The sequence below is a fragment of the Scardinius erythrophthalmus genome (genome assembly GCF_964197995.2).
Source record: "Scardinius erythrophthalmus genome assembly, chromosome: 4".
Lineage (NCBI taxonomy): Eukaryota > Metazoa > Chordata > Actinopteri > Cypriniformes > Leuciscidae > Scardinius > Scardinius erythrophthalmus.
The window spans coordinates 25,375,036-25,447,124 of NC_138224.1; the positions used below are offsets into that span (position 1 = coordinate 25,375,036).

The following is a 72,089-nucleotide window of genomic DNA, read 5'->3' on the forward strand; positions in this document are numbered from 1 at the left end:
AAAATAGCATAAAAGCTTCACAGAGAGACCTAGTGCGGTTTGCTTTACTATTTTTCAACCCAAGTAGTAACTCAATATAATTTTTCATATCTATCTGAAACTACAAAATGTTGGGTTTTCCTTTATCCCATTTTTGTTTATGTAAATAGTATTTCTCCATAATCAAACAAAGATTAACAATAAAGGCTACGTTTGGTGGTAATATTTGTCTATTCAAATAAAAAATACATATTTTTCAGAAAATCAAACTTTCAGGCTTTATCTAAAATTAATGAACTGTATGCGTCTCATCATGTCTCAGTTCGTCCCCTATATCGTAAATCATCAGTCACTGGCAATTAGTGATGGGAGAAACTGAACTTTTAGGAACAGTTGAACCAACCACTTCGCAGAATGATTCAATTGAATCGTATGATGACCTATTGGTCAAAACTGTGAACATGCAACAAGAACACAAACATGTAATGACAACTTTTACAAACCAATTGCAAGTGTTCTTATGAAAGAGGATCTATTGAAGAGTTTTTAAGGAGGGCTTGGCTAATCTGCTCTCTAACTAACATCTCACTAACTAGGGAGCTGAATGAGATTTAACTTGGAATTATTTTACTTTTTGTTCTTTTTTTGTTACAGTGTCCAAACACCGAAAACTCCTGGTGAAGCAACTGAGATCCACGTAACATACTGTTATAAAGATGGCATTTATTAAAGAGGAGAGTGAAGACTTCAAGATTGAAGAAACATTCACAGTGAAACAAGAGGATACTGAGGAACAAACAGGTTGGTTTTATTCACAAAACTCTACAGAAATGAATCATATTTTTGAAGAGTGTCATCAGTGTCCTAATTAAAGTGGTTGTATTTGACATGGAGCGAGTCATCTTATGTCGAAAGACGTGAGATGATCAGACAAATACTTATGCTGCCTTCAAGTGCACCTGAGAAAATCAAACTTCCATGTTGGTCATAATTATTATGACATGTCATTCAGAAAACAAGAATAATTATACTAATTATACATTAATCCTTTAAGTTTCTCATTAAACACAATATCAACACAATAGACACAATAGATGATTTTCAAATATTAAAGGGAAAATCCATTATGCAAAAAATATTTTTAAAAGGTGTTTGAACAGATGTGTCTACAGTGTGTGTAAACAACCAGCCTGTAATTATAAAAATCCACCCAGTACCTTTTTTATAATCCCCATAAATAATTAACAATCTCTCCAAACACGTGGTTTCACATTTTCCCATACTCTTACGTAAGCCCCGCCCATGACTGGTGACGATCTGCCCTATTAGCATAGATCCCGCCCTGAGTGAGCCTCAGCAGTCGCCATTTGTGTTTATTTGCTGTAGCAGCTGGAGATTTACAAAGTCTGTGCCAAAAAAACAATACATTCTGTTGTTGGATGTACCCACAAATAGGGCTGCACGATATGAGGAAAAGCTGCGATGTGCGATAACATTCTTTAATATTGCGATGACGATATGACTTGCGATAAATATTCAAATGTGAATATTAGCTATACTGTTCTCATGTCTTAGTGCTTTAATAGGTTCTTTGCGAACCTAAACATTGAATAGCCTATTCCCACTGAATAAAGAAATCAAATAGATAATTTTTGATGTGCTTTTATTGAACAAATAACACATAAATGAGGCATTATAACTATAAGAAATTATATTGTTTCCTTTTGAAGTTGCCACCACAGTTTGGCATGTTTTACACAGTACCTGTGTTTGTAATGCGTCATCTCTCCTAAATCCAAAATAATTCCATATAGCTGAAGTGCTGTTCTTTTTCAACACAAGATCTTCGTCAGCCACCACATTTTCCTCACTCTTCTCTCCTTCCTCCGCCATCATATTTGCTAACGACACAATGTCACAACTAAATTGACACCTCACAAATCAGTCTGAGCGTAGCTGACACTTCCTGAGACTTCACCTGATTGGCCAAATAACATGGACGCGCCAACCATTTCGTCAGGGCTAAACGTGATAGGTCAAACATTTATTACATGCGCTTGGCGCATGTAATAAACTGCTTTCCGTTATTCATCGTGTCAGGCTGTCTGTTGCGATGTGTTCATCGCGCGAGTTCATATAGCGATGACGATGAAAATTCGATGTATCGTTCAGCCCTACCCACAAACATAAGAGTCTCCATAGACTCCCGGCATCTGAGCCACTGAGGACACCGTGGTTGAAGTTGTTACTCAATAGGAGTTCATAGGAGTTGTTTTACGGACATAAAGTTTACCAGTTTACCAAGCACCCCCTGACCCCCCCCCCCATTTGGACAGGGTCCGTTACAACAGGCTTGTACTAATAGTGGATAAAACCAAGATGACAAGAAGTTATAACCGTAATTTAACTAAACTATACCTGTTCTATCTCCAGCATAAATGCAGCATTTATACCATGGTCTGGGTGAATACTCGATTCTGATTGGCTGCAGGGTGTCCATTAAAAAGTGATAGAGGACACCTAGTAAAGGAGTTCTGGTGAAACTGACTGTTTACCATTCGAAATTAATAAATAAATGCGCTGGCTACATCAGCTGTGAGTAACCATAGCAACAGGCAGTAAACTGAAGGGTTCTATGAGCTGAGCGGACTATAAATATCTCCGGTTGCTAAATAAACCATCAGGCGTAACCAGGGAAACCAAGTTATTGTTTGTAAAAAACTTTAGATTTCGATTGTAAAACTAATTAAAATATAAACTAATGTTTTAAAAACGTGTTATTTGGCAAGTGACCATGGTATAAGCGGGTTATGATGCCTACAGAGCCAGAGAATATGTAAGGGTTAATGCCCTTCGAGGTGTCCATTGTCAGGTATTAATGGACTTCGGCGGAGGCAACCTCCGCTGCGCGTCGGACGGTTCACGCCTCGCCGTCGTCCATTAATACGTGACAATGGACACCTCGTCGGGCATTAACCCTTACATATTCTCTGGCTCTGTAGGCATCATTGTCTGACTCCAGTTCGAATTGAACACTGCTGACAGTTTCTGACATTTTCGGTGTGTGTGATTGTCCTGTTTTGTTGCCATAGAGCTCTTGAAGAAAGGGGACTGCTTATTTGCATTTAAAGGGATACACAAAAACAACTTAATAATGACAGAATCCTTTGCACATCAAATAAAAGTATTTAGTCATTTATTTGAGTAGTATTTTCAAGGGGCTTTGAAGTGCTTAAAAAAGGTGAATTATGATAAATCACATGACTTTGTAACTTTTAAACCAATGAAAAAAATAAGTGCAGTGAGATTTTATTAATAGTTTGTTAATAGTTTTTAATAGTATGTTTTATACAAGTAATTGTGGAAATGGCCGAGATTTGGAAACATGTTTTATATATTTTTAGGGGTGTAACGGTATTCAAACCAAACCGAAAAAAACTAAATACATCACCAACTGCTCGTATCACAATAGTCTCATGGCGTACCGAACATGCCCAGCCATAGCCCATTGTTGAGGTTGTTAAATATATGCACTATATTATCCCTATACAGTGGGGAAAATAATTATTTGATCCCCTGCTGATTTTATAAGTTTGCCAACTTACAAAGAAATGAAGGGTCTATAATTTTTATGGTAGTTTTATTTTAATGGGCATAGACAGAATATCAACCAAAAAAGCCAGAAAAACACATTATATAAAGGTTGTAATTGATTAGCATTTGAGTAAAATAAGTATTTGATCCCCTACCAACCAGCAAGAATTCTGCCTCCCACAGATTGGTTATGTGTCCATGTGGAACACAGATTAGCCCTGTCACTTTAAGAAAGTACTCCTAATGTCCTAATGTCAGTGGACACCTGTCCACAGAATCTATATCTTCCATTCCAACCTCTCCACCACCACGGGCAATACCAAAGAGCTGTCAAATGTCAGGGGAGTGTAGAGGGAGAGAAATGCTGACTATGACCCCATGAACACGATCCCTGCGGTCAAGCACAGAGGTGTAAACATCATGCTTTTGGGCTGTATCTCTGGTAAGGGTACAGGACGACTTCACCGCAATGAGGGGATGATGGACGGGGCCATGTACCGTAAAATCTTGGATGAGAACCTCAGCCAGAACAGTGAAGATGGGTCATGGATGGGTCTTCCAGCATGACAATGACCCAAAACATACCGCCAAGGCAACAAAGGAGTGGCTCAAGAAGAAGCACATTAAGGTCTTGAATTGGCCTAGCCAGTCTCCTGACCTTAATCCTATAGAAAATCTGTGGAGGGAGCTGAAACTTCTGAGTTGCAAAGCGACAACAAGGAAATCTTAAGGATTTTGAGAGTATCTGTAAAGAGGAGTGGATCAAAATCCCTCTTGAGATGTGTGCAAACCTGGTGACCAACTACAAGAAACGTCTTACCTCTGTGCTTGCCAATAAGGGTTTCTCCACCAAGTACTAAGGCATGTTTTGCTTGGGGATCAAATACTTATTTCACTCACTGAAATGCAAATCAATTTATAACCTTTATATAATGATTTTTTTCTGGATTTTTTGGTTGATAGTCTGTCTCTATCCATTAAAATAAACCTACCATAAAAATGACAGGCCTTTTATTTCTTTGTAAGTGGGCAAACTTACAAAATCAGCAGGTGATCAAATATTTTTCCCCCCACCGTATTCATTATATTTGACTTAACCTGTTAGTGGATGTCTTTATTATTTAATGTATGTTTAAAATATCTGTCATGATATTGTGTGTAATATCTGGCATGACAGCCAGTGTGTAAATGATTATATTTCAACAACGAATTAGAGTAAAAACATATAATTAAATTTAGAAGTAAGGGCTCCCTATATAGTGAACAGCATTAGCAGAGCTAAGTTTTTTTATCCTTAAGAAACGTTTAATGATAACTGAATTCATTTAAAGACAGAGACACAATTTGTTCAGTAAACCACTATTTAATAATAAAAAAAGTAAGTTCACCCCAAATATTTATATTTATATATTTAGTGTTCTTTGTTGTCATTTTCTTTTCATTAATCAGTAACTGGTAGTGGATTTGTTTATTAGTTTACATTTTTGGTTATTTAGTCAGCATAGTGAGGGAAGCAGAGGCCCGGAAGACTCACCTGATTTAGTTTATTGAGAGCCAGGTAAGAACTGCTTGTGAGAACAGGTGTAGGCAAGCATTTTCTGTTTCCCTAGATGCCCTACTGTTTTACTGTAATTTTTTGCAGTATTTGCAGTATTCTAAATCAATATGATGATAAAAAAGTTAATAACTTTTTTTTATTGTTCTTTTCACTTTTCACAAGTCATACATATTCTACTTAGACGCAAACTAATAAACAGATGTTGAAAATTTTAATTTCCAGGCTTTTATGCATGTGAAGAAAAGCATTGATCAAAACATTATGAGTTGAACTTTAATATTTATGAAACTTTTACAGTGGAGACAGGAATCATACACGGCACTATACTCTCTTACGTAAAAAGCATCTGTACATTCATTCATTCATTCATGCAGTGTGTACAGACACTTGCGATTAGAACAAAGCAGATATAGAACTGACCTCTTCCTCAGCCAGATCCCTTTGCTCCTCGAAATGAAACTTCCAGCACTTCTGAGGTAAATTTTCCAGGATTATTATCAAGATAGTATTATTCCTCACAGCGTCGTAAAGTACATGTGTCTGAAAGTAAACTCGCTGTGTGTGTTATCCAGCTGATGTGGGCGTTCACGGGTTTGCCTGGATCACCTCAGATTATTTGCGTTTGAATAGCGGGTGCTCTCCGTGGGCGGAGTCACATTAAAACTTAATGAGCTGACATGAGAACGACTGACATCTCTCTCTTTTCATACATATTCCATAAACTGAGAATATATTTTTTATATAAAAATGACTTCATTTAAAAGAAGAGAATTCAAGCTTCATGCCTGTGTGTCTGTATGCCTGTTTGACTGAGAATTCGCTGAGTTACAGTTCATTTTCGGACGCGTTTCAGAATGGACTACACTGACAGAGAGAAAGCAGAACTCGCATCATGTTTATTTTTCTTTATTTGGCAAAAAGCACAACACTTTGTTTTTATTGTGAGTATACACAAAAATAATACACACTTAACAGGATCGAGTGATGTAATGTAAAACACAAGTATGTAAGATCAAAATCAATAGAGTATTTTTCGTCTCTGTTGCACTGATAAGGAAAAAAACGAGCCTATCACGCCGGCGTGACAGCCGACCTCAGGGGGTTAAGATAGAAAGAACAGCTCATCACGATTCATGTACAAGAAATAATGTGGTTCTGTTATTATGACACAAGACACACACGAGGGTCATACATATGATGCTGGAACATTTTTTAGGGTATTACTCAAAATAGAATGCTTTGTTTTTAGTTTGCATATACATGTAAAAATAAGATGGTCACAGTCATGTTCAGTTTGTTTTGTTTTCATACAGTCACATGTGTTTCCTTTGTCTAGTTTCCCACCACTTATTAGTTGTCATTGTTACTGATATGATTAGTCCTCTTAGTACTCTTTATTAACCTTGTGTGGGAATGCCATGCATTACCATCTCCGGGAATGCCATGCTGTGAAATCGAGCCGCAGGTCATGGAACCACCATCAGCGCCTGAGTGAGTTGATCTTGTTGCTCTGCCTCCAGCCTCTGAACACCTCGCTCCGTCTCAGCCCGTCGACCTGTCGGCTTCACCAGACATCCTCTGCCTTTCGACTCTCCCGGGTTCCCTCGTCCCACCAGCTCCCCCTTTGTCAGTCGTCACACCACCTTTGTCCCACCTTTGCGAATCTTCCGCAACACTCCATTCCTCCACCCCTATGGCTGCAGCGGCCTCATCCTTCCCTTCGGGTACACCTCAGTCCTCCATCACACCGGCATCGCCTCAGTCCTCGGGCAGTCTGGCTCCGCCTTCGATGTTCATTGCCGCGCCATCGCCTGGGTCTCCAGTGCCAGCAATATTGCTAGATTCCATCAGCTCGTCTTCGCCGGTTGTCGTCAGCCTCCATACCATCATGACTCCTCCCTCCTTTGTCTCCACCATAGGCTGACGCCACTGGCAAGCTCTGGGTCTGTGCCACCTGGGACATTTCATCATTGCGGCCGGGGTCTTGTCCTCATCCTCCCATCATCATCCCTTTGCCTCATCCTGCCATCATCCTTCCTCTTCTGCCTCTCACCTTCCTTTCACCATCACCTCGTCCACCTCTAGAGCCCCCTCCAGCCCTCCCTCAGTTATTCCGTTGCGGTGTGAGGTAGCGCCTTGCCGGAAGGGGAACTATTGTCACAGTCATGCTCATTTTGTTTTGTTTTCATTCAGTCACATGTTTCCGCCACTTATTATATGTCATGGTTAGTCCCCTTAGTTTAGCTGTGTCTTTCAACCTTTTTTGTACCACTACTTAAGTTCTTTTGGTCCCTCAGTTCATTGTCGGTTGTTGTCTGTGCACTAGCACACTGTTTCGTTTGTGGCTTGTTATTCTGAGTTCATAATAAATCTTATGTTATTTTATAAGCATATTTATCTTCTGTGGCTCAAAGTGTTATAAGGACAGCATGCAATTAAATGGAAATTACAACTTGCAGCTTTTAATGTGACTAATACTGGAAGGGTTAATTTGTATACTCTGTATTGCTCACAGACACATGGGCTCAAAGTTGATGTTAAACCAGTCATTAATAAAAAATATCAACAAAAACCAAAACTGACTCTTACCATGTTTTTCGTTCGCTTTTAATCTCAACTTTCAAACGAGAGAACCGCCATTTTTTCAAACTGATTTGGTTGTCAAATGCTGACCACATTGATTCAATTACTTCAGGTTCCCGTATCTAAAATTAACACTAAACAGGAGTTCGGAAGTGCAAAACTAGAAAATTACACTGCTTGGGCCATAGTTAAACACAAGTCGGTGTTACAGTAAATGTACACAAGGATTTAAACACTGTAACACTATAAGGACTTACAGCAAGAATTCAACACCACAGAAATTCCTGTGTGCAAGTCATGTTCTGTTGTATAAAGGTCTAATAGCAAGAGAAGAATGATGTCGATGTGACAATTGTCAAAAGCAGGTCATTTTTAACTTTAATAAGCAAATAGTATGTGCTGTGATGAGGCTTACATTCTGACTGAAATTCTTGATTGACAAATTGAGAGGATACTTCTAATATTTTAGGCATAAATGGCAGATTTGAAAGGTGTTTTAATATCTGTTGCTTTGTGCCATTAAACTGAGGTTTTTGTCTCTTTTCACCTTAGGCCTGATTCCACTGAAAGAGGAGAGTGAAGTACTGAATGAAATGAAAGAGAAAGATCAGTATGAGAAACATGATTTCATGACTGCCAGAAATTCCAAGCAGACTGAAAATACTTCTACACAAAAAAGGGAGCCAAAGACTGACCCTAACAGTTGTTTCACATGCTTTAGGTGTGAAAAGAGTTTCAATCAACAGGAAGACCTTAAAGTCCACATAAGAATTCACAAAGGAGAGAAGCCTTATACCTGCAAATATTGTGGAAAAGATTTCCCTAAAAACGCACCCCTTAAAAGCCACATGAGAGTTCATACTGGAGAGAAGCCTTTTACCTGCCAACAGTGTGGAAAAAGTTTTGCACAAAAATCAACCCTTACCAGGCACATGAGAATTCATACTGAAGAAAAGCCTTACATCTGCAAACTGTGTGGAAAGAGCTTTAAGTGGAGTGTAAGCCTTACCTATCATATAAACAGTCACACTGGAGTAAAGCCGTTCACATGTGATCAGTGTGGAAAAAGTTTCAGACGCAAGAAAAACCTTAGTTCCCACATGAGAGTTCACTCAAGAGAGGACTGTTTTATATGTCACGAGTGTGGAAGGAGTTTCTCAGACATAACACATCTTAACAAGCATGTAATAATTCACTCTGAAGAGAAGACTTTCGAATGCCAACATTGTGAAAAGAGATTTAGATTAAAAGTAGGCCTTAAGGTTCATATGAGAATTCACACTGGAGAGACGCCTTACACATGTCAATACTGTGAAAAGACTTTCAGATTTAAAGAAAGTTTTAAGACTCACATGAGAATTCACACTGGAGAGAAGCCTTACACATGCTCTCAGTGCGAAAAGAGTTTCAAATATAAAGCAACATTTAAAGCCCATATGAGAAGTCACACTGGAGAGAACCCATACACCTGCAAACTGTGTGGGAAGAGCTTCTCACTAAAAGGAAATCTTAAGACTCACATGAGAGTTCACACTGGAGAGAAACCATTCAAATGCGTTCAGTGTGAAAAATCTTTCACACGCAAAGAATCCCTTGATTACCACCTAAAGATTCATTCAAAAGAGAACTGTTTTAAATGTCATCAGTGTGGAAAGAGTTTCCCAGACAGAAAAAACCTTAAGAGGCATGCAATAATTCACACAGGAGAACAGCCTTTCACTTGCCAGCATTGTGGAAAGAGTTGCAGATTTAAAGGCAACCTTAAGAGTCACATGAGAATTCACACTGGAGAGAAGCCTTTCATCTGCCCTCAGTGTGGAAAGAGTTTCACATTTAAAGGAAACCTTGAAGTTCACATGAGAGTTCACACTGGAGAGAAGCCTTTTAGATGTCTTCAGTGCAAGAAGAGTTTCACATATCAAAAAGACCTGAAACGTCATTCACTAATTCATTCTGGAAAGAAACTGATGTGTTCTGAGTGTGGCAAGTGGTTTAGAAAAAGAAGCAATTTCAAAAATCACCTGTGTATTCACTCTGAAGGAAGGTCATTTAATTGTGAACAGTGTAATAAAAGGTTTCTTTTGCCATCACACTTACAGATACACCTCAAAAGTCATGCAGATGTGAGACCCTATTTGTGTTCCTTGTGTGGAAAGAGTTTTAAATGGCTCAGCAATTTAAAATGTCACCAGAAAATGCGTATCTGTGTGAGATCAAAGCTACGGTCACGCCACAGATAAATGTGCGGCAAATATGATTTTCTGAGGCTTTTAAAAAAAAAATAGTTTACATATGAATGCCTGACCATCTCCTATGCTATAGCTTCCACTATTGAGTGATTGTGGAAGACTGACTCTAAATTCAATTGTTTGGATGCATCTCTCATGTATTTGATTCAGCTTAATACCTTGGTATCAAAATATTAGATACAATCTGTCTTGCTGATGAAGGGTGTGGATTTTGGAATAAACTGCTGCTTCAATGTATATGTGTTATAAGTGATTATAATTAAGGTATTAATCAATATTTTTCCTTCTAAATATCATGAGTTGAATGACTTCTCTAGGCTTGTGAGATTTTACTTAGTTATAGAAGTTAGCAGTTTGATTACTGAAATGTTCTTTTCATGTATTCTCTAATGTCTGTATTTTATACCTAAATGCTTGCTCATTTAGCCCAGTTTCCAGAAATAAAATATAGACTTGTTTTGTGTTCGAGAAATGTCTTCAACATGTGTCAATACATTCATCTGTTTTTCTAGGGTACTCTGACAGCAATAGTCACAGGGGTTATTGAAGTCTATAGTTTAAGGGACTATTTCTTTGTTAAAGCTTTACTATACTGCGTTATATTAAAGTGTCCTCTCCTTGATAGAAAGAACGCATTATTTTGATATTTTGAGAGGACTCTCCTGTTTATAGTTAGAGCCTGGCCAAATCTAAACTTGGAAAAGCTGTGTGTCAGTGTGTGTGTTAGTCTTTTTGGTTGCAGTTTAAGGAACCACTGGCATTATTGGAGATTGACCGAGTTGTTGTTCGGGACATGTTGGTGCCCTGCAAACCCAAATCTGCGACCAGGAAGGTCACGACATGCCTAACTTCAGGGTCCGAGTGTCAGCTGCATAATCGATGGAGATATGCTTCAGTCTATCTGTATATGTGTGGAAAATTACTATGTTTACCAATTTCTTAGCCGATCAGAAACTGCAACTTGAAGCAAGGACGTAGCTTAGTAGTCAGGTGCAAATATGGCTTGACCCCAAAAAAATTCTAACAAAAGGTTTCTCAGTGGTTTACAGTAGAATCAGATGTACTTAAAAACATACTAAAAGTTTACGAAAGTTTGACTCCAAGAAAGGTCCCATTTTCAAAATGGCGGCCGTCAGGTCCTTAAAATGACCATTACTCCTTTGTATTCCTCCTAGACCAGGAATACTGGTGTCTGATACCGCGACTTATTGGTCGAGGTGGGGGAATTATTGTGGTTCATAATCTGCAATCAAACATCAGTGCTGTGTGTGTACCACAGTTCTCATCATTTGAATGCCTTGTTTTGAATATTTCTGCTCCAAAGGCAATTACCATCGCTTCTGTCTATAGTGCTATAGCCCCTCCAGAACAACTGATAAATCCCAGGTGGGGACACTAATAGGACGTGCAGGCCTCAAGCGTCTAACACCGCGCTTAAACAAGGAGACCAGACAGTGTTTACCTAAGGGGACCTCGTCTGACTCCCGATAGGCAGCGATAGCTGACATAAACTCTCAAGGTAGTTGCAGCCACTCCAACCACAAATTTATCCTACAGGAATTCCAGCACTGAACCTGCATGAGCCGAACACCAAGACTCAAAAACCTTGCACTTAGAGAAATACAGCAGTCTAGTAGTAGGTGCACAAGATATTGGATGCCAATATCAATGGTCTCCCAAACATCAGCGGGAAGACCAGACGCCACTGTCGCTAGCGATTGCTTCTTATTGGCCACACCCACAGCCTCCATATCTCGGGTCGAGGATGCCAATTCCTCCCTGACCAGGGAGCTCAGTTCCGAGAACCACGTCTGGGATGGCCAGAATGGGGCTACCAGAAGGAGGCAGATTCCACACTCCCTCCCTCTGCAAAGGACTGCAGGGATTCGCTTGACTGGAGGGAATACATACAGTCTCAACTCCAGCCACGGATGAGCGAGGGCATCTATCCACAGAGGTGTCGGATGAGCTGAGACAGGGAAAACCATAGGGGGCACTGTGTCGAGCTCTGCGACGCAAAGAGGTCCACCTCGCCGAACATGCTCCAAATTTGAGCCACTGTTTAGCACTGCAACATCCATTCTTCCAGTCTTTCCACCTCCAAAGAGCGTGAAGGCAACTGCGCAACACTCTCAGCAGGTGGAAGGCAGACCAAGAAGGGCAGATGCCCCTGAGTTTCATCCAGCACAGGAATAGTCTCATATGGAGGAGACCCAAGATCAGCACAAGAGAGGCTGCTGCCATGAGCCCCAGAAGCCTGCGACATATGCCCACCGCTACATGATGGCATGGCCTGAAATGGGCCAAGCACGCACAGAGATTGGAAGCTCGAGCAGGGGCCAGACGGGCCTGCATCGAGAGAGAATCGAGTTTCGGACACCCAGGAAAGTGGTCTGCTGAGAAGGAGTTAAGACATTCTTCTGAGCATTCAACCTGAGAATAAGAGACCCGGAGGTGGTGGAGAAGGACGTCCCTGTGACGACACACCAACTCTCTGGAATGAGCCAGAATGAGCCTGTCGTCTAGATAATTTAGCACACGGATGCCCTGGAGCCTCAAGGGGGCCAGAGCTGCATCCATGCACTTGAAGAACGTCCGCGGAGCCAGAGCTAGACCAAATGGAAGGACCCGATACTGATACGCCTTTCCCCCAAAGGCGTATCTAACCTGAGGTTTAGTATAATGCCACCTTTATACTCAAAAACATCTATAGAAGGATGCATTACATATGTATTACCTTATTCAAATTGAAATGAGTGACCATTTTAGAGGGTTCACACACAGGCCTCTGTTCAGGCTAATTCAGAGTTGTTTATGATCAAAGTTATACAACTCCAATTTAAGTTACTTTTGGATGCAATAACTTTTACATTGAATGTCAAGTCTGTTTTAGCAAAAAAAAACAGGGTATGTGTCCAAAAACATGTACTGAGTAGGAGTTACATGACACAGGATAAATCATTTACATCTCTGGTTCACCCCAAACAAAGATAAAACCTTACAGTTATCTCACAGATTCATGTATTCCATAAGTATGTAATCATGTCAGTGCAATTTAGACAAGTCCAATGGATTCATAGACCCAGAAAACATGGGGTTAGACACCAAGATTACTTGGCTAGGTCAAATAATGAAGGATTTAGGATATTTTAAGGGCTTCTTGTCCATCTTGGATGCCATCTTGAAAATTACACCTTTCTAGTGGTCAAACTTTGGTAAACTTTTAGTATGTTATTAAGGACACCTAATACTACAAAAAACAGCTGAGAAACCTTTTGTTAGATTTTTTTTAGGGTTAGGTTTTTTTTCCATATATGCAGCCACCTATAGACCTTGATGAAGGGTATAATTGCTGTGATCTTTGTAACTGTAAGCGGGGCGTTCTACGAACTCCTGTGCGAGTCTTAAAGCTGACTTCTGCTGATGAAACTGCAAACTATCTTAAGTAAAAAAATTCTTTTATTTATTATAATTCTGACTCCGGGTCTTCATTTATCATATCTGGTTCTGGGTCATTTCCCTTATTCTGGGAAATGCCACAATGTAAAATGAAAAACAAAAGGATAAACTTGGTGGAATTATGAATATAATTCTGGATTTATTACTGTATGTATTAATTATTTTTTTAAAGAATGCACAGGTAAAGGTATGTTGTCAATTTGGTCTTGAATACCAAATTTGGCTGCTGTTTGGGGTACATCTGATTAAATCTGAGAGCTTATTCCAGCCCGGGTGTATTACTACTGATACTGTAACACTAATGATTCTAGGTATTTCTAGTTTATTCAGTTTGTCAAGTCAGTGTATTTACACAATACACTTTTTCGACATACGTTTTGGTGTCCTTTGAAAAAAAGTCTAAAGATATAATTCAGAACTACTATGCACACCAAAGCTCACATGAAAAAACATACCAGAAAATGTTTTAAATATATAACCGTAAAAAGTGCTTTTGTACCTTTTTTGTTGTTGTAATTTTTGTAATTTACCATCTATGTACACGGTGCAGCATCATGAATGTTTAGGATAAATATTTACAGTCGTTTAAAGCTTTTTTTGTACAAATACTGCCCTGCAGAGTTTGGCTGTGGCCCTCCGCAACTTGATGTGAGGAATTTTCATGTAAATAAAAAGAGCTTTTTTGTACAAAAATATTTGACTTGTGTTGTTGTTTGATTCTAATCAAGACGATGGGGCGTGTCTGCTTGTGAGACTTCAATGTAAATGCCCACTGCTATGATTGGCTAAATTATGCACATTATGGGTGTAACTTCCGTTAAGCTGTAACAATCAGTTAAGGCTCGCTCTATGAACGCAATGAGTTTTTTTTTTTAAACTGGGTACAATGAGATGACATTCTACTCACCCTTCAACCATCAACCATTAAAATGACATTTAAAAGTGTAAAACCATCAACAAGATACTTTCAACAGACCATGAATAACCCAAAAAGTGTGTTTCTTTCCACAGCAATAACGGACGGGTTAATTTTCACTTCACTGTAGTAATATATATATATGTATTATATAACATAACATACAGTGCCTTAATCAAAAATGTTCATTAACTTTAGCATTGCGTGATACTAGTTCAAAGTGATTTCCGTCATTTTGACAGATAATAAATTGTATGTAACTGTGAAAACAATATCTGGTAAGAGTCGTGAAAATTTGAGGAGAAAAATGAGATTGCCATATGTATTATATCTTGCCTGAAAATATCTTTTGCCTGCCATAGATATTATTGATATAACATGTCACGTTAATATACAAAGTGTTAAGTTATCCTCATGAAGTCAGAAAATAAAACATGGAGGAAAATTGAGTAGTCAGATAGTGCAAGTGTCCAGGAACAATCGCTCTTGGTAGCACAGGGACACTGATAAACAACCCAGCCTCTCGAGATGGTGAAGGGATGAAGGAACTCCAATGCGATCGCTGCAAAGACTCGGGGACCAGAAGATCAGATCCGTGGAAGAAAGCAGAGTGAAGAGAACTGGAATACCGGAAACAGGTGCAAATACGGGAAACTCGATGACAGGCAGGAGACAAGAACACACCGGGAAACATCCACAATGATCTGACAACACAACACGAAAACTGTGAGCATAAATAGAAGCCACTGATCAGATGCAGCTGGCACCGCTGATCAGATGCAGGTGGCACCATAAATCAGCGGTAGTGATCAGAGACCACGCCCACATGCACACACAACAACACAAGGCGAGAAAGAGTCAGTGAATTCATGAACCGTGACAGTACCCCTCCCCCTTGGAGCGCCTCCTAGCATTCCCAGAGGAACTTACCTGTTGATTGTAATCATCAATAAGGGAGTGATCCAGAATGTCCCTAGCAGGAACCCAACTTCTCTCCTCCGGACCGTAACCTTCCCATTCCACCAAGTACTGAAATCCCCTGCGTCCCCTCCGTCTCGAGTCCAGAATACGTTTGACCAAATACGTTGGTTCCCCATCTACGAGTCGCGGGAACCGGGGCCGGCGGATTAAGGTGAGAATGAAACACAGGTTTTAATTTAGAGAAATGAAAGACGGGATGAATTCTCCTGTACGCCGGAGGAACGGGCGGATGAATTTGGGAACTAACTTGTTCGAAACTGAGCGAAGCGGAATTTTCTTGGTTGAAAGCCACACTTTTTGACCAATGACGTTTATGGGAGGCCTTGACCTTAGCCTTAGTGTGCACCCCCACCTGGAACAGAGTCTCACAGGCTCTATTCCATGTGCGGTGACACCTCTGGACAAAAGCGTGAGCGGAGGGGACCGCGACTTTGGATTCCAGACAAGGAAAAATTGGTGACTGGTAACCTAAGCTACACTCAATCGGAGAGAGGCCCGTGGGTGACACTGGTACACTGGTGACACTGGTAACGAGTTATGTGCGTACTCAACCATTGAAAGTTGCTGGCTCCAGGAGGAAGGATTCTTAGACACCAAACATCATAACACTCTCTCCAAATCTTGGTTGGTTCTCTCGGTTTGGCCATTGCTTTGGGGATGATAACCCAAAGACAGACTGACCGTCGCTCCCAGTAATCTACAAAACTCCTGCCAGAATCTGGACACAAATTGGGGCCCCCTGTTGGAAACCACGTCCATCGGGAGGCCATGTAAGCAAAAGACGTGATCTACGACAGACACCGCTGTCTCCTTGGCAGAGGGTAATTTGGGCAAGGGAATAAAATGAGCCGCCTTTGAGAACCGGTCCAGTACGGTCAAAACGATCATCTTGCCTTGAGAGGGCGGGAGGGTGGTGATAAAATCTAGCATTATGTGGTACCAGGGTCTCGAAGGGACAGACACCGGTTGGAGTAACCCATCTGGGGGTCGATTAGACGTCTTACCAGTGGCACAAACCGAACAAGCCAAGATAAAACTGCGCATGTCACGAGCCATTAATGGTGTGGTTTACTCCTGGATGACAAGCCACGTTGGAACAATGACCCCATCAAATAACGTCGGACCGTAACTCCTCTGGCACAAACAATCGACTCGGTGGACAACCGGGCGGAGGTGTTACCCCTTCTAAGGCCGTCTTGACCTTCGATTCGACCTCCCATGTGAGTGTGGAGATAACTAATGTCTCGGGTAAAATGCACTCGGGAGTAGACAGGTATTTGGATCGATCAAAAATACGAGATAGTGAATCGGGTTTGAGGTTTTTGGAACCCGGGCGGTACGAGAGGGAAAAATCAAAACGGCCGAAAAGAAGTGCCCACCGAGCTTGCCTGGAGTTGAGTCTTTTGGCAGATCTAATATATTCCAGGTTCTTGTGATCGGTCCAAACGATAAAAGGTACCCCCGACCCTTCTAACCAATGATGCCACTCTTCCAACACTAACTTGGCTCAAGGCAGTCAGAGGAGCAGCTAGTTGGCTGAAGTTGCGAATGAATCGCCGATAGAAATTGACGAACCCCAGAAACCTCTGTAGGGCCTTACGGGAATCTGGACTTGGCCAATCTATCACAACCTTAACCTTGTCAGGATCCATACACACTCCCTCAGAGGAGATGATGTAACCTAGGAAAGGAACAGACTGTGCATGAAAAGTGCATTTCTCCACCTTGACAAAAAGTCCATTCTCTAGCAACCTCTGAAGCATTCGTCTGACGTGCTGAACATGTTCCCGGAGAGAAGAAGAAAAAAATCCATATGTCACCCAGGTAGACATATATGAACTGGTCTACCATATCTCTCAGCACGTCATTGACGAGTGCCTGGAAAACCGCTGGGGAGTTGGACAGCCCGAATGGCATAACCAAATATTCAAAATGGCCCCTGGGGTTGTTAAACGCGGTTTTCCATTCATCCTCCTTTCTGATGCGAACCAAATGATAGGCATTATGTAAGTCCAGTTTTGTGAAGACAGAGGCTCACTGCAACCGCTCGAAGGCTGACGACATCAACGGCAAAGGATAAGTATTCTTTACCGTGATGTTGTTCAACCCTCGGTAATCAATATGCGGTCGCAGAGAGCCATCCTTCTTCCCCACAAAAAAGAACACCGCCCCCGCTGGAGAAGAAGAAGGATGGATGAACCCGGAGGCTAGAGAATCAGATATTCAATATATCAATATTTCTCCATGGCCTCCCTTTCTGGAACAGAAAGCGAGTAAAGCTTGCCCTTAGGCAGAGACTTACCTGGGAGTAAATCTATAGCACAGTCACAGGGATGATGCGGAGGAAGAGAAGCAGCACGCGACTTACTGAACACTTCCTTCCGGTCGAAGTACTCGGCGGGCACGTTTGACAAATTCAGCGACTCCTTCTGCAAAACAGAACTAGACACAGACGAACAAGCAGACACTTGACAAGACGCATAACATTGAGTGCTCCAAGATGACATGGAATTGTGGCCCCAGTCAACAATCGGACTGTGCTGTACCAGCCAGGGATGACCGAGGACTATGGGAATCAGAGGAAAGTCCAGAAGAAGGAATGAGAGCTGCTCAGTGTGATTGCCTGATGTGATAAGTGTCAGGAGGTCGGTGGTGAGAGTTATATCAGGAGATCTTGACCGTCAAGTGCATTTACAGAAATCTAGTTCTTGAGTGATGTGATGGGTATCTGGAGTTTACGAGCCAAGGCTAAGTCCGTAAAATTACCTTCAGCCCCCGAGTCCAGTAGTGCTTGGCAATGGTAGGACTGGGTTGCCCATAGCAATCTTGCCAGGAGGAGAGTTGAAGATGAGGTCTTATCCATGGAGATCCCGCCCAACAGTAGCCTCATACTTACTGCCAGGCCCGGTCTTTTACGGGACAGGTGTTCAGGTAATGTCCAGCTCTGCTGCAGTAGAGGCATAGTCCTTTTGATCTCCGTCTCTCTCTATCTTCCTGGAAAAGCCAAGCTCTACCCACCTGCATGGGTTTGTGATCTAAGACGGGGCTGACCATATCACTGCCACTGGCTTGAGGGCTTTCGAAACTCCTGGGGACCAAGGTCGTGCTTGTCCATTGCTCCAGGCGATGTAGACGAGAATCTACCCGTAGCGCCAGCTCAATCAGTCCAACTAGGATTTTTGAAAGATCCAAGGTGAATATCTCCCTCTGGATACTGTCAGCCAACCCATGCAGGAACATGTCCCACTGTGCTTCCTCGTTCCAGTGGCACTCGGCCACAAGGGTGCGAAACTCGATAGAGTAATCAGAGACGGATAGGTTAATTAGGCGGAGATCCGTGAGTTGCCGAGCTGCCTCTCGTCCTGTGACCGCCCGATCGAATGCTCTCTTCATTTCCTCCAATAGTGCCTGGAACGAGGAACAGCACAAATGCTGATTCTCCCACACCACCGTTCCCCACAGAGCCGCACACCCCGACAACAATGTAAGCACGAAGGCCACCTTCGACTGCTCAGTACTGAAGGTTTGTGGCTGGAGAGAAAAAAACATTGAGCATTTGGTTAAAAACGCTCTGCAAAAGTTCAGCTCACCAGAATAAGGCTCAGGAGTGTGAGCGTGGCTCCGGTTGATGGCTGGATGCTGGAAGAGTGGGGGAAACAGGCGGTGGGGTGGGCACAGTAGGACTTGCTAGTTGTTGAAGCGGTTGGGTGAGCTCAGACACCTGCACTATCAAGACTTGCACTGCTCGTCCCGTGATGGCCAGATTCTCCTCCTGCTGATCCATTCGAGCAATGCTTCGGGACAGGAACTCACCTAGCTCAGGTGTACTTGCTGAATCCATGAATGGTCAGATCGTTCTGTAATGGTAAGTAAAACAGTGGATTCAATAAACTGCTTTTACTTGCTATTGAATCCAATGTTTTACTGACCATTACAGAACGATCTGACCATTCATGGAGTCTCCTCCTGCTGATCCATTCGAGCAATGCTTCGGGACAGGAACTCACCTAGCTCAGGTGTACTTGCTGAATCCATGAATGGTCAGATCGTTCTGTAATGGTCAGTAAAACAGTGGATTCAATAGCAAGTAAAAGCAGTTTATTGAAGATGAAGTCAGCAGAAAAGTAGTGAGTAGCGCAGGGACGCTGATGAACAACCTGGCCTCTCGAGATGGTGAAAGGATGAAGGATGTCCAATGCGATCGGCGCAAAGGCTCGGGGACCAGAAGATGAGATCCTCCGTGGAAGAAGGCAGAGTGAAGAGAACTGGATTACCGGAAACAGGTGCAAACACGGGAAACTCGATGACAGGCAGGAGACAAGAACACACCGGGAAACATCCACAACGATCTGACAACACAAGACGAAAACTGTGAGCATAAATAGGAGCCGCTGATCAGATGCAGCTGGCACCGCTGATAAGATGCAGGTGGCGCCTGCATCTGATCAGCATTAGAATTGCCCCAAACACGGCTATCGGTGCCAAACAGTTTGGCCACATGAAATGGACAGATCCAAAAAAGCAACAAAAGACCTCCTGGTGGCTGTCTTTGGAAGAGCAACATTGGCAACACACTGCTACACAGACAAAAGGTCCAATGCCTTCAAAGAAAGCCACAACTGGAGGCTCAAAAAGTGTCTGACATAATTAGTGAGCAATTTATTTTCCTGAAAAGTTTTGGCAGGATTGCCATATTTTAAAGGGGTCATAAACGGCAAATTCTGGTCTTTGGAATAAACTTCCTGAGAGTTAAAATCAACTCAATCTGAGTGTATATGTGTGACCATCAAATAGACTCCAGCACAGAGTTAAAATAACTCTTGGAGTTGAATTAACACCTTTTCAGAGTTCAAATTGAACTCTTTCTGCAGTTAAAATACTGATCCTACGGCGAGTAATTGTAACTCTAAAATTGAGTTATTTATAATATGAACTCCTTAAAAAATATATTGAATTTAACACTTCTTAGAGTTAACATTTATTTAACACAAAATTATTCATGTGAATATGATACACTGAACACCATAGTCTCAACTCATTGCTTTTATTTGAGCAAATTCATACATTAGGTTTAGAAATTCCATGTATGGACACACTTTAAAATAATTGCTGGCATAAAATACTGTAAAATCTAACAGCAAAACATTTACATTTATGCAGCTAACAGAGTGGCAACTCAATTTTTTTAAATTGTATAAAACATTGTGAACACATCACTGCATTATATAAAATCTAGTGCAGTAGGATTGTGTAACCTGAGGTAGAGACTTATACATCAGATGAAGTAACAAGGAACAACTTCACAGTGAACTAATTTAAATAAGAAATCAGATAATACAATAATAATAATTTTGCTGAAAAGTTGCAGGTTTTCATCAGAACCTGTGCAAACAAAGAGTCCAACACGATACTCAACACCATAACATTTTACCCACTTTGTGAGATTGACAGTGGCTTGTGAATCAACATGGAGATATGCAGTTAAATCGTTTGAAAATTCAAGTTTCTCAAGTGAACAAATTTTGACTGGACCAGACTCAACTGCTGGGAAAGCATTCCCAATGATAAGCTACTGCAAACTGGTGTTTATTTGCAAGCGATACAGTCAAATTCTTGAAATTCTTCACAGAATCTTTAAAAATTTGTGCTTCTCTTCAAATCTCATGGTCAAGATTTGAATGAGTGGTCCAATCTTTCTAATGCACCTAGGGTAGTGGACCATGAAATTATGTTTTGGAAGCAAGTTTTTAATGGGTACAGTTCTTTGAAGAGTGTATGATGTTCAGCAATAAGGTGCTTTAAATACACTGTCATCCCCTCAGTGATTGAGTAAGAGAACACAATGTTTTTGATGTTCAACAACAAGAGTAACAAGCACCAGTGCAAATCATCCTCTGGTACCAGGTCACCAAATATCAAAGGTATGCTTGTGACTAAACACGGTGTTGTTGCGATGCATTTAAGCCTATTCCTCCACAGTCAAGTTAATATTTGTTGGCTTGTTTTTAGTTTCCAAATAGCCATAATTAAAAGCATACGTCCTGTTTAACAAGCTTAGAGATGAAATGTTTAATTAGATATTCAAAAAGTAGTTTAGGGACGCAGATGGTTTTTATTAGTCTGTTTCTGACGCGTGCTTTGCCTTGAAAAATAAAATGTATTAATTGTCCATACCTTTTCAATAAATTCAGATATGCCAAATCCATTTATTGTCCATGTGGCATTGCAAACAACAAATAAAACAAACAAAAATAAATACTCGATGTAAAATAATACGACTGACACAGAACTTCAGTACAGAGCCATGCTCACTGTTGTTTATTCCTCAGCACCGGAACACATATCAGAGGGAGGAGTCATAACAATAAATACGGAGGCTGAAGCACCACTTAAAGAAACATTGTCATATTGACAATACATTACACTCAACGCTTTACTTTGACTTATTACTAACAAACAAAATATTTGATCAAACAAACTGTTGGGCATGAGCACAGTCTTGTACAAAAATGACGCTCAACACGGCACGGTCAAAAAGTTTGTTTGACCTTCCATATGCGCACCTGTAACTCATCATCACCTTATTTAAATATACTCAAATACTCATATGCCCTCTAGTGTCACAAACAAAAAATACAATTCAATATAATGGCTCCAACATATGAAGGTAAATCAGTAGCAAAACTCGAGAGCAGGTAAATGTGAATTTGAGAACTTGTACAATAAATATTCGTACTTGTACATGAACATTTACACTCACAGCTCCCATGTGAAAACCTGTAAAATAAAAATCTGAAGTTGAATGTTGAAATTTGCACTCGCCTTCAATAGTCACAAACCTGTATTCTGAATCTGAAGCTGCAGACAAGTAGACACAAATGTGTAAAATGCCATTCACAGAAATACAACGACAGACACAAACTTGTTATATATATATATTGCGTTTAATCTTACATTCACATTCGCAGTACTACCTCAAATAGGCACTTGTAACTTCTCAAATCTGTCACTGCAATTTCAAATTTCGCGCCTTGACTTTTGCTACTCTTTTCGCGATATATCAGGTGCAAAACTAACTTGTGCACTTGAAACTCAGAGGCGGTGAGAGAGAAAGGGGGGCGGGAGCGGGGGGGTTTAAAGGAGCCGTTTTATTGGTTGGCAGCTAGCCAATGAAATGGGACTTCGATGATGTTTTTTTATTTATTTTATAACTGTTGGTCCATTAAGCCTTATTAAGCGTTTTCTTGGTTTTCTATGGGAGGAAAACGTACAATTAAACTCGTTGCATCCATATTCAGAGCTCAATTGCTTTGCTTTATTTGTATGGTGTTTCCTGAGTTTGGTCTTTTAATACCACTGTCTCAATTAAACGCGTTGTGTTCATATTCTGTGCTCATCTGCTTTTCTGTAGTATGCAATATAAGCATTGTGTTTACTGAGTTTGATAAAATCATTTATTTCTTTTAATATCAGTCTAATGCATTAAGCCATGTTAACGTTTCAGTGCACACGGGTTTCGTGACATCATCGAAGTCCCATTTCATTGGCTAGCTGCCAACTAATAAAACGTCTCCTTTAAACCCCCCCCCCGCTCCCGCCCCCCTTTCTCTCTCGCCGCCTCTCAGTTTCAAGTGCACAAGTTAGTTTTGCACCTGATATATCGCGAAAAGAGTAGCAAAAGTCAAGGCGCGAAATTTGAAATTGCAGTGACAGATTTGAGAAGTTACAAGTGCCTATTTGAGGTAGTACTGCGAATGTGAACGTAAGATTAAACGCAAAATATATATTACAAGTTTGTGTCTGTCGTTGTATTTCTGTGAATGGCATTTTACACATTTGTGTCTACTTGTCTGCAGCTTCAGATTCAGAATACAGGTTTGTGACTATTGTAGGCGAGTGCAAATTTCAACATTCAACTTCAGATTTTTATTTTACAGGTTTTCACATGGGAGCTGTAAGTGTAAATGTTCATGTACAAGTACGAATATTTATTGTACAAGTTCTCAAATTTACATTTACGTGCTCTCGAGTTTTGCTACTGATTTACCTTCATACCAACACACCGGCCCCTAATTGTTAATGACGTAGGGCATAAACAATTCAAAATCATATATGTGGCTCAAGTGTATATAAGATGTTTATGGTCCGGTAGGCAAACTTACATATCCTTTTTTAAAAAAAAAAACATTTCTTTGGTTGTTGCAAGTTCTGGAAAGACATCCTCATCCACCTCTATGCCCTGGTCATCTGTGACTCCCAATGTTGTGTTCTCTGGTATCAGAAACTTTTGCTGGACTGCACCATAACATCAACAACATGTTATTCACAAAATAAATTACTGTTACTTACTCTTTATTAACTGAAAACTAAACATATAACACACCTGAACTGAGAAAATCTGAGAAACAAACTTCTTCCAGTTTTACATACTTCTTCCCTCCACCTTGCACTTTTATCAACATCGTGACCTGACATTAAAGAGAAAATGTAATTTAAGTTAACTGCTAATGTTAGCGTGACTGAGAAGGCAAAAAAATGTTTAAGCTGAAAAACACGCACTCTCATGTGTCACGACTAAAACATATTTATCATAGCTGTTACAATTAAAAATGTTGCAGGCCTACATTTTCACGGCTCAACTATTATCTTTTTAGCCAGGGTAGAGACTGCAGTTTAGTAACCATGTCTGTAAAATAGGCTATCTGACAGTCATGGCTACATGGCTGTATAAAGGATATTACCTCGTCTGCATTAACGTTAGTCTATGGAAACTGAACAGAAGGTTTCTTGAGCTGAGTAACACAGTGTAAAAGATTGGTTGATAATGATATCCCATTGATGTTTCCAAACATTGATGTTTGTTAATAAACAATTAAAATGCCTTCTTGTTATTTTTTTCCGACACATTTATTATCATTAGCCAACTTTTGCTGGTGCTTTGCGGCAAGCTTTATGCGTGAGCTTGAGCGCAGAATAGGCCTATTCCTCCTTGCATGCACCCAGTATTTAAGCAGCCTAATTAAATTAATACGTGCGATTATTCAGCTAATTAATTGCTTAAATAAATAACTATAGTCAACTAAAAAAAATCTTTAGTCGGGGGCAACTCTAATTAGCTGAATTAAAAACATAATTCGAGAATTTATTCTGATTTAAGGGGAATCAGAATGCCATACTGACTGGACGAGAGGATGAGGTGGGGATGGAGGAGGGTAATTACCTCCTGAGAAACGCGATAGCTGCTGATAATACTGAAGGAGTTTATATATGTATACAGTGATAGGCGTCTTCCTATAGGTAGACGTGTATCAGCGGAGAGTCAACTGATGCGAGCTTGACTAATGTGACCAGCCAGAACTGATGCTACGCTTTTGTGTGATGGCCACAAAGTTCACACCACAAGACTGAACAATGCCTTCATTCTGGAGAAAACATATTTTTTTTCAGTTGGTGCTGTGTGCACACTGCACGATGCATCGGCGACAGGGGGTTTCACATTGCATGATTTTACCAAAGAAAGAATCGCCGACAACTTCTGTCTGTTCCGCAAACTACATTTCACAACCAAAATAAAAAGCTTAGTAAGAAGCTTGCGATCCAAATTGTCTGTGCACTGATTTGCAGCGAAAAGGAGAAAAAGAAAAACAGATTATGCAGGAAATGGTTGGGGAGAATCGAGGAGCAAGGATCGTGTGTTCTGCAGAGAGAGTTGGGGGTAAATAAATTATTTTGCAATGTGCTGCTGTTGCTGCTGGTCAAGCAAATGTCGGTGTTTTGTTTCTCTACTAGTGCAAAATGCCCGTGCAAAATCAGTTTTTGTGTGTGTTTTCAGTAATTGTTGGTTTGGTGTGTTTGAGTGCTCATTGTTACAATTACACAGCAAAAGTTCAGTGACATCTTCTATCTGTGCATGGTAGAAAGCACACAGTGAACTCAGAGAAAACGCTACGCTTGAGCAAACAGTTTGTGAATAGGCTACTACAAATGATGCCGTGAAAGAGACTGTGAACGCATTGAATAGGATATGTTTAGGTGGTGAATAGCATAAGCTACTATTACACAGTAGCGATAACGTTAAGCGCACCAGAATGAAATATAATATTCAGAAGTAAACAGCGAAGGTGACTTACAGATTCAGTTTACATCCACAAATGAATAAGCGCGTCGATTCAGGAAGCAGTGCAAAACGAGTTTTTGTGTGTGTTTTTAGTAATTGTTGGTTCGGTGTATTTGAGAGCTCACTGTTACAATTTCACAGCAAAAGTTCAGTGACATTTTTATTTTTGCATGGTAGAAAGCAAATACTGATACTGACATAATGACATACAATAAATGTGGAAAATTGAACTACACGATTCAGGGAGCAGGCTTCAAGACTGGCTGCCAACCAAAGATTCCTCTGAAGGACAGAAAATAAGACTTTAACCGTAGGCCTACACCATAACCAAAAGTAAGCAATTAAAAAATACAAATGAAATACAGGTTGTACTAGGCAAGAAAAGGCCAGGCCAATCTATTCACACTACATATCGTTTATATAAACAGTCAAGGGCAGAGATAGCAATGGCCATGGCCTGAATTGGGTGGCATATTGACGTGGTCGGAGAAAGACAATTTGTCAGTCATGACACCCAGGTTTCTCGCAACTGATTTGGATTCAGGTTGTCATTCTGTGAGTGGAATTCAGAGACCTGTTTGAAAACTGCTCTTTTCATAGACTCTTTTCATAGATAAAAATGGGAAAGGTGAAATCGGCCAATATTTCTCAACTTCAGCAGGACTGAGAGAGGTTTGAGCAGGGGAGTTACCCAAGCCTGTTGAAGCCAGTGAAACATGTGTGATTGCTGACACAATGGTAAAAGTTATGGCTTGGATGAGGGTTAGTAATAATGTAGTCTCGCGTAGCCAGACCTTCAGACTGACGGCTGAAGGTCTGGAATTCATAGCAGCTTTCTTTGGCCAAGGCCCGCCCATAAGGCCGTTTGACCGACGTCAAACAACCAATTACAGTTCGTTTCGTTCAGCGTCACGTTTCGGGGCGTGGAAATGTCCCCACAACAACAGACCGGCGTGCAACAAGTCAGTCAGCATCGAAAATCAAAGAAGGAGAAGAAAACAAGCAGTAAGTCATTAATCTGTTCGTGCACGTATACTTTTGAGAATCCTATGTTTAGCTGATCTTGATAAATGCTCATTGTCACTCAAGTAAACACAACAGTTTTTCTTCCGCAATCACACGTCTACGCTTTGTTTCTCGGCTGACCGAAAATAAACGCGACACTCGCGCCCCCCGGAAATCCGATAAAATTCAACCAATCAGATGACGACTTCGACATTCCTGAAGTGTTTCCAGTTAAGTGTACCATATGCATCAGACGTTTAGCCAACGTTCCGTGGGCGCAGTGTTAATTTTGACAGCAAATTTTGATTTAGTTTTAGTCATAGTCTTTTGACTAAAATGCCATTTAGTTTTAGTCATATTTTAGTCATCTGAATTGTTTTAGTTTTAGTCTAGTTTTAGTCGACGAAAATACAATAACATTTTAGTCGACTAAATCTACAGTATATTTAGTCGACTAAAATCGAATTTAAATTGTAATGCATTAATTTAGAATTTCTCTAAAATTTCCAAACCCATTATATAGCCTACTCCCAAAACACTATTAACCTGTTAATATGAATAATTTGTAAAGTTTGAACATGCAATACAGACACATTTTTAACTGCTGTGAAATACAAAAAACATCTTAAAATTAAATAAAACCACTTCTCCTAAAGAAATAGCCTAGTCTTTTTTTTCAATGCATGATATATGTAGTATTCATTCTTTATTCTTTCAAGCAGACATATTTATATAAATTAAATATAATTAATCCTTATTACAGCTTTTAAAGAGCAGTGAGTGCTTTTCTCTTTTTATTTTGTTGTTTGATTAAGTGCACAGACGGCATTATGTGTATTACGCACTGTCACTTTAAGAACGAGTGTGCAGATCCAATGGCACTGATGCACATGATCCGCTATTCTCACAACGGTACATTCTTTATTCTCACAACAACGGTACATTCTTTAAAGACATAACCGACTGTGTTTACGTGAATACTCTCCAAAACTGACATTTAGACAATGTTGTGTGTATTTTATCCATTCAGACGCGAAAGAGAGCTCAGTTCAGTCCTCGCGCGCTGTATAGCTGTGCAGGCACGCTTCGGGTCGGGTGTGTGTGTGTGTGTGTGTGTGTGTGTGTGTTCTCCCAGACGTTTACATTTTTTAACGATCTATAGACATGAATCAAGCGCATGCCAACTCCTGTCCGCGGGTAGATCAGCACGTCACAATTCAAATCTGCGCTTTACCACAAACGCATCAGTTATGACTGGATCTCTTCCTCAATCGTCCCTCCCCAACATTTTTGTCTAGTTTTTATTCGTTGACGAAAATGTCAATACATTTTCGTCATAGTTGTCGTCATTTAAAACTGTTTTTTATTTAGTTTTCGTCTCGTTTTCGTCACTGAAAAAAATGTCGTTGACGAAAATAATGACGAAAATTATTCGTCAACGAAATTAACACTGCGTGGGCGTGACGTCTGAGGCTGAGACTAGTAATAATGGGGTCAAGCAGACATGCAGTAGGATGGCCACAAGTCAGTGAGCGAATGGTGGAAGTGATGCCGACAGGGGTGGGTGTTGTGAGGTTTTCGTGTGCAGCCGTCATAGGCAGCCGTGCACGAGCGTAAAACCTCACAACAACCGCCCCTGTCGGTGATTGGTTGGAACACTATTTATTTTGGTTTTGAGTGGTGGTGAAACCAGCTGTTTTTGTGTGCAGATCTCAGAGCCTAGGCTGCCTACAGAGACGCATTTTTTTTGACGGCATGCTTATGGGGCGGGTAGCTAGCGGATGGTTAGGAAAGATTAGATGAATGTGATCATTTATGTTTGGGCCTGAAATCGCTGATACAACCTTTAACCGAAGGAAACAGTGGTCAGAGATGTGCAGAGGTGTGACCAGTAGGCATTCTGTGGCATAGCTTGGGTGAGAATGAGATCAAGTTCCTTACCTGCTTTGTGAGTCAGAGGGCTGCAAACCTGTTTTATCAGGGACAGCCATACATATTTTTATAATACAAATAGCAAAATCTAAATCTTTATCATTCTATGTCATTGATAAAGAATTCTTTTCCCCCCCAGGAATTCACATCAGATCACAGCTGACCATAACTGTAGATGCTGAAGAGGACTGACGTCGCTTTTTTGGCAGTGGCATTTCACTCTCTTCATTCTCACTTTCGGACACATCACTACCTTCATTCACTTTCTCTGCAGAAAAGTGTGTAGAAAAGCATTTGTTTCCATGCACCATATAGAGCTCCTTGTAACTGAAATAGTGTCAATATATAATATGTATAAGAGCAAACCTTTTTATGCAATGTGTTCTTACCGTAAGGCTCAAGGTTAATTTCCTCAAGGTTTTTCCCCTTGAATTCTGATACTCTTCCCTGTTCAAGGGCCATCAGCACCTTGCTGATCTTTGCTAGTTGTAACATCCCTTCTGGCAACCGGTAAAACTTTCTATGGACTCTTATATCATGTCCCAGAAGAACTGCTAACTGGTCCATTTCAGTATCTCTCAGATTAAGCACTTTAGATAATGTTGCAATATGTTTCTGCAGCTTTGTGGATGACAAATTCTTTGGATGTTTGGCTCCACACTGGTGGGCAACCTTCCTGATGCAATCCGGGTCATGGTAGAATGAGGTCTCAGTCATGGGCTTTTTCGCAAAAAAAAAAAAAAACAACAACAATCATCCAGTGTTTGACAGTTCTTTACAAGTATCTCCATGGAGTCCAGCATACTTGGGGGCAGGAGTATTGGCACCTTTCTGTCTCGCTTGCCTCTAATTTCGATGCGTTGGAAATGCTGGCAGAGCTTCTGCTTAACTTCAGATAAGGCATCAGCGACATCGGAGTGTAAAACAGATGTGTTTCGGAGAAGATATGAATCCAACCTCATTGTTCAGGTTTTGACCAGTTCTTCTGACTTTTCTCAAGTTTGAGCTTTTCTTGGTACAGTTTAGTTTGATTGCTGAGATGAATGTGCATTTTTTTAACATCCTCAGTAAAAGGGAGAAGTTCTGGAGAGTTCCATTTCGCTTCATTAAGCGTCTTCAAGGCTGAGGATGACACATATTCATTCCATTTTGTGGTATACATTTGCTTGAACATTTTTACATTTTGGGCATCATTTCCCTCTCCTGTGATCATTGCTTCACATTCTGCAATATCGGACATTTTTTTAAGGTTGTGGCCCAGTTTTAATGCCAAAGATGGAACTGTGAAGACTTCATCTTCATCTCAGAATCCTGAGGTATCTTTAACAGCCTTGATAAGAAGAAGTTTGAAGTTTGAGGGTATGAAAAAGTCTTTAATACTCTGTAGATTTCCCACTTTCCTAGCACACACCAACAGCCTTCCAGCCTCACGCATTTTAGTTTTGATTTATTCGTGCTTGGTTTTGTCGCTCCCCATTTTGTTGCACAAGTGTTCTCCAAATTAGATGATACATGTATCACTTTTAACCGCCTGTGTTACTTCATCTTGCTTCATGTCACTGATCAGTTTGCATAATTTTTTTGTTACTCTTCAGGAACAGGCTGTGCGTAAGCACAGAGTGCTTGAACTCTGGATCTACCTTGTTTTGTGACCTGGCACTTCTTGGCCAGGTTGCACCTTTGCATATGCCTCCAAAGTGCTTTTCATCTGAACAGCCCTTGGCAGTTCAAACAGTGCATGTAGTCCTTAACATTCACATGTTTAGCATTGGATTGCTGACGTGGCACCAACACTCCTTTGCCAGCTTTTAGAACATTTGTGTTGTGTACACGGTTCCCTTTATTCCTCAAAAGATCCAGATTAATCCTTCTTTCTTTAGAACCCTTTGGAAAAGAAAGAGCCTTTGCTACTTCCACCTCATTCTTATGAACTTGGGCCAAGTGTCTTGCCATTTTGCAGAATGGTTTGGAGCAGTAAAAGCAATACTGCTTTTTGTTGAACATTCTTTGCAGTCTTTTTCACTTTCATAACCGAAACCTCTTCACTGCTGTCATTGTCTGAATGAGTCATTGTCTCTTGGCTCGAGGTCATGTGCAAAGGACCCTAGGTTGATTTTACTCCTAACCGTCCCTTTTACTAGGCAGCTATGTCTGTTACATTAGTTTTATATTAATAGTACACCTGTATGACTTCTTATTTTCCTTTTTTAAGTACTTGGTGAACTCCATTATTGAGCCGAGTTTTGACTGAAAATAGTCTACTGTTGATGACTGTGCAAAACACAAATGGATTCTGTGTCAGGCTTGAGCATGCTTCAGACTTGTGGTGTGAGCGGAGCGAAATTGGAACGGGACATAGGGCGATGCTTCGTCCTATTAAACAAGCCGCTCTGCGCTCTGTCCAAAATCTGCCCGCTCGAGCTCCACTTCGCTCTCATGCTCTGATACTGACAGAAAAATTTTGTTGTGACAGAAATAGTCATGTGCTTACGAGTACTACACATCTTTTTCAAGCTTTTTTAAAACTAAAAGTTTCAAGATGTAGGAAAACTCACACTTATTTAAAAAAAATATATATATATGAAATTACCATTGTAAACAGTGTAGCTGCAGAGGACGCTTATTGGCTATCTTCACTCCCCAATATCTATTTTTTTCACTCGTTTTGCTTTTGAATTGATATTAAGACAATGTGCTTTATTGTCATCCCCACAGTGCTACCAAATACTTTCTGTATTTGCACTGTTACACTACGTGAACTCGCTCAGAGGCCCACATAGAAGAAAATGAATAGTTGAATAAAGTCGTTATTTTTGTTTGTTTTTTGCACACAAAAAGTACTCTCGTCGCTTGATAAACTTAAGGTTGAGCCACTGTAGTCACTTGGACTATTTTAACAATGTCTTTACTAACTTTTCTGGGATGGCAGATATCGATTACCTAGCAGCCTATGAAGGAGTGAGCCAGCTCTCAGATTTCATCAAAAACATCTTAATTTGTGTTCCGAAAGTCTTACGGGGTTGGAACAACATGAGGGTGAGTAATTACTGACAGAATTTTCATTTTTGGGTGAACTAACCCTTTAAGCGTATTATATGGGCAATAAAGTTGTCTGTTTTAGTAGACTACTGCCATCTAGTGGAAGCAGGTTTTCTCAGTCAGCTGTGTGTAGATCGTGCAAGTCTAAACTGGCGAAATGAAAGTCTCAAAATCCAAATGAATCAAATAGGTTTGACTCAGAAACGAGTCAATGAATGCACGCGTGTCACCTGATCCACAAATGCACATCTTACTTGTTGCATGCACAAATTTTGACCTACATTCATACAAAATCGAGGTTTTGTATTAACAACTATGTCTCTATTTGTACAAAAGGCTGCAAATTCATGTGATTCTAGATTTTGCTCACACAAGTTGTATTATATTAGTTTAAATGTAGTAAAGCACATTTGTGAATTTGTTACATAGATGGGTAGTTGTGCACACATTAATAATTAGCACCAGGGGCCTGCTTCAGAAAGGAGGTTCAACCAACTCTGAGTTAAAACTTGAACTCTGAGTTGACTTACCCTGAGATGGGAAAAACTGAGTTTTCGGTTACAGAACAGCTGAATTGAGTTAGTTCAATCAACTCTGAGTTAAAGGTTGTCTAAGCGATCCCGGGAGACGTTTCTTCTTGTTGACATTCGAATTATTGTCAAACAAATCGGAGGCTAGCTAGACCCTCCCTCCTCCTCATCCGCGCACTAACCCCCGAACCCCACCCCCACATCATTCTTGTCGGTTATTGGCTGGAACAGTTTGTTGTGTTTCGTGCTGCGGGTCGCTCTGTTTGTTGCTCAGTTTGTTTTTGTTGCAGTTTGTGGAGCCTGTGGTGTCTACAGAGACCGCGTTTTTTTACAGTGTGTTCAGGGGACAGGCAGCTAGCAGATAGTGAGGAGATGTTTGCGGTATGTGACAAAAAATGTTTTGGCCTAAAAAACGCGTGACATGACTTAGAGCACCTTTAAGCGTGTGCACCACAACTATAAAAAGCCATTATCAATGGAGCGCAGATATTATGAGTCACCATGGCAACAGCGCCAGACAAAAAGAGGTCTTCATATTTCTCACCAGTATGAACATTATTACTGTAATTTTACAGTATTAGCACATTAATACTGTAATTTAATTAAAGGGATTACTCTTAATTCTTCTGTAAATTTAAAATAAAATCTGATGTAATTGCATTAGTCTATAGAACAATTCTGTATATTTAACATACATTTTTAAAAGGTATATTTTTAATGTAACCTTCTCCCTCTACACACTTTGGTCAATTCAAGAATAATTCATGCAATTGTATATTGTTTATTTGAAAGCATTAAAAGTGCAGTTTCTTGTCTCTCCTTGTATTGTTCAAATGGTTGAGGTTGATATGGGATTTAGTAATAAGTAGACCAATGCTTTCTAAAGATAGTCATTATTACATTAAACTAATTACACTGTTGAAGATGTCATTTGTAGTTAGTAATTAATAACTATTTTAGAGTAACTTACCCAACTGTTGTAATATCAGAGGTGAAACTGGAAGAACAGTATGTTATTCAACCTAATTTTAATTTTCATGTAGGGGCAATCCTGCAGGTATTAAAAGAACGTGGCAGCAGCTGAAAATTAAATATAAAAACATAATTCAATCAGGTAAGGCTTGAGCATATCATGGGTGTAGGCTACCTGACTTTACAAACATTTGAAATATTAAATAACTAAAGCATCCAGTGTCTAGCAGTGCAGCAGCATTTTTGGCTGAGGGAAAATGTAGAGGTTTACATATGTGTTATTTTTTATATAGGCTATTTTTGATATTTCCATTTATTTTACTTTGGGTTGGGTTTTTTGTTGGTCCCAACAGATTCTGATGGTAATATCTGTCCTTTTGGAGCCTCCTGTCCCAACAGAACCACAGGCAGTTGTAAATAGCCTACTCAATACACCATAAATTATGACAAATAGTGTTATAAATTGCACTCAACCAAATGCTCATCTTCACAGGACGATGGGGATAAAGAGTTTCTGCTGCCACATCAAACAATCTACACATTAGAGGAGAAGTGTCACACCACGAAATGTAAACAGCAAGATTTGTCAACACAGAAAACATGTCATCACTGGAGAATTATTTTTTTTTTTTTTACACCATTGTATCAATTGATGATTTTAATTAATATGCGCGAGGGAGAGAGAGAGCAAGACAGCGCTCGGGTGAGTGTGCGCGCGCAGCCGGGGCTCTCTCTCTCTCAGAGTTTTCACCTAACCTCCTTTCTGAAACAGGCCCCAGGTCTATTAATTTGTAGTTGTTTGTGTGTGGGTTGTGAAATGCTTAAAAACCGCAAAAAGAAAGTCTCAAAATCCAAATGAATCAAATGAGATTGACATCAATGAATGAACGCGTGTCACCTGATTCACAAATGCACATTACAAATGGTATTCTATCCTATCCTTATTTTGACACTGAATTAATCTCACTTCTTAAATCTCTTCGTTATATAAATAATAAAAAAATCCATAAGATTTATAAAAAATTATGAAGAAATATTTAAAGAAAATACATGCACTTAAAAGCTTTTCTTGTATGTGCATGTTATTGTGTCAATAAAATGGTAGGGTATGCCTGCTTGTCATATCTCTCTTTGTCATGTCATCCTTTGTTTTTGTATAATTATGTTTTTTTCTTTAAATAATTATTATGTATATTTATTTGTATGTAATTCCTTGACAATGTTCATGTTATTGAGCATAAAGTGGGGAAAAAAATGCACATCTTCTTTGTTGCATGCGCAAATTATGATACACTAATACAAAAGAAAACATTTATATTAACCAAAAATGTCTCTATTTGTACAAATTGCTACACATTCATTTAATTTTTTATTTTACACACAGGGATAAGTTGAAAGGGATTTGGTTGTGGATTGTAAAACTTATCTGCAACATTTATCAAGTTCATGGATAATTGTGTTTGCACGTGTTAATCATTTTGATACTATTCATCCCATACAATTCCTATCAGAATCATACAGGATATGTATTGTCCTATAACCTATAGGAATGGTTCCAAAATATGATAGAAATTCTATTGAATATTCTATTTATTCTTACTGGAATCCTTTAGGATTTTTTGACAAGGTGTTTTAAAAACTGAACAGGACTTTTATTTTGGTTTGGCGATATGACGTCATAAGGCTGCACCGCTCATTCGTCTTGTTTCGGCCGAAGAAAGGTTTGTGTTTTAAGGCATTTCATTGTTTAAGTCGATGCAAATCGTTACCGTTTTATTTTAACTGCGAAGAATGTGTATAATAGTCATGCTTTATCTAAAATTACTGGTCAAAACTGTGAACATGCAACAAAACGTGTAATGATAACTTTTACAAACCAATTGCAAATGTTTTAATGAAACAGGAATCTACTGACGTTTTTAAGGAGGGCTTGGCTAATCGGGTTATTTATGATCATCATCACTATGACTGACTCTCTTATTACTGAACTAGGGAGCTGAATGAGATTTAGCTTGGAATTATTGTTTTACTTTTTATTCTTCTTTTGTCTCATTTTATACACAACATTGTCCAAACACTGAAAACTCCTGGTGAAGCAACTGAGATCCACGTTGCTGTTATAAAGATGGCATTTATCAAAGAGGAAAGTGAAGACTTCAAGATTGAAGAAGTATTCAGCATGAAACAAGAAGATACTGAGGAACAAACAGGTAGGTTTCTCTCTCAAAACTGAACTCTGTCATTTGATCCTTATTAAAATGCCTTTACAGAAATGAATCATATTGTTGATGAGTGTCCTTATATTAAAGTGGTTTTATTTGACATGGAGCGGGTCACCTTATATGGACAGACATGTTGAGATCACATAAGACAAATACTAATGAAGCCTTCAAGTGCACCTGAGAATATCAAACTTCCATGTTGGTCATTATTATTTTGACGTCATTCAGAAAACCAGAATAATCATACTGAAGTAGCCTAAGAGCTAATCATTGATAATTTAAGCTTCTCATTAAACTTTAAACACAATATCAACTCTGACCATTCCAACCATTATTTTTTTATCACTTAATTATGCAACCGTATCAAACAAAAACACTCATTTAGCATAAAGCAAACTATGAAAATTGAGTAGGGCCGGCAGCTATCGATTATTTTAGTAATTGAGTATTCTACCGATTATTCCGTCAATTAATCGAATAAAAAAATTGGGATAATAAAAAAAAATAGATCCAAGTGAACAACAGCCTTTAAAATTACTTAAAGGTACAATATGCAAGAATTTTGCATTAAAATATCCCATAATCTCAAGGCCAGTGTTATATATTTTGTTAAGTTGATTACTTACAATATCCCAAATGTTTCCAACTATTTTTAAATCGTGAGAAAATTGCGATTTTAACCAAGGAAACGGGGCGTTAGAGCAGGGGGGAGATGGGAGTCGCCAGTCAATTGCGTCATATCCGCGTTACCCTTGGTTTCCGCTCGTACTGCGTGGAGTCAGAGCCCGTCTACGAAGAGCCTGCCCACTCCCTATTAAGCCCTATTGTACCGAATTTTGGTTGTAGTTCCAACAGAGTTCCACTGGGGGCGCTCGCCATGAGTGCAAAATGAATGGGAGTCAATGGGGCTAGACAGCTAAATGTGTCTCTTTCACCCGATTGCCGTTGATAAATCTCAAATCTGATTGTAGATTTTGCAAGTTCAACATGGGTTTTAGGTCGAAAGTTGAATGAACGAGAACTTATGTCCTTTCGATTTCTTACAGGTTGAGTTGTTGTTGCCCATAACACGCTAGCATTCTGCTAATGAACGCTGATTGGTCAGTAAAGGACTGATTACGACCAGAGATACCGCTTGATGGCATCGTGTCATCCGCAGCGGGACCAGAAACAAACAAAACAAAAACTCTTCTAGCACGTGTGTTTACCTGTGTCAGCTGTGTTGTCGATGCCTCGAGAGAAAAGAAAGTGCAGAGCGCGAAAGCACCAGAGTGACTGAAGGATTGCCGTGAAGCCGTATCTGGTCGTACATGTATATGACGTCATTGACACTTTACATTTACATTTATTCATTTAGCTGACGCTTTTATCCAAAGCGACTTACAATTGCTATATATGTCAGAGGTCGCACGCCTCTGGAGCAACTAGGGGTTAAGTGTCTTGCTCAGGGACACATTGGTGTCTCACAGTGGATTCGAACCCGGGTCTCTCACACCAAAGGCATGTGTCTTATCCATTGCGCCACACCACCCTTTAAAAGACTCTTTAAAGCAAATAAGTGACTCTAAAAAATCTAACACCCAGCAATGTGTAATTTCTTTGCGTCTACTTTCGAATACAACATTCAAATTACTAGACAAAAAATTATATCCTGAGAAAAGTGGATTTTTATTGGTATAGCACCATAGACCTCCATTCATTCTGCACTCGTCCTGTGAGCGCCCTCATATGGAATCAGAGAGGAACTGCAACCAGTTCAGAAGCCGGAAGTTTACTGAGAGTGAAACTTCTCGCCATATTAGACATTCTCTGGTGGAGTCCTGGACAAATGCGGAAGTTGTAGTTGTAGCGTCTATCAAGCAACAAACGTTAGCTTGTTTCTTGCAGTCGTTATGGAACACAATTATTCTTTACCGATTGCAGCTGGTTCTGTCGACAAAGCATGCTTAATTTTATATTATCCAAATGTAGCATTCTGTAATAGTTATGTTTATGTAAGGGAAGTATTATTGCTTTAGATTTGTGTTTAGTTTATTGGCATTGTTTATCACGTCTGGTGTTTATGGCCATGTAAATAAATATAGCATGTGTTATACATAAAGATTAATCAGTATTTTGGCAAATGATGTGGGTATGTTCGAATGTACTTCTACAACAATTGTTTAGAACACGTAAAACTGCGCCGCGTTATCACAGCAATGAATTCGACATACAGTAACATCTATGATAACCGATTTAGTATTAAACCTTACTTTTCTTGCGGTTAATTCATTTTAATGAAACAAAAGTGTGATGAGGTTCAAGAGTCAGGAAGGAAGAAGACAGGGATCGGCGTGACTGGGACTCGTCCTTTATTAAAATAAAGCAAAACAAACAAAAGTCGTGCCCAACGCGCATTCACCGTGGCAACCGCGACGGCACAAAACAGTTCAAAAATGAGAGTTCGGATCCACCGGTTTTCTTTCTCTGCGTCCAATTTTCTCTTCAGTCTCTCTCTCGTTCCAGCGCGCGGCTCATAAGCGGTCTCTCCACGCGGATGTTTGTCATTTGCGCTTGACTTACTTGCGTCCCGCTCGTCTCTTCTCTCTCCCATTACAGACCGCGCTGAACCACGCCCCCCTCGCCACAAAAAGCATGTCATTATAAAAATAGAACTTAGCCTCATCCATGAACATGATATTTCGATTCCCGTCTGACTGATTTACATCCACGGTGGAGTTTAAAACGACAGTTCCCATCATTCCACGCTCCTTCACATCGTCATCAAGCTACGCCGTTGTTGTTGTTTGGATGTAGCACCCTCTAGCGGCAAAAAAAATCTTGCATATTGTAGCTTTAAATCACAAATTTATAATAACAAGCAATAATAATGGGTTCAAATAGCATAGCAAAGTAAGTAATTTAACAGCAATGTTAAAAAACAACATGTAAAATAAATTATATAAACTAATATAAACATAACTCAGGGCTCCAGACTAACTTTTTTTGCTAGGAGCGCAAGCAGAAAATTTAGGGGCACACCTTAAATCAACCTGCAACGCAGTTATTCACATTTTCCCCCATTTTGACTGTATTACTAACAAATGCCTTGGTAATAAATAGACTTAACGTTAGGGTAGCCATTTCCATAACACCAAAAAGGAGGACACTATGCAGCATTTAGTGAGGCAAGAATAATTGCATAGGACTCTGGTGTACTCACAACTACAATACAGTTTTGTCCATCATATTGATGGTATAATGATACAGTGATTCTGAAATAGTCTATTCATTGCCAGACAATTTGATCTACAATAGCCTATATCTTGATGTAGACCTATTTGTAACAGAAGAGGCAAAAAAGTGTTTGTTCACAGTATTTGTATTTATTAAAGACATTGTGATGTCTGTTTCAAAAACTGAACACCGAGATGAACCGTGCGCAGTGCCTGAAAACATAACATTTCTGGACTTCTGTAAATAACAGAAATACATAAATAAACAAATAATGAATGTGAAAAATAAATAAATACACATTTCAGTTCTTAACTAAGAAGTTCACCCTCTGCAGCAGCTCAAAGCGTCTCGATCACCCCCCGGTGACTGGTCCTAGTATAGGTCATAAACCGGCCTCCCCGTGTTAATTAACCAACTAAACAATTACATTACACTTCAAATATCTTTTTTCCAAAGGTGGTTTCGGTCATTTGCTGTCGTTCTTATCACACTGATGTAAGTTCAAGTGTCTGTTTTTAAAATAAGTTTGTTTTTAGTTAGCTAAGTGATACTATAAAAATGTTGGTGTAACGTCATGATTGACAGCTGTTATTGACCGGTTCTCTGAGCGAAGTAGTCACTGAAGCACCAACGGACATTTTTTCAGGATTTTTGGAGGACTGAGGAGATTGTTTTTACTTTATTTTAGCCTCTTGTCGTACTGCAATCAACAGACATCAAAAGTGGAGCGGAACAGAGCAGACATAGGCCACTTAAAAAAAGTGCAGGGAGAGTGCATTCTGCGAGAGTGAGGGCGGGGCGTTGATTTTGCGGCTTTACTTCCTGCTCAATACTGCACAGGTCTGGTCCCCAGATCGCTACTGCACAGACTCAAGTCCCAAGATGTCAGCGCCATATCGGGATACTGGCGGCTTCAGTTCTCACCAATGGAAGAGAGCGAAGGGGCGTTGTCGTCCATCTTTTTTTAACAGTCTATGGTATTAATATATGAGCAATATTTGTTCCTTGATCATTCATGTTAGTTCATAGTACATTAACAAAGGTAATAACAGATAAAACAAAAATGAAAACTCAATTTAAAATGTATTAGTAAATTAACAAACTAACAATGAACAATACTTCTACATTTATTAACATTTACTACATTTTTAATGCTAAAAATGGAATCTTATTGTAAAGTGTTACCATTTCATATAAATCCAAATAGTCATGCTGAAAGATGGCCATCTTTAAATATCTGCAAAGGCCAGCGCATTAAAATTACATAAATGTAGACCTACACTCCTGAACAAAATCTTAAGACCGGGGGAAGCATTCCAAGTTTTAAGCATTTTGCTCTGGTGGATTAGCCTGGCAAACCAGACCTACATCAAGATGTTAGGTCTGGAAACTCACCATAGTCGCGGCTCAATCCGAGGGGCGGGATAAACGGCTGTCTTTCAAATTCCCTCTGCACGCAATAGGACAGCGCTTCACCCAACCAGAGCGTTTTCCCAACAGCCGAGCTAACGTTAGTTGATAGATTCAACTTTTGCCATATCTGGCTGGCAAAACGACGAACATATCTTCCTTTTTTTAAGAATGACTTAAGTGCCGTTCTTTGCTCTTTTCTCAAAGAAAAACTTAACTCCAAGTCCTCCAGAGTCGCGGCCAAAGCCGATTCGAAAGACCGTTGTTCTCCATCAGCAGCCGCCATTCTTTGTTTTCAAGTAGCAGCAGCCAGGTAACCGTCGCAACTCAGTCGTGTATGTTAAGCCCGCCCCCGCCTACTCTATACACAACGTGATTGGCCTGACCCAATCTGGGTTTTTGCAGCGAGAAGGTTTATTGAGAGTTGCTAGACTACCCTGGCTGCGAAATACATTTTGCTGCCGCTAGGGTGCGTCTAGATTTCTAGGCTACTGGTGGATCATAACTGGGTTGTAAGTACTGCTTCAGAATGCCAAAAGAAGAAACAGGAGCAAGAGACAAAAAATAGAGAGTAGGCAATTTATTGAAAACGGCATTTAAACTCAAACAGGCTGTTCATCAGCTGATCAAAAGTTTAAGACCATAGCCATAAAAAGGTAAAATCTGCACAAAAATATGGCTTTCATGTCATTGTTCTTCAGGCAGTCCTACTGTCACAATCTCAAGTCAAGTCAAGTCAACTTTATTTATATAGCGCTTTTCACAATACAGATTGTATCAAAGCAGCTTCACAGTATTAAATAAATCTCCTGATGGCAAAGGCAAAAAGGCTTTCTCTCTTTGAACGTGGCAGGATTGTTGAGCTGCACAAGCAAGGCCTCTCGCAACGCGCCATCGCTGCCGAGGTTGGACGCAGTAAGACAGTCATTTTACATTTCTTAAAAGATCCTGAAAGTTATGGGACAAAAAAGTCAAGTGGTAGACCCAAAAAAATTTCACCTGCACTGAGCCGCAGGATCCGACGGGTTGTCCGTGAAGATACAGTTCGATCTTCAACCCAAATTAAGGCCCTTACTGATGCTGACTGCAGCCCAATAACCATAAGACGGCATCTGCGAGAGAAGGGCTTCAAGAACAAAAAACGTCTTCAAAGGCCACGTCTCCTCCCACGCCACAAATTTGCCCGTTTGGAATTTGCAAGGGAGCACCAAACATGGGACATTGAAAGGTGGAAGAAAGTTTTATTCTCTGACGAGAAAAAATTTAACCTGGATGGTCCTGATGGCTTCCAACGTTACTGGCATGACAAGGAGATCCCACCGGAGATGTTTTCTACGCGGCACAGTGGAGGAGGCTCCATCATGATCTGGGGTGCTTTTTCCTTCAATGGGAAAATGGAGCATCAGGTTGTGCAGGGGCGTCAAACGGCGGCTGGCTATGTGGATCTGTTGCAGCGGGCATCCCTCTTGACTGAGGGTCCTCGTCTGTGCCATAATAACTGGGTCTTTCAACAGGACAACGCTGCAATTCACAACGCCTGCCTGACGAAGGACGTCTTCCAGGAGAATAACGTCGCTCTTTTGGACCATCCTGCGTGTTCCCCTGATCTAAATCCCATTGAGAACATTTGGGGTTGGATGGCAAGGGAAGTTTACAAAAACGGACGTCAGTTCCAGACCGTGGACGCCCTTCGTGAAGCCATCTTCACCACATGGAGCAACGTTCCCAGCAGCCTCCAGGAAACAGTCGCATCAAGCATGCCGAAGCGAGTGTTTGAAGTAATCAACAAGAACGGGGGGGCTACTCACTACTGAGTCTTTTTTTGACATTTTTAGTTCTGTTGTGGGTTTATTTTTGGGCTATGGTCTTAAACTTTTGATCAGCTGATGAACAGCCTGTTTGAGTTTAAATGAAGTTTTCAATAAATTGCCTACTCTCTATTTTTTTGTGTCTTGCTCCTGTTTCTTCTTTTGCCATTTTGAAGCAGCACTAACAACCCTGTTATGATCCACCACCAGATTTTTTTTTATCACATTGATTTAACCGCTTGAGGTAGCCACTACTAATATTATTCCTCTCAGCCTCGACGGCAAACATACTGCTGTTCTTTCTCTGCTAATGCAGCATCTAGCTAACAAATTAATTACTTTATGATATGGCAATATGTACTTTAGTGTTCTGTGCAGCTTGTGATCTCTGTGCAGCCTCACGTGTTCAAATAAACAACACAAGGCTTTAGTGATAGTTTTTATTTCGCCTGTAGAGGCCGCTCTCGCGCTGTGTAATTCCAGCAGTCTCTTCTCAGCGCTCTTATACTGTGTAATGACAGAGCACCCTTCTCAGCCGCTCCAGCAACGGACGCAATCTGGAAACACTATCGGTATGGATTTTTGCTGATAAACGATAGTTTCACCAATCAACTATCAGTAAAAATGTTGAATCGGTCGACCTCTAATTTCGTTTGCCGATATAAAAATTTGGTTGCAACGGCAGGAAAAATAGTTGCAATTCAGAAGCCCTGTAATTTATGTACATTATGTATTATTAATAAGTTGGTTTCGACAAGTCTCGAATCAGGCTACGTCCTACCTACCCCCTCCAATCGTTGTGGCGTACAAATCGTGCTTAAAATCTTTGTGTGTGCAGCATTAGCGAATCAGTTCACAAGAATAAAAGCGAAAGTGAGTAAACCATGAAGTCAAAAGGGGAACACAATTTTTCTTCTAATCTCCCAGTATGCAAATTCTTCATTCTAGACGTTCATGTTATAATGAAGATAAGTGATTCATGTTAAAAATTGTAAACAAGTATTGCTTTGATTATGGTTTGTATATCTGGAGTCCTAGTTTCGGTTTTTTTTTTTTTTGAATGATGTGTATAAACCACCTGCCACATGCTGATGCAGTCAGTTATTTTCTCTCATGTACACGCTGTGAAGGCAGAACTGAAGTCAACAAAAAGCATCCTGAAATTGCTGTTGCTATTGTCCAAGTGAGGGCGGAGTGGAAAGCTGAAGTAATGGTGTCCTGTAGGCAAACTGGCATGGGTCCAATGTTGGGGGCAGGCATGTTTTCAGGTGAGAGAGATCCAGCCTCTCAAAACACTGGGCAATGATGGGGGTAAGAATGACATGGCGGAAGTCATTGAGGGTCATTTCAGCAGCATGTTTTGGGTTATTCTTTCAGGGTTTCCGCGGGGTCTTAAAAAGTCTTAAAGTCTAAAATTCTGACCTTTAAATTTAAGGCCTTAAAAAGTCTTAAAAACGGACAGATTTTCATCCTAGGTCTTAAATTTCATTTAGTCAGGTCTTAAAAAGTGTTTACCCTCATTCATTTCCAGAAACGCTGGCCGCAGAAAGTTATTACAAAGTAGCAAAAAAGTATTGAGTTGTAGCCTACAAAAGAGTAGGGGTCTCCAACACGTCGCTCACGTGCTACCAATAGCTCGTGGCTTGATATGAGCTAGCTCGCCAGAGGCCGTTCACATATCGCGTCTTTTGCGCGCTCAAGTTTGTTCAAATCTAGGCGCGCGCTCATTTTTTTACCAGACGCAACGAGATTCTTCTTCTTCTTTCGAAGTTTTATGGCGGTTGGGCGCAACGAGATGAAAAAAATCTAAACTTTTCAGAATGCTGCAAACGCACCGCAGGTCATGTGACAGGAACCAACCAATCACCCCTTTACATAACAACATTGAAAGCTCAGTCAACATGAAGGATGGGGGTGCACCCAAACACTAATAAATATAAGCTAATGTGTAAATGTCAGTAATTTCTTTTTTGACTCATTCTTTTTATAAAAAAAAATATTTAAAGGCTGAAATATGAGGTTTATCTTTGTAGAAAACCTTTTTTGTCCAAACTTTATTTGAACTTGTACATGTTAGTAGATAACGTTGCAAGCATAGGTTGCAAGACACTCTTTTAAAATCTGGCCATCATTTTTAATGGTATTTTAATGTTCACAAAAATGTAAACAAAAAGTGCATATTGATGCTAATCAATTTGTTTTTTGCTGTTTTTCGACATAAAACTTGTTGAATTGACTTCATTCTGTAGTATTAGTACTTTTTGAACAGGATTCTGTGATAACCGTGATAATTTTGGTCACTTTAATCATCTCATAATTTCCTCTCTAGTTATGATCAACTAAAATCAACAATAATTGTGTTTTTACAGTATAATATAAAGTACAATTTTCTATAAAAAAAACTACCTCTCCCTCTCTCTCTCACACACACACATCAGATAATCCTAGATGGATAGAAAGATAGATAGATAGATACTCTAATGATCCCGAGGTAACTATCTAACTTGGATAATGCGTTGTGTAGGTCTTAAATTTCAATCTCTATGGTCTTAAAATGTCTTAAAAAGGTCTTAAATTTGACTTACTGAAACCTGCAGAAACCCTGTCTTTGGGTTGTTGCCGTGTCTACACACCTGGTGTGATCCAGAACAGAACTGGTGTAAAATTTAATGTTCGTCAGGGAATTCAATGTAGCCTGAAAAACAAACACATCCCAGTCCAGTGTCCTGGAACTGGTGCCGTAATAAAGAGTCTGCTTCCTCCTGCAGTCCTTACTGTGGGGTCCACACGTTTAATGGGGGTGTGGTGTGTTTGGGTAGCAGGAACAGGGATACGTGGTCCGATTGTCTAAAATGAGGAGAGGTGTTGCTTTATAGGCTCAATCATCAATCCAGGCTAAAGTCAATAATTACCATTCCATGATATTAATAATTTCACTAATAAGCAAGCTTCATTACAAGTGACAAAAAGGTCACTTAATATTTTATTCCAAAATTAGCACGTTTCTGTCAGAATTCGTTGAACGTTCTACGCAATCCAACGTGGCGACGCTCTTAACAGATGTTTGTTTGATCATTAGGCTATAGCCTAATTCCTCAAAATAAGTAAAATCTTATTCTTTCTCTCTCTCTCTCTCTCTCTCTCTCTCTCTCTCTCTCTCTCTCTCTCTCTCTCTCTCTCTCTCTCTCTCTCTCTCTCTCTCTCTCTCTGTTTTCGGTGCTGATGCAGTGATGCGTTCATGTAAACGGCACCTAAAAGCTGTCACAAAGAACCAGCAAAAGTAATGATTACATGTAAAATATTGCAATGCAATGAGACATTTTATTTTTTTATTAATAAACAAGTGTTTCTGTGTCGGCTGCAAAGATGAAGCTGAGGATACTGACTCGCGATCTTCGCAGTAGTGAACGCGCTGGAGAGAAATGCACATTTCAGACGGATTACATAGTTTTATTTTGTTTTGAATGGTTCTGTTTAAAAGTAAAGATTTCTGTAGATAATATATATATACATATATATATATATATATATATATATTATCTACAGAAATCTTTATATATATATATATATATATATATATATATATATATATAATTATTATTATTTTTTTTTTTTTTGGTGTGTGAGGCGAGTAGGCTACCTTATACGCTGAGTTTCGGTTCATGGATGATAGCTTAAGCTCCAGTTCAGGCGCTGGCGCCTCGGTGACGTGATTATCTATTGTCTGCTATATTTACTTTTTACTTATTAAATCCAGGAAATTGGATAATGAAACACTGATTAAAATTTAGATACAATTAATACAAAACGAAATTCACTTTAAAGAAAGGCTTTGTGCTTTCTGTTTGAGGTCTCTGTGAAAGTTTTAAAGCAGTCTTTTAGTGCTGCTTTCAGAACGCTCATGTCCGTAATGGAGAACTGTCACGTAACATTGTTTTTTCCTCATAAATGCGAACATGAAAAATAAAAGACAAAAGACTTTTTAAAAAAAACAACCATCCACAACTTTATAACACTCCAGGCAAAGTACCTCTTTTTGGTCAACATCCTCCTTTTTGTAGCCGAAATAGTCCCAAATAGCTTTGACTTTCTTTTTAGTACGAAATCATAATTTTTTTTTTTTTTCGGCGGATCCTCTTCGTCGCCCATTTTTAGCTAAGTTAATGTTATAGGATTGCCAGTGAATGTTGGGCTGTGAGCGGTAAGCAGCGGCACAGCGAACCAATCACTGTGGCAGGCACGCGAAACGTGCATGTCACCCCATCAACAAGCCATACAACAAACTCGTGTTTACTGTGTGCTACCGTTCTCTTAATACACCATGGGTGCTACTACCTACCCTTCACATCGCATGTTCCGGCGATGTGACTATCACTCATGCGCACATCGCGATGTCGATGTTAAAACAGAATATCGTTCAGCCCTAGTACAAACATGACCCAGAATTTTGTCTTCTGTTGTAGGGCTGGAAATGTTCTGATAAAACTTGGGTCCTTACATTAGTGTAGGGTAATTTTTTTTGTGTGTGTATGTGACCTGCCGATACCAATTTTTGCCGATTCTGTTTTTCGTTCAAAGAACTATAATTGACAGCATATACAAATGAAAATCTACTTTTCTTTCATTTTAGTTTCTTAAAAAAAAAAACAGAGTAATAAAATAAGAACAAATAAACAAATTTCAAGGAACAGCACAAATTAATGCAATAAAAAGAGATATGAAATAAACATGGCTTAAAGTTTCAGGTTGATATACAGTATATTCAGCTAAGAAATACTACAGAAAAAATAATCAAATGTAAAATAACACTGGATCATCTTCATTGTAAAATATTAAATAGTCTTTAGTAATTAGTCTGGGGAGTCTGCTCTGTATTTTCTACTGCACAAGAGGCGTGATCAACGGGCATAGTTCAATTGACTCTGTACGTAATTGGACAGTCCTTCAACCAATCAGACCAACGATCCAGGTGACGTACTTTGCAGTAAAAACTCCAGGCAGGAAACGTGTCAACAAACTTGTTGGTTTGGAGCATTGATCGACGGTTTGCAGAAGCAGCAATGGCATCGAGCGATTATTATTTAATTTTTTTGCAGGTTGTGCAAAAAAAAAAAACATGAAAATGAGTGGTATTTACACTCACTCAAGCAATTTGTTTGCTAAGCTAAAGAAGCCATTGAGCATCGTCGTGAGGTTAAAAGAAATTGGACTGGATTAAACCCGCCAATATCGCACCAGGTGGATAAGCCAGTTTGTGATTGGTCCCCGCAAATTTGTAACGGAAGCAGGACAGAAGAATGTACAGGTTTCCAGCCTGAGCCGCAGGGCGAAATCAAATTGCCGGCAGATCGGGCTGGGTTTACCCAGTCTATATTTACCCAGCCGATCATGCAAAAAAAAAAATGGCCGGTTGATCGGTGCATCTCTACACAGCAGTTATGTCAGCTCTAAAGTTGTTGATGTTAATCAGGAGTGTTTGATTAGGAAAATGTGCTCTTTTGAAGGGGTTCCAGGGTTAAGAAACCACAGATCCAAATTATCGTAACTATAGTAGTTATCTAGGCTTTGTTTTGTTTTTTTTCATTGGCAGAATCCTTTAGCCCATCATATAAAAATATTTCATTAATATAGTCGTATATATAGTCATTGAACGAGCGCAATTGACAATGGAATGTGTGGAGACTTGCACAGTGTAAGTTGATGAGTTGATTTATTGATTTATGACGAGTTGATATCTCGTTTTAATATGCTCCTGTTCTTAGAGATTTTTAGATGGGTGCGGAGGCTTTTTAAGTCGGGTAGAATCTACTATCTCTGTCCCAGTTTGTTCGCTGGCTTCCATGGCTCCAATATGCTGTGTTTTCCGCCAACTGGCAACCTGTGGTGGTGAAATACTATTGGGTAAATTGGCAACGGGCAGTATCGCACAGACCAAAACAAAAACTGACATTCCGACACAGAATGCACATTTCAAATTAAAATAACTCGCTGTAGCATTGTTTTTCAGAGAAGCATGTAAACTCAGCATGTTTCTTAAATACCGGCAAACATATTATGGTATTGTTATGCTTTAGTACAGTCAAAAACTTACATATAGCACCTTTTAACTTAGAATGTTAAATTACAAATGTTCTTAGTAATTCTGAAATTCTTGACCAAAATCTTTCATCAAAAAGATTTGTAATAACCTTCCCAGAACAGTCTCACACGACTGCATTCCTAAACATCAGGCATTTCTCCAAAAGCAAGAGAGCATAGAGTTTATTGCATTTTGTTTGCACGCTTTGAGGTGTATTACTATACAGGAAAAAAGAGCCACAGTGGCCGGTTGTAGCAACTTCCATATTTATTATTAATATTATATTTGTGACCCTGGATCACAAAACCTCTTAAGTCTTATGTCGCACGGGTGTATTTGTGGCAATAGCCAACAAAACATTGTATGGGTCAAAATGATAGATTTTTCTTTTATGCCAAAAATCATTAGGATATTAAGTAAAGATCACGTTCCATGAAGATATTTTGTAAATTTCCCACCTTAAATATATAAAACATTTATTTTTGTGAGTGAATGCTGCACAATCGCCAATAGAAATGAACAACTTTAAAGGCGATTTTCTCAATATTTTGATTTTTCTGCACCCTCAGATTCCAGATTTTCAAATAGTTGTATCTCGGCCAAATATTGTCCTATCCTAACAAACCATACATCAATGGAAAGATTATGTATTCAGCTTTCAGATGATGTCTAAATCTCAATTTAAAAAAAATTACCCATAAGACTGGTTTTGTGGTCCAGGGTCACATTTATTATTGATACTTTATGCCCTAAGAAGTGATGGTTTTGTCCTTTTGCACACATGGGGTGAAAACTGTGTTGTATTTGCAAATGTTTTAGCCGATATTCTAATTGTTTAATGAGAAATGTACTTCAAATGGAAACATATCTAATGGTCTGCATTCATAAAATGTTTCTGCACATGCCACAGCTTGACTAAATTTTTTAGCAAGTTTTGTCCTATCTGTTTCATACAGCTCATGTATCCTACTATTAACTGAGTTGTTGGATGCATTTCGAATTGTCACACAGATCTTTGTCCTTCATTATGTAAATCGACCTGCATGCTATAACTATCCATTTAGCAACTGCTTCTATTAATTCCCAGGAGGTTGCCACATCCATTGTTTTTAACTGAACACTGTGCTAACACTGTTGGTGTTAGATACACTATATTGCCAACAGTTTTGGGACGTCTGCCTTTACATGCACATGAACTTAAATGACATCCCATTCTTTATCTATAGGGTTTAATGTGGAGTTGGCCTACCCTTTGCAGCTCTAACAGCTTCAACTCTTCTGGGAAAGCTTTCCACAAGGTTTAAGAGTGTGTTCTTCTATGAAGCGCATTTGTAAGGTCAGACACTGATGTTAGACGAGAAGGCCTGGCTTACAGACTCCACTCTAATTCATCCCAAATGCGTACTATCGGGTAGAGGTTAGGACTCCGTACAGGCCAGTCAAGTTTCTCCGCACCAAACTCACTCACTTTACTTTACACCTTACTTTGTGTGCTGGTGTGCAGTCATGTTGGAACAGGAAGGGTTCATCCCCAAACTATTCCCACAAAGTTGGGAGCATAAAATTATCCAAAATGTCTTGGTATGCTGAAGCATTAAGAGTTCCTTTCATTGGAACTAAGGGGCCAAGCCCAACCCCTGAAAAACAAACCCACACCATAATCCCTCTCCACCAAATTTTGCACTTGACACAATGCAGTCAGGCAAGTACTGTTCTCCTGACAATGTTGTGGCAAATTCAAAGTTCTTTTTGGTTCAGGTCACAAAGAAGTTTCTCAGAGTCGAGGTTCCAGGTCAGAAGAATTAACTTTATTGACAAGCAACAAAGTGAGAAGCCGGCTGTCCATCCGGACATCTGAGGTTACAATGGCCAGTGTTCATGTCTTATACTTTTTCTTATCGCTAGGTGCCCAATGGGCACCCTCATATCTATCTCTTCTTCTCTGTCACTCCTTGTGGCCTTGTCCCCATTAGATACATCTCTCCCTAAACCACCTTCTATTGGTGGAACATCTCAAAAAAACATGTTTTTCTGCCAGTGCATCCCAGCACCTGCATTTACAGACTTTTTGGGTACTTTTCCATTCTCTTATCCTTGTGACCTATTTTCTGCTGGGCATTACAGCATTCAGACTTTCACATGAGACAAGGGAAATTCTTCAACAACAACAGCCAAACCTAGACTCTCTCAGAATATAGTTCATCATAACATTATTATATCATACACCCGCTATATTGCTAAATCTACCCGATTTTTCATATCAACAAAAAAACATACCGGACTAACCTGGCTTCTCTCGAGACTCAACTGCTAGTTCTGTGTTACTGAAATGCTGATTGATGTGTGAATGTGATTGATTACAAGGTAGATTGTAACGTCAGAAATACCAGTGATTTCAAACTGGGTTTTTGAGACTTTTTTTTTTTCACTGCAGTTTTGAGGAGAAAATACTCAGCAATGGTGTTGACTTCTGAATTTTCACATGGTTTGTCTTAAAGCATATTAAAACTGGCACATAGACATATAAACAACATTTAAAAACTTGATTTTCACCATGAGCCAGACATAATTTTTTCCCCTCTGCATACTCCCTTACTTACACATGAATCAGATCATCACCTCATTAGGAGGGCTCTATGAACTTAAATGGGTGCGTCGGATAAGAGGGACAAAATGAAGAATGAGCAGGGCTGTTTTTCTCAAAAGCATTGTAGATCATAGAATCATTGCCACCAATAGTCTCTACGATCAACTTAGCTGTAAGGAATAATGAACAGAGGGCAGGGTTTTACTTTAGCGCTCCTCCTCTCAATCTCTGCTCATAGCAGACTAACGGTTTGAGAGGAGTGGTTAAGCGTTTTCAACCCAAGCCGTCAAACTAACGTCATCAGAAAAGGAACGCCATTCCAGACCGGAAGTAACTTTTCAGGTTTTGATTAAAGATTACCATGGCAAAACATTTTTTCTGTGTATTAACTTGCACGGATTAATTGTTCGCCACAAGACTAGTAATATGTGTTAACAAAGTAAATAGGGTCAATTTTGATTTCATATCGACTTTAAGAAGCACTGCAATAAAACCTCTGTCTTGTCAGAATGTAATAAAACATATGCCTTGACGAAAATGTTCTTACTTTTTAGCGCAATTTTCCACCGGACAAAATTGCGATTGTTAACTCATGATTTCTGTTCTGTCTGTGCGCACCAATCTTGCACTTCTATCTACTCCTCAACCAGACCACCTAGAGACTTCGGGTTTTCAGCATTATGTTAAGGAAGGTCTAGTCTCGGGAACGCACAAAAAAAAATCCAGGAAAAGATTTACTATCTCTTAGTGTTGTGATCCCATGACGTCAGAAAATTGCGCTAAAACACTCAATGAGTTTTTATTACCTGTTTTCTATACAAGCTTGAACACTTTATTTTAGAACAAATCCTGAAAACTAAGAAAATATTTTGTTAAATATATTGCTTTGGATTTACAGGAAACACCTATTCATGTTGTTTCTGTTGCTTTGTGCCATTAAACTGAGGTTTTTGTCTCTTTTCACCTTAGGCCTGATTCCACTGAAAGAGGAGAGTGAAGTACTGAATGAAATGAAAGAGAAAGATCAATATGAGAAACATCATGATTTCATGACTGCCGGAAATTCAGTGCAGTCCGAAAATACTTCTACACAAAAAAGAGTGCCAGAGACTGACCCTAACAGTTGTTTCACATGCTTTAGGTGTGATAAGAGTTTCAATCAACAGGAAGACCTTAAAGTCCACATTAAAATTCACAAAGGAGAGAAGCCTTATACCTGCAAATACTGTGGAAAAGATTTCCCTAGAAACACACACCTTAAAAGCCACGTGAGAGTTCATACCGGAGAGAAGCCTTTTACCTGCCAACAGTGTGGAAAAAGTTTTGCCCAAAACTCAAACCTTACCAGGCACATGAGAATTCATACTGGAACGAAGCCTTACATCTGCAAACTGTGTGGAAAGAGCTTTACATGGAGCTTAAGCCTTAAATGTCATATGTACATTCACACTGGAGTAAAGCCGTTCACATGTGATCAGTGTGGAAAAAGTTTCAGACGCAAGGAAACCCTCAGTTACCACATGGGAGTTCACTCAAGAAAAGACTGTTTTAAATGTCATGAATGTGGAAAGAGATTCTCAGACATTACATACCTTAACAAGCATGTAATCATTCACTCTAAAGAGAAGATTTTCAAATGCCAACATTGTGAAAAGAGATTTAGATTTAAAGTAGGCCTTAAAGTTCACATGAGAATTCACACTGGAGAGACGCCTTACACGTGTCATCAATGTGGAAAGACTTTCAGATTTAACGAAAGTTTTAAGACTCACATGAGAATTCACACTGGAGAGAAGCCTTACACATGCTCTCAGTGTGGAAAGAGTTTCAAATATAAAGCAACCTTTAAAGCCCATTTGAGAAGTCACACTGGAGAGAACCCATACACCTGCAAACTGTGTGGGAAGAGCTGCTCACAAAAAGGAAATCTTAAGACTCACATGAGAGTTCACTCTGGAGAGAAACCATTCAAATGCGTTCAGTGTGAAAAATCTTTCACACGCAAAGAATCCCTTGATTACCACCTAAAGATTCATTCAAAAAAGAACTGTTTCAAATGTCATCAGTGTGGAAAGAGTTTCCCAGACAGAAAAAACCTTAAGAGGCATGCAATAGTTCACACAGGAGAGCAGCCTTTCACTTGCCAGCACTGTGGAAAGAGTTTCAGATTTAAAGGCAACCTTAAAAGTCACATGAGAATTCACACTGGAGAGAAGCCTTTTAGATGTCTTCAGTGCAAGAAGAGTTTCACATATCAAAAAGATCTGAAACGTCATTCACTAATTCATTCTGGAAAGAAACTGATGTGTTCTGAGTGTGGCAGTTGGTTTAGAAAAAGGAGCAATTTCAAAAATCACCTGTGTATTCACTCTGAAGGAACGAAATTACAGTGTTCTGAATGTGGTAAGATGTTTAGAAAAAGGAGCAATTTCAATAATCACCTGCTTATTCACTCTGAAGGAAGGTCATTTAATTGTGAACAGTGTAATAAAAGGTTTCTTTTGCCATCACACTTAAAAATACACCTTAAAAATCATGCAGATGTGAGACCCTATTTGTGTTCCTTGTGTGGAAGGAGTTTTAAATGGCTCGGCAATTTAAAATGTCACCAGAAAATGCGTATCTGTGTGAGATCAAGGCTACGTTCACGCCGCAGATGAATGTGCGGTAAATATGATTTTCTAAGGCTTTTAAAAAACTTTTTTGTTTATATATGAATGCCTGACCATCTCTTATATTATTGCTTTCAATATTGAGTGATTGTGGAAGACTGAATCTAAATTCAATTGTTTGGATGCATCTCTCATATATTTGATTATCTAATACCTTGGAATCAAAATATTAAAAACATTTCTGTCTTGCTGGATAATGCCACAATGTAAATGAAAATGAAAATAAAAGGAATTAATTATTAATGAATTAAAATAATTATGAACATTTTACTGCATTTATTTATTTTTGAAAGAATGCACAGGTGAAGGTATGTTGTCAGTCTGGTCTTGATGTTGATGTTGGTCTTGATGTTGATGGCTGCTGTTTGGGGTACATCTGATTAAATCTGAGCGCTTATTCCAGCCCTGGGTGTATCACTACTGAGACTGTTACACTAATGATTCTAGGTATTTCTAGTTTATTCAGTTAGTCAAGTCAGTGTATTTACACAATACACTTTTTAACGTACATTTAGGTGTCCTTTGAAAAAAAGTCTAAAGGTATACACTGAACAAAATTATAAATGCAACACTTTTGTTTTTGTCCCCAGTTTTAATGAGCTGAACTCAAAGATCTAAAACTTTTTCTATGTACACAAAAGGTCTATTTCTTTCAAATATTGTTCACTTCTAAATCTGTGTTAGTGAGCACTTCTCTTTTGCCGAGATAATCCATCCATATCAAGATGCTGATTAGACAGCATGATTATTGCACAGGTGTGCCTTAGGCTGGCCACAATAAAAGGCCACTCTAAAATGTGCAGTTTTATCACACAGCACAATGCCACAGATGTTGCAAGTTTTGAAGGAGCATGCAATTGGCATGCTGACTGCAGGAATGTCCACCAGAGCTGTTACCCATGAATTGAATGTTCATTTCTCTACCAAAAGCCGTCTCCAAAGGCGTTTCAGAGAATTTGGCAGTACATCCAACCGGCCTCACAACCGCAGACCACGTGTAACCACACCAGCCCAGGAGAGGTATTCTCTTCACGGATGAATCCCGGTTTTCACTGTACGGGGCAGATGGCAGACAGCGTGTATAGCGTCATGTGGGTGAGCGGTTTGCTGATGTCAACGTTGTGGAATCGATTAGCCTATGGTGGCGGTGGGGTTATGGGTATGGGCAGGCTTATGTTATGGACAACAAACACGGGTGCATTTATTGATGGCATTTTGAATGCACAGAGATACAGTGACGAGATCCTGAGGGCCATTGTTGTGCCGTTCATCCATGACCATCACCTCATGTTGTAGCATGATAATGCACAGCCCCATGTTCCAAGGATCTGTACACAATTCCTGGAAGCTGAAAACATCCCAGTTCTTGCATGGCCAGCATACTCACCGGACATTTCACCCATTGAGCATGTTTGGGATGCTCTGGATCGGCGTATACGACAGCGTATTTTGCCCATTTTGACACTTCACAGGGACCAGGCTGTAAGATCAGTATAATTAGATGTTTATACCAATGTCTTCAGGAAAAGTCGGGGGTCAAAACAAAAGGACGGGAAGGAAGTTACATTTTGTATAGCCTAATTTTATCCAGTGATTATGATAAGCTAAATCATCCTCTTCCTGGGGGAGCTGTCCCCCATCCTATTGTTCTAGGAGAACGCTTGAAAGAAATATGCACCCCAAAAATGACACCTCAATTCTGACACCTTTTGAATACCAAATTTAATTTTTCTAACATTTAAACGTAGAACACATTATAGAACACCCTTTGACTTTATGAATACACAAAAATGACAGCTTAATGATTTTTATATTTTGTGCATTTATTTAAAGACTGCATGTATGCCTCAGGGTCCCCGCGGATCCTTAAAAAGTCTTAAAACGTCTTAAATAAAATATACGTTTTTTAAGGTCTTAAAATGTATTAAATTTCACTAATTTTTGAAGAGTGCCATTAAATTTCATCTGGGCGGCATTAAATTTCATCTGGCGGAGTTTCTCCTTTTGTCGGGAGAAACTACCGGTATTTTCCATTTCACCAGCGCACGTCCCTGTCTAAAGACAGTAAAAAGTAGCGTGTGCCTATTGCACAGGCATCACACACCATTTAGGGGGCAGTACGTGTTTTCCGTAGGCAGGCCTGTCATAGAAACAGACGAAGAAGTGTAGTGGCAGACGCGAGCTAAGATAGAGAAGTGCAAATTTAATGATAACTGGCTCGATGATGAGTAATATAACGGCTGGTTACAAAAAAAACGACGGTATAGGAAGTGCGGTGGGCTGCAACCCAGATAGCAATAGACTCCGGGGCGGATCCGCCCTCAAGCCGCTAGGTTCGCTCTGGGTCCGCTGCTCTTGAGACTCAATTCGGTCATGCGTACAGAATATGCCCCGCCTCCTGACAGCGCACTGTCAACTCGCGGGCTCGCTACAGACGCTGGGCGGACCCGCTGACCAAACGCGCCCATTTCAACTGTCGCCATTATCACTGAATCCAGCACTGTGAAAAACCTTCAACGGCAGGTCGAGTCGACAAACACGGAACACGGTAAGAGAATATTTCAAATATGCTTTATTTGTACAGTTACTAAACATGTAACATTACCGTTCATACGGTACAACATACCGATGATTTTATTTCTGAAATGATTGTGTCAAACCATAACGTTAACTTATAGTTAGCAAATGGTCATTAGATTTGGCGGAGATTTGAGTAAAACATTTTTTGGTAATTAATAACTGAGTAAAAAGCTTTTTTTTGGATGGATTTATTTCTCTCTGGGAGGTGAGGTGATTTAATATGATTTAACGTTAAGTTAGCTGTCTTTATTTTTATCAAACCCTGAGCATATTTTCTCCCCTTTCCAGTAAAATGTCAGGCGAGAAATTATCATGTTTGGTCTAACGTTAACGTTATTACGTTACCTAACAACAAGTTACCTTTTTCACGGAATGTCTAGTATAAAGTTATAGTTTATGTCGATTTTTGTTTCATTTTGACAGTTCCACCACCCCATGTAATATGTATGTACGAGAGGCTATGCTGTATCGTGAATAAGTCACGGCTGAAGGGTTCGCGCCTTCGCAGATTGCCTGCAACCCCTTCAGCCGTGACTTATTCACGATACAGCACTTGTCTCGAGTACCTTATTGCTTTTATAAAACGGTTACCACACAATACAACTAATTAAAGCCGAAAAACATGTATCTATGCAACTTTTATGAATCACTAAAAGCCTTCCTTCCGCTGGAAAAAATAGTCCCTGACTACAGCAACAAAAGTTACATACATTATTTCGCCAATAGATGGCGGCAAAGACCGTCTTTATGAGTGAGTCAGTCAATAGAGAAGACTTTTACATTGAAAGGAATCAAACTTGTGATCACGGAGAAGGAAAACGCAACTGATATGTAGTAGGGAGGTTAAGTGACTTTTGACTTCAAGTCATGATGCAAAGGTCCCCTTTGGTATGGAAGTACCTTAGGGCCATAGAAATAAATTTATCCTAAGACACACGTAAGATCACATTTTGTATCTTATATACGCACATTTTTTAAAAATGGCCGCCGACCATACTTGAGAGGCCCATATCTTTGCTTCTGTTATAGCTATAATGACAAATTTGGTATCAACGTGTACATTTTTGGGGTCAAGGAGTCCAATAAAATAGGTTCCAAGACTAAAAAACAATAATGTTGTCCTTACCATGACAATTGGAGGTGAAGTATGCAATTTTTTATTAAAAAACACATGCCAAACACACAGTGTTTCGTGGGAGGTTTTTTCCTAAAATGTTCGATTTTGACATCTTAATTTCAAAAGGCTATATCTTAAAAGTGATAAAAGATAGAGACTTTCTGTAAATTAGAGAAATATTAAGGAAGACCCAAAGTTTATGTAGGGATTACATTTCCCCATCTAATTTGCATATTATGACGTCATTATGGTGGCGGCCATCTTGGATTATAGAATTCTCATGAAAAGTCACGTTTAAATGATAAAATGATCAAATGCAGCACTTCTTTCCCCCCAAAATGTCCCTCACCTTCTGTATGCTATATTGCACAATACTGAATGCTCAGGTAAATAGTAAGTAGTAAACAAACTGTAAATCATTACTAATAAATGGTAGAAACAAACCGAATGCAAGTAGCGGTTGGCCTTTTGCTGTAGAGATTTTCTATTTACTACATATAGTAAATCATCCTCATTGGCCAAGTACTCAAAAGCCGGCATTCCCATCAGCTTGCGATAGACTATGCATAATAGCCCCTCTGCCCAGTGTCACACCGTCTCTGCTCCTGCTGGGAGCAGCGCGGCCAGATCTGCCTCGCGCACGCGCCGAGTGTGCACAGCTCGGACTACTGTCATTGTCATTGCGACTCCCCACCCTGCCTCCACCTTGCCCCCTAACTGTCCTATGAATACTTCGACCTCGTCTAACATACCCAGTGGCATTAGACAAACAAAGTCTCCACCACAATACTGTCGCCACGATTGTGGAGAGGCACACACGGTAAAAATCTCCCACCTCGTTCCCCACAACACTAACACGCCTGCTAACTTCGCGATGAACACTCCGACCCCGAGAAACATTGTTCCCACCACTGACATTGGGTAAAGGACCATCTAAATTGGGCAAAGGATTCACCGTTTGTGCTTGGTGTAGGGCTATACTTTCACTTTCAGAATCAGGCAGATATTCCCCTTCATAATCAGGGTCCACGAATAGAAGACCCAACACTTCATTGCGGGTAAGCTTTATTGATGCCATTAGATATAATAATAATAATAATAATAATAATAATAATATAATGCAAATACTCGCTGACGTTGACAATATTGCTCTGATAAAATGGCTCACTCGCACACTAGCTCCGCTTTTGTTCGCACTGATTCAATGCACTCTAGCTCGAAGATTTTGTATAGAAGCATGACGTTTTTTTGAGTCGCGGATGAAGTATGACATGTCTGCCATCTAATGGAGGGTAGGTTGAACGAAATTTGACACCCTATTTGACAAAATCGGCCGTTTTATTCAGTGGACTGCCTGAGGTGGGACCACGACACCAATCTGCTCCTAGTGACTGATCACTGAATTCGCTATATCTATGCTAAATGTTTTCAAGTGGTCATATGACACACATTCCTCTTTTATGCATGGCCTCCACCAGATATCTACTACCACTTTGCTGGTGTAGTTTCATTGCCAGATATAGCGAAGCTGGTGTTTCCCTCTCTCTTATGTGACGAGGAACACTGCCATGTTTCTTGGATCTGCATCTTACAGAGTTGAAAATTATTTGCTGCCCAATGGATGTTGCAGCCTGGAACTTCTCAGGTCCAGGAGGTGGCTGATCAATACCTGATCCATCAAGAAGCATGTGTAAGAACGATCTCAGCATGGGAGGGATAGAATCAGCTTCACAGGAAGTTGAGAAGGCACCTGTAAAAGCATGCTTCATGGGGAGATACTCTTGCCGAAGGATTTTGGCTGCTTTGAAGATGATGGAGACATCGGTAGAAGTGTTGTTTTTCATGTTAGCAACAGCTTTGCTCAGGTCATCATCAAATACAATGGACCAGACACGATTTATTTGTACTGATCTGATGTCAGGAATCAGGCGTTCAATATCCTTCCGAAGGCGTGTGGTGTTGCATTTGATGTTTGGAAATCCAAGATCAGCAATGCGCTCGTCATAGAGGGCTGTCAAGTCAGACATTGCCAGTGATTCCCCTGAGCAACGATAGTCCATGATGTATTCGAGCAACTCATTGAGGACATGTGCTCTGATGACCTGAGTTGCATTACTTTCAGTTGAGTCACATCCAACAGTTTCTGCTTTTCTATAGAGCCTAGTCAGGCATGGACGATGATAAACAGCATTAATAGCAACCATGTCACCAGCAGCTAGTTCAGCCAATAGATGCCTGTCACCCACCACCTGAGCACATTCTTTCACTTTTCTATCCAAGCCAAGGGTGGCAGCCCTCCTCAGTTCCTTTTTTTTGCCCACTTCACCACAGAAGAGACACAGTTTATCAAATGGTTCACATGATGATGTTGAGGGTCTGGGTAAAGCGAGTGTGGTGGACTTGTCACTCATGTGCCATGTTTTTACTGGACTCACAGACTCTTCATGCTTTTCATACCCGATAGGACTCCTTCTTCAGCTTGACGGCATCCCTTACTTCCGGTGTCCACCACCGGGTTCGGGGATTGCCTCCTCGACAGGCACCTGAGACCTTACGGCCACAGCTCCGAGCGGCCGCTTCGACAATGGAGGTGGAGAACATGGTCCACTCGGACTCAATATCTCCAGCCTCCCTCGGGATCCGGTCGAAGCTCCACCGGAGGTGGGAGTTGAAGATCTCTCTGACAGGAGACTCGGTCAAACGTTCCCAGCAGACAGTACGCTTGGGTCTGTCGAGTCTGTCCAGCTTCCTCCCCCGCCATCGGATCCAACTCACCACCAGGTGGTGATCAGTTGACAGCTCCACCCCTCTCTTTACCCTCTCTTGGAGTGTCCAAAACATACGGCCGCAGGTCAGATGAAATGACCACAAAGTCGATCATCGACCTACGACCTAGGGTGTCCTGGTGCCACATGCACTGATGGACACCCTTATGCTTGAACATGGTGTTCGTTATGGACAAACTGTAACTAGCACAGAAGTCCAATAACTGAACACTGCTCGGGTTCAGATCAGGGGGGCCGTTCCTCCCAATCACGCCACTCCAGGTGTCACTGCCACTGCCCACGTGGGCATTGAAGTCCCCCAGTAGAACGACGGAGTCCCCAGTTGGAGCACTTTCCAGCACCCCTCCCAGAGACCCAAAGAAGGCCGGGTACTCTGCACTTCCGTTTGGCCCGTAGGCACACACGACAGTGAGAGACCTATCCCCGACCCGAAGGCGCAGGGAAACGACCCTCTCGTTCACCGGGGTGAACTCCAACACATGGCGGCTGAGCTGGGGGTCTATAAGCAAACCTACACCAGCCCGCCACCTCTCACCATGGGCAACTCCAGAGTGGTGAAGAGTCCATCCTCTCTCGAGGAGTGTGGTTCCAGAGCCCAAGCCGTGCGTAGAGGTGATCCCGACTATCTCTAGTCGGAACCTCTCAACCTCACGCACAATCTCAGGCTCCTTCCCCGCCAGTGAGGTGACGTTTCACGTCCCTAGAGCTAGCTTCCATGTCCAGGAAGGTGGTGCATTCACACCGGACGCAAACAGCGCGTCAGGCGCGAGTGATTTCAATGTTAAGTCAATGCAAAGACGCGCGTAAAAAATTCCTGCGGCGCGAATGAGGCGTAGAGCGCGGCGCGGTAGATCTGCAGATCTGCAGGCCTAGTCCACCTTTTTTATGTTGTGGGCCAAAAACACTAACATGTCCACATTCTTGGGTAAAAGACAGCTCCTCGACTTGTTAACAATAAATCCTGCTTTGGAAAATATGCGCTCTGCAGGAGTGGAGGTTGCAGGGATGCAGAGCACGCATTTGGCTGCCCGAGCAAGTCGTGGATACCTCTCCTCATTATTTAGCTATCCTCATAGCTTGCACTCCTGTGGAAGCTATGTGGAACTGTCCTCCTCCTTGTTGTCTTTTTTTGTAAAATGCAGCCAGACAAAAGATTTAGATTTCTTGGACATTTTGTCGACTAAAGCCAAAACAAGTTGCGTTCTAACTGAATGAATACAGCAAAACTACCTATATTCCTTACTGAGCGCGAAGCAGCAGTGCAGCCAGCCACAGGTACGGTTCACGAGTGTTCTACGTGGTGCGCTAAACTGTGGCTGTTACAAAATGTAAAGTTGGGGATAAAACATAGGCTAATTATATTTAGAATACAGTAATATATAACTGCTTATAAATGAATAAATATCAAGGAGTAAATCAATGAAAATTTCTTTATTGGTGAAAAAAAAAAAAAAAATGCAACTGGTCGACCAATGAGAATGTCAGTCGACCAAGACGGCATCGACCGATTAGTCGACTAAACGACTAAAGTTAACAGCCCTAGTTTACATCATGACAATTTGACAAATATATTTTCAACCACCTCCCCATGTAATGTTGTTTCAGATAATTATTTAATATCATATTAAGAGACTGTGTGTGTGTGTGTGTGTGTGTGTGTGTGTGTGTGTTCTGTTTCAGCTTACAGTTTGTTTAAGCGCTACCAGTCTGATCTACGGTTTCATCTATCCGAATAATCTGAGTAAAGTAAGATTTAATACTTTTCCAACTTGATTTAGCCAGATATTTTGTCAAATACTGACACTGGTCCCCAACTTTATTTATGATGCATTTACAACTTTGTAGAACGTTTACATTTCACAAACAGCTATGTATTTTACACATGTATTGAAAGGGAATATTTAAAAGCCATAATAAATGCCTTAAAAGCCTTAAAATGACCTTGGGATTTTGTTATAGTTAATTATTTTGAATGTTTTAAGCAAAATATTTTTATCAGTCATTTTATAAATGTTTTGAATGGTCCTCCAGCCAATCAGAAAGTCTTATTCGTATGCCTATAATAAATAACAGATTTTTGTTACATTTTAGATTTCCTCCCTGGCAACTATTGGGGGCCATGACACGAAACGAGTCACATGGAACATCCTTTCCCGCATGTTCCATGACGATGTTGGGAGGAGGATCAACTGGAAGGGCATGAATGGGAAAAAATCATTCAACCAGATGGAGTCAAAGAAGTTACTCCTGTGTAAGTAAATGTATAAAGTATTGTCTGGCAAAAAAAAAGTCAGACTTATCCCTTGAAGGTAACTGTCACTTTTTTGTTTAAAATTTAAAAAATGTATGTAAGGAGCAAGTACATCATGAATTCATCTCCTCTCCACCAGTAAGCTGGTGTGTGGTGGGCGTTCTGGCACAATATGGCTGCCGTCGCATCATCCAGGTGGAGCTGCACATTGGTGGTGGTTGAGGAGATTCCCCCTTCCATATGTAAAAGCACTTTGAGTACCTAGAAAAGCGCTATATAAATGTAACGCATTATTATTATTATTATTATTTTTACTACAGCAATACACCTATAATAAGTGTTATTATAGCAGGATGCCAACCGTTGTGAAGTATCGTAATGTTCTACTGCAAGATCCATACGGTTCATTAACCGCTAGTGCACCAAAAGTTACAGTGTACCTAAAAAATGTCAGATTGTACACTTTTGTTTTAAAGCAACACCAAGAAACTTTTCCTCTGCGGTCGCCCTACAGGTTGGATTGCGGAATTGTCCATTACCACTGTCGTAAATAATTTAGCCCACTGTATCCTACCGTCACACGCACGCTCGCTGTTTATCTAGCACCGGCTTTGGAATGAACGATGTCCACAGACAAGGTAGAGTATGATGCATGATTTTATTAAAGTATGATGTATTGCGACATCAGAAACGAAGAAAAACTAAATAATGACTATTGTAACGCTTGACGTAAAGCAAGTCAAATTTGTAGTTTTCTTATGTCTCATTAGAACTACAGAAACGCGACCCGATCTGGCAAACTTACATAGCGTGGTTATAGCAGATAAAGGACCCCAAAGCAGAGGCAGAAGTGCCTTTCACCCTGTTACGACTTGATGAACACTGAAATGATTTTGGAAACATTATTTTAAGTTTAAAAAAAGGATTATGTCTATCCTCTAAAAAACAACAACCTGGTAGCTTCAATGTGATTTCATGACATGTAATGAAAATCTGCTTATGTATTACAGGTGCTGTGAGAAAGAGCCATGTCTCCCGTGCCGCCACCGATGACGACATTACAAAACATGTAATCCGGTGGTTCAACCTGGCATCAGATAGGGCAGGGATTCCCAAAGTGTGGTACGCGCACCCCCAGGGGTACGCGAGCTACCACCAGGGGGTGCGCGAGAGGAAAAATGTAATGGCGGTCTATTTTTTTAAGTGGGATTTTTCCATACAATAAAAAACATGAACAGTAAACATTTCCTTTGTAAATTCCTTTTCCTTTTATTTTAAATAAAAAAAACTATAATTTATTAGTTTTTGATAAAACAAATACATATGAAATGCACAACGACACACCTAAAGTCGCTCACGCACATAGGCCTACAAGCAAACTCTACACACACGAGACCTGCGGAACTCCCCGCGCACAAACTCTCCACGCACATACTTATATAAAACGCGAGCACACACACAAACTCGCGCACATACACATACTCAATGTGTCCCGAGCACACACACACAAACTCTCCGCGCACATACTCATATGAGACGCGAGCACACACACACAATATCATAAAGATGTGGAAAAGTCGATCAAAAGTATGGCTACATTTCTCCAGACTCGATGCCAACAGCGCGCGATGCAGTATTTGCGGTAAAATAATTGCTGCAAAGACCACGACGAATACGAATGATTTGCCACGACAAATATGATGAAGCCCTTGACAGTGCACGGAGTAAACATAAAAAGAGCAGAAAGTGGCTCCGTCTTCGACTGGTAATTGAAGTTCTTCTGAAGGGTCATGTGACACTGAAGTAATGATTTTGAAAATTCATCTTTGACACATGAATAAATTATATTTTGAAACATATTCAAATAAGATTTAAAATTGTAATACTATTTCACAATATTACAAGTTTTACTGTATTTTTGATCAAACAAATTCAGCTTTGGTGGGCTCTTATATATATATATATATATATATATATATATATATATATATATATATATATATATATATATATATATTGTTCAAAATATTGATGTTTATTTTATATTTGAGCCTATGCTCTTTGTTACTTATGTTGTGGATAGTGTGTAGGCTAATTTTATTGTCGCACTTGAAAAGTATCAGATTGATCCTCGTTTTTATTTATTTTATCTATTTCGGAGCCTATTCTCTTTAATGTTGTGGATCGTTTGTAACTTCATTGCAATTTAATTCAATGTACTGTCATTCTAATTTTCATAACCGTTGTGTTATGATGATGATGCTAGCTCCACGGTCATTTAATATTGCTGCAATGTTTCTTTTACGCGGCTGAAAATAACCGTGCTTTCTGTTACTGAGCCTGTGTCTGTCACTCGTCCTCTTAAAAGTGGAAGCTTGTACGTAGCTTGGTTGCATTATATTGAAACTTTGTTGATGTTGATGTTGTTATTGTCATACGTGTTCTGGTTATTTGCGCATGATTAAACATGAGTCTTTATATGGCGATAAAACAAAGCTTTGTTGCGTTATTTTTTTTAAGTGGGGATTGGGGGTGCGCCAACCCGGTTAGGACATAGAAGGGGGTGCGCAGGAAAAAAAGTTTGGGAACCGCTGAGATAGGGGAAGCTCAAGGAGCCGTCCCCCCTGTCAGCAAACCTTGACCCAACAGTAATGAAAGAAATACTTGATCATTTTAGTGTAATGTTCACTAAATAAAATGTTCTTGGTACAATTAATGGTTGATTTCATTTTTTCTGTTATGTCTATTCAATGTATACATGAATAAAACTATTTAAAAAAATTAGTAAATACATGTATAGTCTGTAATAGCCTATTTTTTTATTGTTACTGGCTAAAAATTATTAATGTTTAATGATTTCATGTTTTATTCATATTAATAAAGGCAGATACATTAATAACTATTCAAGCTTTTATAGAGCAATCCAGTCTATCTAATGTTCGTCCACCATTAGATTTTAAATATATCTGTAGCTATAGTTTTGGCCAGATAATTGGGATCTGAAAGGTTTTCTGACCGAAATGAACGGGTCCAGATCGGATCCGCGGCGGATACGCTGCTTCATAAACGGGTCCAGATCGGATCCGCGGCGGATAAGCTGCTTTATCCGCGGATACGGGTAGGGTCTGCCGCGGATTATGGAGATATTCTTGTGCCAATAAAAATGAACGTAGCTTTTCAAGAAACTAATGAAAATATAAATTGAAACTAAATAAATTATCTCTAAAACTGAAAAAGAATAAATCGCAGGCAAATTTTTTGACTTCGTTTTTAATACACTGCATGTTTTGCTAACTATTTCTCATATTTCAATCGCTGATCTGAACTTACAAATGCGCTTCCAGAGTTTTCATTTAGGCTTCTGAAGTTTTCGTTTTCACTCCCAGAGTTTTCGTTCGCCGTTCTGACACATTTCTCTCGTGGGGGCGGGGCTAGTAGCAGTGTGTTCTCATTGGTTACTGAGCTTTTGATTGATAGCTTCGTGACCTGGAAGTGAAGACGTCAGTGGTGTGTTTATGTGTGGATGTGAGCTCTGTAATCGCAGCTTTCTATTTCATTTTAGCGATATTAAGTTTATATCTGTATTCATTTGCTGCTACACTATATTGTTGAGATGATCTCTTATAGAAGGAATAGTACAGACGAATGATATTTATCATTAGTCATCGTCGCTATATCAGGAGGATAACGTTACTGGATAAGCCTACTCGTGGTAAGTCTGATTTTTTTTTATACTATACTAATACTATTTATAATACAGTACTGGCTTTTTTCAGGTGGAGAGGCATTAGAGCTCAGTGAGAGCCCATAACATTATACAGCTGAGCTGTGTTGTCTTGATTTAACTGTTAGCCCAATCATTACATGACTTGTTTATCTACATTAGGGATGCAACGATTATAGATTTTGTTGGTACGATTATAGTCTGAGGAATAATCACGGTTTCACGGTTATCACGATTATTTTGCATTCATTAATTTCACAACACTATTAGTTTATAAAATCACACGAAAACTCCTTATATTTTAAAGTGTTATTTATTGCTGCTCAGCAACCAAATAATACACCACAAAATAATAATACAAACAAACAAGTCCATTTCTCTCTTTGGAATTAAAGAAAAGTGAAAAAAAAAAAAAGATTTTTGACTTACTTTAACACTGAAAATAAATAACAATAAAAATAAAAATAGCCTTTTGAACTAGTTCATAGTTCTTTTTTTTCTCCATGCTTTTTTTTTTTTTCATTTTTCAAAATGATTGCCACAGCCCATATTGAACCACAGACAATTATTTTATCAGTTTTAACACTGAAGCTATGCGTCAGATGTTTGTTTCCCATCCTCACCGACCTTGTCATAAAACTGGTTTAAATACGACGACTCCTTGCTGCTTTTTGTTTTGATTTAACGTAAGTGATGAGTCGTTCATGAACGATCCATTCATTGCGCCTGTCACGTGACAAATGAACGAAAGACTCTGAAGGTAAAGTAATTATTGATGTTTCCTGTAAACGATTTTTGACGGCATTATAATGATTTCTTAATTCAGAATATGATAAAGATTGCAGAGGTGGATATGTTCTGGGAATTTTGCAGTTAATAGTATAACATTTAAAGCCCCTTAAATGAACGAAATGACTCGAAAAAAGATTTGTTCATTTTGATGAACGAGATCGAACAAGAGAATCAGTAGTGGCTGGTGTTGCCAGATTGGGTGTTTTTTCCCGCTACATATTAAGGCCGGTTTATGGTGTGTTTTAGCTGTGTTTTCGCCTGGAAGGCTCTTTAGAAATCTGGCACTCTATTGAAGGAAGTTAAACTGAGAGCGCGGCGTTCACAGACCAGAATGGACGAGTTCACAGTAACGTTCATCAGGCAGTAATACAGTACTTTCAGTTCACGTTCGCCCAAAATATGAACTAGTTCCGTGCTCCGTGTCTCATAAGCTCTTATAATGTTTTCATTTTGCGCAAGATGCAACATTTCCGTTCCGTGAAACACAAACGCGGTGTTGTGGAGCCTTTACGATTAATTAACCGTGACGAATTAAAGCGCGGTTAATAGTGAAATCGGTTAATCGTTGCATCCCTAATCTACATTCGGTTACAGTCTTCGATTAGATCATATTTGCTTCGATTAGATCATATTTCCCCCCAGCCACCCCAAACAACTTTGAGCTAGAGTACTGTACAGTAGCCTATCTGTACTGTACAATGACCGATGCCATAGGACCAGAGTGCAGTATTTATTCTAATTTTTTTTTTTGTGATAAAGATGACTAATAAAGCTATTATATGTAGCTAGTATGAGTAACAAAATGCTTTTTCTGTGTCCATATTTGACTAATAATAATGAAAAAAAGTGCACTTCAAATGAACATTTATTTGACAAATGTTAAATCTTTAATAGTCTTTAATAATAAATATATGTCCACATTAAAAACTTAATACATGCAAGTAATTATGACTGAAAACATCCAGCTACTAGGGAATACACATCCATATGTTTATATATAGGGCTATACAGCCATCTACTGGTTACACAACAGTATTACAGATGATAAATGCTGCTTGACTCCGAGGTAAATATTTAGTACTGTAAAATCCCTTAAATATACTGTATATATAATAAATATTTTAAGTCTGCAAATTGTTACTGTATGGGGAGTTCAAAGCAGTTTGTATTGTTAGATTATAATACATTTCTTCTCTCATTTTCAGGGAGTGGAGCCACTTTTCCATAAAACTGATGCTGACACAGAGTGATGCTGATGGAGTGATAGTACCAGAGATCCACTGTCCCTGTCAGACAATAATCTTTGTTCAGACACATCACCTTTGAATAACTGGGATCTTGATCTTCAGTCACCTGATTTATTTTAATATAGCAAATATTTCAATTTCCTCTAGATTAAAACAAACATAGTTCGCAAGTACACAAGAGGTTTCACTTTATTCTTATTAAACTATGCTAATCTTGGATTAGCATACCAATAGCATATGAATGTTGAGGGGATAGTTCACCCAAAAATACAATTCTCTCTTATTTTACTCACCCTCAAGCTGTCCCAGATACATTTTACTTTCTTTCTACAGATAAACACGAATTAAGATTGTAAGGAAAGTAATCCATCTCTGCGAGTCCTAAAGACGCTTTAAAAATCACACACAGTGAGCGTGACGGTAATCCATGCGACCTCAGTGGATGAATCAATGCCTTCTGAAGTCAAACAATACGCTAGATAAAATAATAATAATAATGTAAACTGTTTTAACTATTAAAAATCATACGTACATTGGTTACAATCCACTTGTATTATGGACTCACAGAGATGGATTATTTCCTTAAATATCTTTGTCTATGTTTATATGAAGAAGAAAGTCATATACATCTGGGATGGCATGAAGGAGAGTAGCCTAAATGATAAGAGAATGCTCATGTTTTGGGTGGACAATCCTTGTTCTGCTTGTGTCCAGTCACTGCTTTGTTACTTGTACTGCAACAGGAACTTTTTTAAAGAATCATTGCAACATTTAAAATGTATATTAATTTTTAAAATGTGTATTTGTAATTGTACATTATAGTAATGTATATCATGAGAATACTGTGCATTGCATGTATATTATGCAGTTAATGTTTTGTGGATTCTGGTCTTTCCGGTCACAACATAATTGCATCCAAGACCTTCACTCTGATACTTGTGTATATGCTTTAGTGACAATAAAGAATGTACATTTATTTGAATTCATATTTTCAATTACATTAATTTAACTGGTTGTATAAGTCACGATTGAAACGGTTGATGATTGTTAAAATATATTTAAATTAAATGAAAATGTTAATTAAATGAAATAACTAAATATAATTATCAATAAAAAAAATGGCAATAAGAACATTCTTTGTGTGACGTAATGAAATGCCCTTTGAGGTCTGTATCTGACAGCAGGCCAAGACTGTAATTTTCATTTTGTTTAAATTCCTCTTATTTAAGTGATCATTAATTTTGATGGTGTAAACGTATATCATGCTAACAATGAGTAGTGTGGTGGCCATGGATGCCAAATGCCAACCTTGATTACCTGGTTGAAGTTTGACTTTCTTGACGGCTGAATATATCACACACGTTTGCTAATATTCTCTTTAAATTGTAACAGCTGAACCTAATCAGAGCCTAACATGCAAAATAATCATCAGGAATAAACAAATATTCTCCGAAAACATTGGACACTACAATATTTTAAGTATTATATACAGACAGTACTTTAATGTGCAATTACACCTGAATAGACTGAATAGATCTCTTGTGAGTAGTAGTAAGTAGTAGTAACTAAGTAGTAGCAGCAGGTAAATACAGATAAAATTAAAAAACAAACATAACTTATCACTAAAATGAAATAGAAAGCTGCGATTACAGACGCTCACATCCACACATAAACACACCACTGACGTCTTCACTTCCAGGTCACGTAGCTATCAATCAAAAGCTCAGTAACCAATGAGAACACACTGCTACTAGCCCCGCCCCCACGAGAGAAATGTGTCAGAACGGCGAACGAAAAATCTGGAAGTGAAAACGAAAACTTCAGAAGCGTAAATGAAAACTCTGGAAGCGCATTTGTAAGTTCAGATCAGCGATTGAAATATGAGAAATAGTTAGCAAAACATGCAGTGTATTAAAAACGAAGTCAAAAAATTTGCCTGCGATTTATTCTTTTTCAGTTTTAGAGATAATTTATTTAGTTTCAATTTATATTTTCATTAGTTTATTGAAAAGCTACGTTCATTTTTATTGGCACAAGAATAGCTCCATACCGCGGATCTGGTCTGGATCCGCAATCCTTATCCGTTCCGGATTCGTTGCGCTGTGCAAGTGGACTCCATTCCGGACCCGTTTTGCGGATCCGTTCCGGACCTTGTGGTACCTCCGCGGCGGATCCGGTCTGGAGTCAGTTTGCTATCTGGGAAAGCCCTTGACGCGCATATGAAAGGGGAGAAGCACAAGCGTGACAGTCAGGCAACAACTGTCCCCATTCAGCTGTTTGCAGCATCGGTATCTATGGCGAGTGGATAATGCCACGGATAACTTACCGAAGTCTACAGTCGTGTACTTTTACGTGACAGAAGGGGTACGCCGCACCACAGACGGGTGAAACCAACGCGTGACTCCAACGTCGCATCACAGCACGTCGCACCACTGACGCGTGACTCCAACATCTCACCACAGCACGTCGCATCACAGACGCGTGACACCAACGTCTCACCACAGCATGACTCCAACGTCGCATCAAAATAAAAAATATCTATTCCCCCCCCCTAGCTTTTCTTATCTTTCCTTTGTTATCTTTCTAATCAATCATTCTTTTCTTGTATTCTGATGACATTGAAAATATCATTGATACAAATTTTGTATTGTATACAAAGTTGTGTATGTCATTAATGTCATCTCTGAATGGTTTACGAACATAGTTTTTTTTTTATATATATATATAATTCACTCACTTTCTACTGGATATGAGGGCTATGCAAATTATACACCATCAAAGTCACAACTTTTTGCACAATTATTAACAACAACTTTAAAGTTGAACAGATAAATTCATTAATTGTAATCTATAAACATAATATTCTGGAATGTGTCAGTCTGAGTTTTTACTTTTGAAGGTGGTAATAATTTTAATTTACACAGTTGACCATAATGGGCGAATACACAAAATTAAACTATTCACGATATTGTTTACAGGAGAAGGTGACAAGAAAGTATTTTAATAGCCTATTATTTTCAAGAAACCAACAATGAAAAAATATAAGACAGGGAAATAGTCGTTTAGTCACAAAATGCAAAACAATGTAGGTTCATGGTCAAATGTTCAAGACTAGGGCTGTCAGTGTCGACTATTTATTTAGGCTATATATTTTTTTGGTCATAAAGATAGATCTGAAGTGAACAATAGCCTTTAGTATGACTTAAATACATAATTACAAATGAGGCAATATAATTGGTTCAAATAAAGTAGGGTATTAAAAGTAATTAATTATTTTATTTTATTTAACAACACTATTAAAATACATGAAGAAATATATAAACAATGAACATATATTATGTACAAATGCCAACAGAGGGCGCAAGAGGATAACTGACGATAATTGTTACACTTTACATCAAGAGCAGTACTACGGTGACGCATAGCTGCTGCCACATACATATTATTGTTTCCATAGGCGCCGATTTATGTTTTCCTCCGTGGGTGCTCATGGGTGCAAGCCCTTTAAAAAAAAAAAAGTAGTCAAAAAATGTTTGCATTTCAGAACCTTAGGAAATGGACAGCGGCCGACACGAACACACACACACCTATTTAGCCTACTTGATAATACAGCCGTAAAGTAATCTTTCAAGGACAGCGCCACTTCTCACAAATACAGACAGGATTGGAGATGGAAAGTTTAACTGACACGTAACCGCGATCATCTTCGTGTGAAATTTACAAAATGTAACAGTGTTAAATTTGACAAATACTGTTCGATAGAACTGCTTGGTTTGTTACTACAGAAACAGTGCGTGCTTCCTCAGCGATGAAGTTCCACATTTGTGGCTATCCAACACAAAAATGCATGCAGCAAAGCCTTTCCCAACATTAGCCGCGTTTCCATTACCCTTCAAATTGCGCAAATTGAAATTGCGAATTAAAAATACGCTCAATGGAAACACGTCAATTTCGCAAAAACTCCCATTTATCGCAAAAAAGTTTTTACGCTCTCATGAGGTAGTTTTTCAGGCAATTCGAAAAAGGAATATTTCGCAAAACTGCAATGGAAACAGTTTTTGCGCATTTACAGTCACCTGACTTAGAAGACGCGGTGTGTTTGAGGTCCATGTATAGCTACGCAAATAGGCCTAATAATTATTTTATATTATTTTATTTTAACATTTAATAGGCTATATTTAGAAGACGCTTTTATGCAAAAAAAGAACAAAGCTGAGTGAGGAGCGCGCACTGCATGGCACGGAGGCGCGGGCGTGAACATTTGCATTTTCCTATCAACAGTGGAAACAACTTAAAAATACTCTATCATTTCTGGCCATACAGAAAATAATAATACATTATTCTCAACTACTTTTATTTGTGTAAACTCACAATAACAAAATAAAACGTTGTGCTTTTGTAAAGTAAAAGAAAACAATCAGACGCACTTTCATGATCTCCGTAAACTGGAGCGCGAGAACTGAAACAAAATATAGGCTAAAGCTTGAAATGTCCACTTTAAAACGAACAAATTCGAATCGAAAGCTAATACCTTCTGATTTTGTAATTCGTATGAAAGGTGCATTTCTCTCTAAAAGCGCATCTGCTTAACAGCGGAGATGGAGATGTGATTTTAGCCAAAACAATAGTTTATTATTATTAATAATATTAATGGCTCTTCTCATTCAGCACTGCGGGAAAACAT

At 39.5% G+C, this 72,089-nt stretch overlaps 2 protein-coding genes across 3 annotated transcripts in view; both read left to right on the top strand.

Annotated features, from left to right (window-relative positions):
* The window catches only part of LOC308689515 (uncharacterized protein), a 10,781-nt gene extending 355 nt beyond the window's left edge, over positions 1–10,426 (top strand). The window contains exons 2-3 of one of the 2 annotated variants that reach the window (XM_081363257.1): positions 634–780; positions 6,652–7,682. In XM_081363257.1, coding sequence (XP_081219383.1) covers positions 696–780; positions 6,652–7,055 — 489 coding nt within the window. In that variant the 5' untranslated portion in view covers positions 634–695 and the 3' untranslated portion in view covers positions 7,056–7,682. Of the gene's footprint in view, positions 1–633; positions 781–6,651; positions 7,683–8,266 lie in introns of those variants that run through there. The other variant, XM_081363256.1, reaches the window with a different exon arrangement.
* Positions 10,427–34,991: 24,565 nt separating this feature from the next.
* On the top strand, positions 34,992–53,242 carry LOC308689513 (uncharacterized protein). The gene is made up of 2 exons (XM_081363252.1): positions 34,992–35,124; positions 51,206–53,242. Exons 1-2 carry the CDS (start codon positions 35,040–35,042, stop codon positions 52,894–52,896), a joined length of 1,776 nt encoding a protein of 591 aa, XP_081219378.1. The 5' UTR covers positions 34,992–35,039; the 3' UTR covers positions 52,897–53,242.
* Positions 53,243–72,089: the final 18,847 nt, after the last annotated feature.

Excerpts from the sequence above, each read along its gene's own strand:
- LOC308689513 (XM_081363252.1), top strand. The coding sequence starts at position 35,040 with ATGGCATTTATCAAAGAGGAAAGTGAAGACTTCAAGATTGAAGAAGTA. Across the intron at positions 35,125-51,205 it reads AGATACTGAGGAACAAACAG|GCCTGATTCCACTGAAAGAG; the intron begins GTAGGTTTCTCT and ends TTTTCACCTTAG.